Source organism: Bubalus bubalis, chromosome 5 (genome assembly GCF_019923935.1).
Source record: "Bubalus bubalis isolate 160015118507 breed Murrah chromosome 5, NDDB_SH_1, whole genome shotgun sequence".
Taxonomy (NCBI): Eukaryota; Metazoa; Chordata; class Mammalia; order Artiodactyla; family Bovidae; genus Bubalus; species Bubalus bubalis.
Window position 1 is genome coordinate 113587613 of NC_059161.1, and position 66553 is coordinate 113654165.

At 42.2% G+C, this 66553-nt stretch overlaps 3 long non-coding RNA genes across 5 annotated transcripts in view; 1 reads left to right on the forward strand and 2 right to left on the reverse strand.

The window, feature by feature from the left end:
- Nucleotides 1-446: 446 nt before the first annotated feature.
- Nucleotides 447-1409, reverse strand: LOC123333591. Its single transcript, XR_006550966.2, has 2 exons — nucleotides 1118-1409; nucleotides 447-858 (listed from the first exon to the last, which is right to left on the reverse strand). It is a non-coding gene; the product is annotated as an uncharacterized LOC123333591 (long non-coding RNA).
- A 169-nt stretch (nucleotides 1410-1578) lies between these two features.
- LOC123333797 lies at nucleotides 1579-59551 on the forward strand. Of its 3 annotated transcripts, none has more exons than XR_006551367.2 (7): nucleotides 1579-1860; nucleotides 15805-15974; nucleotides 42316-42484; nucleotides 53481-53644; nucleotides 56497-56568; nucleotides 56909-56993; nucleotides 57191-59551. It is a non-coding gene; the product is annotated as an uncharacterized LOC123333797 (long non-coding RNA). The 3 variants fall into 3 exon arrangements; XR_006551368.2 differs by having other exon boundaries at nucleotides 57255-59551; XR_006641129.1 differs by having other exon boundaries at nucleotides 1583-1860; nucleotides 56909-59551.
- A 3616-nt stretch (nucleotides 59552-63167) lies between these two features.
- Nucleotides 63168-66553, reverse strand: part of LOC123333798 — an 11928-nt gene continuing 8542 nt past the window's right edge. Inside the window, exon 4 of the long non-coding RNA XR_006551369.2 lies at nucleotides 63168-63216. This is a non-coding gene — a long non-coding RNA (uncharacterized LOC123333798). The remainder of the gene's footprint in view (nucleotides 63217-66553) is intronic.

Sequence of the window (66553 nt, forward strand, 5' to 3'; positions counted from 1 at the left end):
TGGCCTTGTTAACGACATTCCTGAGGTGAAACCTCATTGTCGTTTTGATTTCTTTATCTCTAATAATTCGTCACATTGTTCACATTTTCATATGCTTTTCTCTGTAAACTTTGTGAATTGCATTTTCCTATTGATATTTTCTTCTGTTGTAGCCACATGTTCGAGGAAACAAACTCACTCAGAAAGACAATGCAGATAGTGGAGTGCGTTTATTACATCGGCGGGCCCAAGGCAGTCTCCTCTTAGCCAAGGACCCCGACCAGCATTTGTGAAAATCTTTTACACCCCATGTGTACCTGTCTGAACCCACCACTCCAAATTCCTTGAGACTTACATAAACCAAGGAAAATACAATCCCAGTAACCCCATCATTCACGTGCTATGTGCTCATGTGCTCAAACAGTCAAACAATTAGCCAATAATCAATAAACCCGAGGTTATATGCCGATAGATACAGAAAAATTTATGGCCTGTCTGGAGGAAGGGGTGATTAGTGTATGTTTTCTCTTAGGCAATGAGTAACCTAGATAGATCATCAAGGTTCCCCGGTCTGGAGGGGGTCTTCTCCTTCTGTTGTTGTTTTCATAGGCACCAAACAGAGTTCAGAGTCCATTGGAAAGGTGGCCGAGCATGATCAGCATGAACAGGCCTAAGATGGAGTCCAGGCCCTATGAATTCCTTCTTCTGCTTGAGCTTTTTTTTCATTTTTGTTTGATTAGTTACTCCTGAGGGTTTTTGAGGGTAGTTATCTTTACACTGCACAGTTGTGATTATTAAGCGCCCATAATCATTTCCAGGTTGCTATAGTGGAGAATGGTCACAAGGTGGCAGGATTTCCTCTGGGCTGCTGCGGTTACCCTGGAACCAGAACCTTACTTTAAATGAGAGAATAGAATAAGAACGTGCCAGCATAAACACCCAAAAGCGTGTGTCTCATTCCCACACTTTTTATTAAATTCACTTTTGTTTCTTATTGTAGTAACATTGCTATACAACTTGGTGTGTTTTGTAGGTGAATCCGAGAGGCAAGGAGTTGAGGCCAAGGAAGAGACTTTTAATCCGGGAGTCAGCAGGTTGAGAAGATGGCAGGCTAGCACCTCAAAATAACCATTCTTACCAGGGCCTGGTTGCCAGGTTCTTTTAAGGATCAGAGATGAGGGGAGGTGAGGAAACAAAGTAAAAAGACTATTCAATCTTTGCAAATGTCTCCTAGAATGGCAAGCCTCAGGCAGGGGAATGTGTCAATTTCCCTTCCTTACAGTCCTTCACAGGTGGGCAGCTCAGCTTATCTCACTCAGGCAGGCCATTATATCTGTGTCTAATGATAAAAAATGTTAAAGTTGCAGAAGCAGATCCAGTTTAAATTTAAAATTAACCCTTCCCTGTACAGAATAACTTCAGAAGGTCCCATGAACCAAAAGTCATTTACCATTAATGTTTTCCTTAAACTTTTTATTTTGAAAACCATCAAACTCAGAGAAAAGGGAAAAATACATGTGAGCTTCACTTGTGTTTAGGAATTAATACTATGGTATTCACTTTATACAGGCCTGTGCCTGTTTTGGTCTTTATCCCTGCGAGGTTCATCATCCCTGGGGCTCCTGGAGATTCCTCAGATGGGTTTCCTGGTAATGATTCCAATTTACCAGCACAAGCATGAGAGGTAGGTTCACCTGGTGAGTTGATTGCAAGGCACGTGGATCAGGCAAAAAGCCAATGGGATCAGGTGAGGTTGCTCCTTCAGGTCGACCGTCCTACTCAGCAGAGACCAGACCTGCCCCTCGATTTCCAGCCCTGCGTCTGGTGTGTTTTCTCAGCTCCTCAGTGGGACAAGAAAGGACCGAGCCTGCCAGAACCAAGGTAGTGCACTCAACATGATCATGACAGCTGTAGAAACAGTTAATATCACACAGAACCAAAGGGAAAGGGGAGGACTTCTCTGGGACAATGTGGGGAGAGGAGAACGACCCTACACTTCTTTCTACCGTCCCAGGAGGTTACAGGAACCCCCTCGTTTCCACCTTAGGGGTCCAACCAGCAGAGACCTGGTTTCCTAACCAAGGGTCCTGTGTCCCCAGGTGCCAGGTCTGGGGATTGTGTGGGTCTCACTCCATCTGCCTGGGTCAGGATCCTGTACCCAGAGGCCCCATATCTGCAGTTTACCTGCAGTGTGTCTTGTTCCCTCTGAGATTCCCAATATCTGAACTGAGGGTGTTGCCCTGATTAACCTGTGGTTCTTTTTCTTCTGTTTATCTTGTAGTCATTTGAGGTCAGGTACCTTTGAGTGAGTTGCTTCTTCGTGTTCCACTGAATGAAAAGCTTTGATGGTGTCATATTAATATCATAACATCATAGGAGTCACCACTGTCTGGTTTCCCCTAGACCAAGCTCATGTAATATAATTTGTAATTGAAATGTTATTTTATATTGGGGTAGATTTGATATCAATATTTTGTTTTAGGTGTACATGAACTTGATTCAGTTATACATCAACATATATCTGTTCTTTTTCTGTTTTTTCCCCATGTAGGTTATTACAGTTTGTCTAGTAGAGTTGCCTGTTCTATTCAGTAGGTCCTTCTATCAACTTGATATATATTACTGTGTATATTTTCATCCCAAACTCTTAATTTATCTCTCCTTCTAACTTTCTTTTGATAATCATAATTTGGTTTTCTCAGGCTATGAGGCTATTTCTGTTTCATACATTAGTTCACTGGTATCAATTTATAGATTCCACCTGTGTGTGATATCTTAGGATGTTTATCTTCTCTCTGACTTACCTTACTTAGTATGAAGATTTCTTGGTCCATCCATGCTGCTGCCAATACCATTTTTTTCTGTTTTATGGCTGAGTAGTATTCCAGTTAGAGATGTACCACATAAGCCTTCATTTTTCTGTTAGTGGACATTTTGGTGGATTCTGTGTCTTGTATTGTAAATAGTGCTGCCCTGAAAATTGGGATGCATGTGTCATTTTGAGAGAGGATTTTCTCTGGGCCTAAGCCTAGGAATGGGATTGCAGGATCATATGATACCTCTCTGCTCAGTGTTTCAAGGAACCTCCGTGCAGTTTTCCACAGTGGCTTCCCCATTTGCATTCCCACCAAGACTGTAGGACGATTCCATTTTCTGTACGTCCTCTGCAGTATTTATTCTTTGTAGATCTTTTTGATGATGGTCACTGTGGCCGGTGTGAGGTGATACCTCATTGTAGTTTTGATTGGCTTTGATTTAATAATTATTGATGTGGAGTATCTTTCCATGCGCTTTTATTATTTTACACCTTGTGAGTAAAAATTACCTCTCGAATCTGGCTGCTTGAAACTTGGCCCTGTTTGGAGTTCTTTTCTGATGATTTGCCCCCAGGACATTTCTCCAGGGCAGGGGTCATTTACTGCCCCGTTGGAAATGTTGCTATAATGAGCTCTTGAGCACCTGTTTTAAGGTGTGTATATTGATCTGAGCCAGCAAATTACTCCCTGTCCCTCTGCCTTTATTTTTTGGTAAACATGAGTTTCTTTTCTAAGTCTGTGAGGCTGTTGCTCTTTTTAAAGAAGTTTGTTTCTATGTTTAGATTCCACAAAAAGTGATATCCTATGATACTTGTCTTACTGTTCCTCACTTACTTCACTTAGTATGATCATCTCTTGTTTCTTCCGTGTAACTAGAAATAGCATTATTTCATCCTTCTTTATTTCTGAATAATATCACATTCTTTAATCTATTTGGAGTTTCTTTCTGTATGTGGTGTTAGGGAGTATTCCAATTTCATTCTCATTTTCATTACTAAGGAACCTGCCTGGTGTCCTCCACAGTGGCTGCTCCCCATTTCCACTTGGAGCATCAGTGTAGGAGGGTTCTCTTTTCTCCACACCCTCTCCAGCATTTATTGTAGAGTTTCTGCCTATGGACTTTGACCGGTGTGAGGTGTATGAAGTTTTGATTTGCATTTCTCTCATATTTAGTGATGTTGACATTTTTTTCATGTGATTTATTAAAACAGTGTGAGTTAAACGTACTTATTCAAATTGGCTTCTTGAATGCCTTTCCTGTTTTGATTGTTTGTCTGATGACCTCCCCTAGGATGTTACTTGAGGGCAGGTGTTTTTTACTTATAGCCCTGCAAGTCTTGTGTATATTAAATGTCTGTGAGCAATGGTTTCAAAGTTCTTATTATGAAAATGGCCACACGGCCCCAGCACGTCTTAATGCCCAACTCTGGTTACTAGGAGAACCAGATCCATAGGGAAAGTCCTGTTCCTGGATTGTCAATTACAGTGGATGTGCCAGAAGAAACACGCAAGGTTTGTGTTGCCTTCCTTCATCCTTCCTTACCCCTACCGCCTGGACACATCCAAATGCTTGCAACACCACTCTTTGGAGGTTGCTTTCACCCATAAGTGGGGTGAACCTAAAGAAGGAGCCTGGAGTAGGAACCCCAACACCAGGAGACATGGAGCCCTTGGGGCTTTTCAAAGCTCTTAAAGCCCAGACGCTCCACATCTTTTGGGAGTAATAGATATAGTTTCACTGCAGGAGGACCCCCTGGATCTGAAGGTTGTGGGCCTGTGCAGAGGGGAACAGGCAAGCCAGGTCCATGGGGCAGGGCTCATTGGCTGGCACATCCTCCCCAGCTCCGTCAGCCCCACAACAGTCCATCCTTGGGAACCAAGCCTGTGCAGCCTTCAGGGATGTGCCAGCAGCCCAGGGCACCAAGGCCTGAGGGGAATAGAGTCAGCATTCTCTTTCTATAATTTGTACTCTGTATTAGTGTAGAGGTGACTTACAATGTTGTGGGGGGGTGTGTATGTTATTTTATTTTTAGGTGGCCAGCAACGTGATTCACTTATACATAGCCATGTACATGTCCTTATTTGAGTTCTTGTCCCATATATTTTATTATACAGTGTTCATTAGGGGTCCTCATTGATTATTTTATAAAGAGTAGTGTGAGTAGGTTCATCTCCACTTACTCATTTCTCACTGCCCACCACTTTTCCCTTTTGGTAACTATTACCTGTTTAGCTGCATTTGAATGCAGAGTTCCAAAGAATAGCAAGGAGAGATAAGAAAGCCTTCCTCAGTGGTCAATGCAAAGAAATAGAGGAAAACAAAAGAATAGGAAAGACTAGAGATCCCTTCAAGAAAATTAGAGATACCAAAGGAACATTTCATGCAAAGATGGGCTCGATAAAGGACAGAAATGGTATGGACCTAACAGAAGCAGAAGAAATTAAGAAGAGGTGGCAAGAATACACAGAAAAACTGTACTAAAAAAATCTTCACGACCCAGATAATCACGATGGTGTGATCACTCACCTAGAGCCAGACATCCTGGAATGTAAAGTCAAGTGGGCCTTAGGAAGCATCACTACAAACAAAGCTAGTGGAGGTGATGGAATACCAATTAAGCTATTTCAAATCCTGAAAGATGATGCTGTGAAAGTGCTGCACTCAATATGCCAGCTAATTTGGAAAACTCAGCAGTGGCCACAGGACTGGAAAAGGTCAGTTTTCATTCCAATCCCAAAGAAAGGCAATGCCAAAGAATGCTCAAACTACCGCACAATTGCACTCATCTCACATGCTAGTAAAGTAATGCTCAAAATTCTCCAAGCCAGGCTTCACTTCCATATGTTCAAGCTGGTTTTAGAAAAGGCAGAGGAACCAGAGATCAAATTGCCAACATCTGCTGGATCATCAAAAAAAGCAAGAGAGTTCCAGAAAAACATCTATTTCTTCTTTATTGACTATGCCAAAGCCTTTGACTGTGTGGACCACAATAAACTGTGGAAAACTCTGAATGGGATGGGAATACCAGACCACCTGACCTGCCTCTTGAGAAACCTGTATGCAGGTCAGGAAGCAACAGTTAGCACTGGACATGGAACAACAGACTGGTTCCAAATAGGAAAAGGAGTATGTCAAGGCTGTATATTGTCACCCTGCTTATTTAACTTCTATGCAGAGTTCATCATGAGAAACGCTGGGCTGGAGGAAGCACGAGATGGAATCAAGATTGCCAGGATAAATATCAATAACCTCAGATATGCAGATGACACCATCCTTATGGCAGAAAGTGAAGAGGAACTAAAGAGCCTCTTGATGAAAGTGAAAGAGGAGAGTGAAAAGGTTGGCTTAAAGCTCAACATTCGGAAAACTAAGATCATGGCATCCGGTCCCATCACTTCATGAGAAATAAATGGGGAACCAGTGTCAGACTTTATTTTTATGGGCTCCAAAATCACTGCAGGTGGTGATTACAGCCGTGACATTAAAAGACGCTTACTCCTTGGAAGGAAAGTTATGACCAACCTAGACAGCGTATTAAAAAGCAGAGACATTACTTTGTCAACAAAGGTCCGTCTAGTCAAGGCTATGGTTTTTCCAGTAGTCATGTATGGATGTGAGAGTTGGACTATAAAGAAAGCTGAGCACTGAAGAATTGATGCTTTTGAACTGTGATGTTGGAGAAGACTCTTGAGAGTCCCTTGGACTGCAAGGAGATCCAACCAGTCCATCCTAAAGGAGATCAGTCCTGGGTGTTCATTGGAGGGACTGATGTTGAAGCTGAAACTCCAATACTTTGGCCACCTGATGCGAAGAGCTGACTCATTTGAAAAGGCCCTGATGTTGGGAGGGATTGGGGGCAGGAGGAGAAGGGGACGACAGAGGATGAGATGGTTGGATGGCATCACCGACTCAATGGACATGGGTTTGGGTGAACTTTGGGAGTTGGTGATGGACAGGGAGGCCTGGCGTGCTGTGGTTCATGGGGTCTCAAAGAGTCGGACACAACTGAGCAACTGAACTGACCTGTTTAGCTGTGTTGTGAGGCTATTTATGTTTGGTAAAGACATTAATTTGTATCCATTTTTAGAATCCATCTCTAAGTGTTGTCATATGATACTTGTCATTGGTTGTCTTACTTCACTTAGGATGATTGTCTCTACTTCCTTCCTTGTAGCTGTACATGGCCTGATGTCATCCTTTTTATGGCTGAGTAATATTGCTCTGTGTGCGAGTACCCAATCTTGTTCACCCATTCATCTGTCCTTATCCACTTAGGTTGCTTCTGTGTCTTGGCCCTTGTATATAGTGCTGCCATGAATGATGAGGGAGCACCTGTCTTTTAAAATTATGGTTTTCTCTGGGTCTATGCCCAGGAATGGGGTTTCTGAGTCCTCTGGTACTTCTCTGTTTACTTTTTAATGAACCTTTGATCTGTTCACCTTCCTGAATTTCCTGATTTTCATTCCCACCTATAGGTAGGAGGGTTCATTTTACTCCATACCCTCTCCAGCATTTATTGTTGTAGATTTTTTTATCCTGACCCTCTGACCTGTGTGAGCTGATACCACATTGAACTTCTGATTCACAGTTCTCTAATACTTACAGATGCTGAGCATCTTTTCGTGTACTTCATGGCCATCTCTATGTCTTCTTGGGAGAAATGTCTATTTAAATCTTGTGCTCCTATTTGATTGGGTTGTTTCTTTGACATTGAGGTGCATAAGCTGTTTGTATGTTTTTGAGATAAATTCCTCATGTGTGTCTTTGTTTGCAAATATTAGTTCCATTCTGAGGGTCCTCTTTTTGTTATGGTTTCCTCTCCTGTGCCAGTGCTTTTAAGGGGAATTAGGTCCCGTTTATTTATTTTATTTTTCATGATTCTAAGATATGGCTCAAAAAAGAACTTGTTGAATTTTATGTTAAAAAGTGTTCTGTATTTTTCCTCAAGAGTTTCATAATATGTGTCTTTTTATTTAGGTCTTTAATCGATTTGGAGTTTATTTTTGTGTATGCTGTTATGGAGTAGTCTAATTTCATTCTCATTATCATTTCTAAAAACACCTGCACACCATTCTCCAAGTGGCTGTTTGTTACTAGATTACCTTTTTGCTGACAGTTTAGGAGGTTTCCCTTTTCCCTAGAATTTCTCCAGCATTTATTGTTTGTCATATTTTGGACAGTGGGCATTGTGAACCGTGTGAGGAAATGCCTCTGTAGATTTGCATTTCTCTAATAAATAGCAATACTAACATCCTGTGATATTTTTTAAAGGGAGTGAGTTAAACTTACCTCTTTAAATTGCCTGCTTGAACGCCTGCCTTGTTTCTCTTCTACATAGATGTATATATGATTTGTTGGGGTTTTTTCTTTATAGGTTATTACAGAGCGTGGAGTAAGTTTCCTTGTGTTACATGGTGGGTCCTGGTGACTGATTTTACAAAAGGTAGGGTGCATATATTAGTCTGAAGCAGCTCATTTCTCCCTGCCCTACATTGTTATATCTTGGTGACCAGAAGTTTCTAAGTCTATATTCCTGGGTCTCTGGGAAGTAAGTTCATTTGTATCCATCTTTAGATTACACCTAGAAGTGATATCATATGATACTTGTCTGTCCCTGTCTCCCTTCCTTCATTTGGAATGATTATCTCTACTTTCTTTCCTGATGCTGGACTTGGCATTTTCCCCTGCTTCCTTATGGTTGAGATGTATTGCACTGTATACATGTACCCCATCATGTATCCATTCAACTGTGCTTCTACAATTAGCTTGCTTTTCTGTCTTGGCTGTTGTACATAGTGGAGCCAAAATCTCAGGGTTGCCTGTCTCTATTAAAATTTTGGTTGTCTTGACCCAGCTGCCTCAATCCCACTCAAGTCCAAATATGAGACCCAAGCCTGCTCAAGCTCCAGGAATGGGAGAGCAGCCCAAGTCAGGGAGGTCAGAGGGAATGAGCTAGGCATTGCTTTTCTGTTCCTTTTCTTTAGTCTCATGCCTGTGCTATGTTGGAGTATAGTCGATTTGCAGCTTTGTGCTTGTCTTCAGGGTACACTTAAGATTCACTTATGACATATACTCACAGTGTATCTGCTCTTTTTTGGTTTCTATTGCCATAGAGGTTATTGCAGAAAGTAGCGCAAAGTTCCCTGTGCTGAACATCAAGTCGTTCTTGAGTATCTATTAGAGATACAGACATCTGTGTATATGTGGAAGGAAGATAGGAGATAATGATTTTGGATTATCTATTACAGATACAGATTTCTCTGAATATGTTTGAGATACAAATTTCTGTGTATATTTGGAAGGAAAGGAGGAAGGAAAAAAAGAGATAAACCTTCTCGATTATCTATTACAGGTACAGATTTCTGTGTATATGTTAGACCTGACCTCCCAATTCATCCTTGCTCTTCCACTTTTTCTTGGAACCCTTTGTTTGTGTTTGAATTCTCAGAGTCTCTTTTTGAGTTATAAATGTATTTCTTTGAACCTCTTTTTTTATTTTGCCTAGCAGGGACATCATATTCTATTTTCTTTGTCTGTCTGACTTCACTTATCTATGATCCTCCAACGTCCATCCTTGTGACAGTTAGTGGCATAATTTCATAATTTCAGTGGCGATTTTTCATGCCTGAATAATACTGCATTGTATACATATACCACATCTTCTTTAACTTTTAATCTATGGGAAGACATCTTGCTGGTTCTGTGTCTTGGCTACTGGAAGTAGCGCGGCAGTGAACGTTGGGATGCATGTGTCTCTTTGAATGATGGTTTTCTCAGGATGTAGCCCCAGATGTGGGTATGTTAGAACACGGGCTGAGCACTTTTGAAATTTTATTTCCTGGCCTATGGAGGCTGTCCTATTGTTTGTAGACTTGTGAGGATGGCCATTCTGACAGATGTGATTTGATTTCTTATTGTCATCTAGATTGGTATTCTTCATGTAATAATTACGGATGTTGAGAATCTTGTCCTGTGGCTGTTTGGGATTTTTTTTCTCTCTCTTTTTTCCTTTTCCTTAAAGCATTGAGGAAAATTTACCTGTTGCAGTTGTCTTTTTGAAAGTTGGTTGTATTGGCAATTTATTTCTGCAGTACTGTCGGAGAACTTTCCTGAGGGCACCTGTCACTAACAGCCCTCCGGGCCTTGTGAATTGCAAGGAAAACAACAATAGGAAAGACTAGAGAGATATTCAAGAAAATTAGAGATGCCAAGGAAATATTTCATGCAAAGATGGGCACAATAAAGGACACAAATGGTAAGGACCTAACAGAAGCAAAAGATAAGAAAAAGAGGTGGCAAGAATACACAGGACTGTACAGAAAAGGTCTTCATGATCTGGGTAACTATGATGGTGTGGTCACTCACCTAGAGTCAGACATCCTGGAGTGTGAAGTCAACTTGGCCTTAGGACGCATTAGTACAAATAAAGCTAGTGGAGGTGATAGGATTCTAGCTGAGCTATTTCAAATCCTAAAAGATGATGCTGTAAAAGTGCTGCCCTCAATATAGCAGCAAATTTGGGAAAACTCAGCAGTGGTCACAGAACTGGAAAATGTCGGTTTTCATTCCAGTCCCAAAGAAGGGCAATGCCAAAGAATGTTCAAACTACCAAAAAATTGCACTCATTTCACATTCTAGCAGGGTAATACCCAAAATTCTTCTAGAAAGGTTTCAGCAATATTTAAACTGCGAAATTCCAGAAGTACGAGCTGGATTTAGCAAAGGTAGAAGAACCAGAGATCAAATTGCCAACATCCGTTGGATCATAGAAAAAGCAAGGGGATTCCAGAAAAATATCTACTTCTGCTTCATTGACTACACTAAAGCCTTTGTGTGGATCACAACAAACTGGAAAATTCTGAAAGAGATGGGAATACCAGAGCACCTTACTTGCCTCCTGAGAAACATGTATGCAGGTCAAGAAGCAACAGTTAGAACTGGACATGAACAAGAGACTGCCTCAAAACTGAGAAAGGAGTGCATCAAGGGTGTATATTGTCACCCTGCTTATTTAACTTACATGCAGAGTACATCATGTGAAATACCAGGTTGGATAAACTCAAGCTGGAATCAAGGTTGCTGGGAGAAATATCAATAACTTCAGAATATCAGATCCTAGGATTATCTGTCTCAACCCTGTCTCTACCCAACCCTAGTCCGTCCTTCCTTCCTTTTTTATTATCATTTTTTTGCTAAGTGTATCTCAATCCTTACAAAATTTTAATGGAGCTATTTGGTATAATTTGAGTACAGATACTTAATCTGATATATGTTTTGGAAATAGTCTCTTTCAGTTTGTGATTCATTTTTTTGATTATCTGAATAAAGTGTTCCATACAGTAGAAGTTTTAATTTTATAAATAATTTTATAATTTAATTTTACTGAGGATCTTTTTAATTTTCTGAGAAAGTAATTTTTTGAGGAAGTTATTAATTGTATCAAAGTCAGTAATTATATGGAGGAGAGTAACTGTATGACTATTATTAATTTTATGAAAATTATTCAATTTATGATAATTATTAAAAGTTATGAAACATTAATATTGTGGAAGTTTTAATTTTATGGAAACTTCCATTTTTATGGTTGTTATTAATTTTATGGAAATTGTTAAATCATATGGAATATCTGTCTAGGTAGAGATATAAATATTTATCTACAAAGAGGTATAAATATCTATCTACCTAGAGATGTAAATGCTAATCTACACAGAGATATAGACAATTCTCTATATATTGATATAATATCTATGTACATATATGTTTATATTCTTTGACCAGGTGTGTTTTTCAATCTTTACCAAATGTAAATGGCACTGTTTGGCATAATTTGAGTACAGATTTTTCTCCAATAGTGTTTTGGAAATAGTTCCTTCAGTCTGTGGTTCATCTTTTGGTTTTCTGAATAAGATGTTTTTTACAGCAGAAATTTTTAATTTTATAATTTTTAATATTATGAAGAAGTTTTAAATTTGACAAAGAAGTTACTAATTTTAAGAAACTTTTTCATTTTATGAAAGTTTTTCATTTTATTAATGTTTTTAATTCTTTATTGTTCTTCGGTTGCTAAGTCATGTCTGACTCTTTGTGACCCCGTGGATTATGGCCTGCCAGGCTTCCCTGCCCGTCACTGTCTCCTGCAGTTTGCTCAAACTCATGTCCATTGAGTCAGTGATGCCATCCAACCATCTCATCCTCTGTCGTCCCTTTCTCCTTCTGCCCTCAATCTTTCCCAGCTTCTGGGTCTTTTCCAATGACTCAGCTCTTCACATCAGGTGGCCGAACTATTGGAGCTTCAGCTTCAGCATCAGTCCTTCCAGTGAATATTCAGGGTTGATTTCCTTTAGGATGGACTGGTTTGACCTCACTGCTGTCCAAGGAATTCTCAAGGGTCTTCTCCAGCACCACAGTTCCAAAGCATCAATTCTTTGGTGCTCAGCCTTCTTTATGGTCCAACTCTTACATCCATGTAGACTACTAGAAAAACCATAGCTTTGATTATATGGACCTTTGTCGGTGAAGTGATGTCTCTGTTTTTCAATACACTCTCTAGGCTTATCACAGCTTTTCTTCCAAGGAGCAAATGTCTTTTAATTTCATGGCTACAGTCATCATCTGCAGTGATTTTGGAACCCAAGAAAATAAAGTCTGTCATTGTTTCCATTGTTTCCCCATCTATTTGCCATGAAGTGATGGGACCAGATGCCATGATGTTAGTTTTTTGAATGTTGAGTTTCAAATCAGTCACTCTCCTCTTTCACCTTCAACAAGAGGCTCTTTAGTGGTTCTTCGCTTTCTGCCATTAGGGTGGTATCATCTGCATATCTAAGGTTGTTGATATTACTCCCAGCAATCTTGATTCCAGCTTGTGATTCATCCAGCCCAGCGTTTCACAGGAAGTACTCTACATATAAGTTAAATAAGCAGGGTGACGATATAGCCATGACATACTCCTTTCCCAATTTTGACCCTGTCCATAGTTGCATGTCCAGTTCTAACTGCTGCTTCTTGACCTGCATACAGATTGTTCAGGAAGTAGGTAAGGTGGTCTTGTACTCCCATCCCTTTAAGAATTTTCCTCAGTTTGTTGTGTTCCACATAGTCAGAGACTTTAATTCTTTGAAAGTTTTAAATTAAAACTTGAAAGTTGAAAAATTAAAAAGTTTTGAATTTCTGAAAGTTTTAAATTTAATGATATAAAATATATGGTATTTTATGATATAAAAATATACACCTGTATTTTCATATATGAAATACATACCTCTGTTTTCACAGATGAGATATGTACCTATATTTTCATATAAGACATATCTATAATTCCATATATGAAATATATACCTTTATTATCATATATTAAATATAGACTCAGTTCACTTCAATTCAGTTGCTCAGTCGTGTCCAACTCTGCGACCCCATGAATCGCAGCACGCCAGGCCTCCCTGTCCATCACCAACTCCCAGAGTTCACTCAAACTCATGTCCATCGAGTTGGTGATGCCATCCAGCCATCCCATCCTCTGTCGTCCCCTTCTCCTCCTGCCCCCAATCCCGCCTAGCATCAGGGTCTTTTCCAATGAGTCAACTCTTCTCATGAGGTGGCCAAAGTATTGGAATTTCAGCTTCAGCATCAGTCCTTCCAATGAACACCCAGGACTGATCTCCTTTAGGATGGACCGGTTGGATCTCCTTGTAATCCAAGGTACTCTCAAGAGTCTTCTCCAACACCACAGTTCAAAAGCATCAATTCTTCAGCGCTCAGCTTTCTTCACAGTCCAACTCTCACATTCATACATGACCACCGGAAAAACCATAGCTTTGACTACACAGACCTTTGTTGACAAAGTAATATCTCTGCTTTTCAATATACTATATAGGTTGGTCATAACTTTCCTTCCAAGGAGCAAGCATCTTCCAACTTCATGGGTGCAATCACCATCTGCAGTGATTTTGGAGCCCCAAAAAATAAAGTCAGCCACTGTTTCCCCATCTATTTTCCAAGAAGTGATGGGACCAGATGCCATGATCTTCGTTTTCTGAATGTGGAGCTTTAACCCACTTTTTCACTCTCCTCTTTCACTTTCATCCAGAGGTTTTTTAGTTCCTCTTCACTTTCTGCCATAAAGGTGATGTTATCTGCATATCTGAGGTTATTGATATTTCTCCCTGCTATCTTGATTCCAGCTTGTGCTTCCTCCAGCCCAGCGTTTCTCATGATGTACTCTGCATAGAAGTTAAATAAGCAGGGTGACAATATACAGCCTTGACGAACTCCTTTTCCTATTTGGAACCAGTCTGTTTTTCCATGTCCAGTTCTAACTGTTGCTTCCTGACTACTCAGCAAAATAAAAATGGGAAATTTTTAAAAATAGAAGACTTCATCAAGAAACTTAGTTTGATGAGAATTTTTAAAAATCACGTAGAGTAGAATTACTCATTTAATTTTGCTTTACCATGAATTTAACAGTTAGATCAAGCCAATTAAAGTAGCTACAGGATAAATATGTTTTTTTTTTAAACAAATTGCTTCTGTCAGTGCTCTCTGACAAAACATTTTATTTTCATTATTTTTGATGCCTACATACTGATTTCATTTCACAAAGCCCTATAAGTAGAAGTCACTTAGCAATCTTCTTGTTTCATGTTGACATTTGTATCTATTAAAGTGTAAGGCAGTATACTTGATTTAAAAGAGTTATCTTGAGCCTCCAAAAGCATTACTCAAAAGGCACAATGATTTTTATTATGGTCCATGGACTGGTATGTGCAAATCTACTAAATCAGAAGCTCTGGAACGGCAGCTGACAATTTAAGTCAATACGCCCTCCAGGTGGTTCTGAAGAACAGAAGCATATCAAAGTTTGAGAACTATTGCTCCAGAAGTCCCGGTGAGACACACATTTTACCAAACCTGAGTTATAAGAATTAGTATCATTATAAGTTATAGTAAAATTTTAGTTCCTTTGGTTAGAGAACAATACCAAAGGAGTTCACTCTGCAAATATATCTACCTAGGCTTTCACATATGAAATATATACCTAGGTTTTCATATATGAAATATATACTAAATACTACTCAGCTATAAAAAAAAATTAAAATAATGGCATTTTAAACAATATAATCCTAGAGATTATCATAAAAAGTAATGTAAGTCAGAAGGACAAAGAGAAATAATACCATATGTTATCACTTATATTGAAACCTAAAATAAGACAGTAATGAACTTAATGAAGCAGACTCACAGATATAGGTAACTAGTACTTACCAGTAGGGAGAGAGAGGTAGGAGAGGCAAGATAGGTGCAGGGGATTAACAGATGGAAACTACTATGTATAAAAAAGCTATAAGGATATATTATACAGCACAAGGAAATATCACCTTTATTTGTAATACCTTTAAATAGAGAATAATCCATAAAAATATGGAATCACTATGTTGTAGAACTAAAACTAGTATAGTATTTTAAATAAACTGCACTTTAACTTAAAATTGTTGATGGCTATCTACAAAAACAATAAAGTAATCAAAAAGAAAAAAATAGCAAAATGGGAAATTTTTAAAAATAAAAGATTTCATCAAGAAACTAATTTTGATGAGAAGAATCACATACAGTAGCTTTACTTTTTTAATTTTTGCTTTTCAAGAATTTAATAGTCAAGTCAAGCCAATTAATCTAACTCACACTAAACCTCACCAGGCAAAGGGCACTAAGGACATTTTGTCATCTTTTCCAAGTCACCTCTAGTTGACAAAGTTCTTGACCTCTAACCTTTCTTGTCATGAATTGTAGCTATTTCACAAACAAATATTGTTCTGGTGGCCATATCATGTGGTCCAAAAGGTCCTAAGACCACATTACCAAGGGCTTTCTTTTTAAATAAGCAACTTTAAAAAAGTCTTGCTGTCTTTCATTTTGTCAATGTTAAATTCTCATTGGAGAGGAACTCACTTGTGAAGTTTTTAGCCCCAAAGCCTCCTAATCTCATCTGAAAGTGTGCCTGTCTTGCCTTACTAGGAATCTGGGAACTGCAAAGTGAGGAGATTATCCTGTTGAAGGAGCTGGGAAGTGGTCAGTTTGGAGCAGTCCATCTGGGCAAGTGGAAGGGGCAAGATGATGTTGCTGTGAAGGTGATCAAGGAGCTCCATGTTAGAAGATCAATTCTTTCCAGAGGTCCAGACCATGAGGTAAGATTCTTCTAGGGAATCGTGATTTAGCCCTCACCATGAGGGGACATTCATGCCAACAGTTCTGTCCCTAACATTTGTAAGGCCTGAATCAAGAGTCCACAAATCACAGAATATACAATGGAGGGGCGGTCCCAAGATGGCAGAGGAATAGGACAGGGAGACCACTATTTCCCCCACAAGTTCATCAAACATTATTTGAATGCTGAGCAACTTCCACAAAACAACTTCTGAACGCTGGCGGAGGACACCAGGCACCCAGAAAGGCAGCCCATTCTCTTTGAAAGGAGGTACAACAAAATATAAAAAACAAAAAGAGAGACAAAAGAGTTAGGGATAGAGACCTGTCCTGGGGAGGGAGTCATGAAGGAGGAGAACTTTCCAAACAGCAGAAAGTCCCCTCATGAACAGGTCTGTGGGGAGTTTTGGAATCTCAGAGGGCAACATAACTGAGAGAAAAAAAAAACAAAAACCACAGAACATGAGCCTAACTGCAACTCCCAGCGGAGAAGTAGCCCAGACACGCATTGGCCACCAGCGAGAGCCGGGGGCTGGACAGGGAGGCATGGGCTGCATGCTTAGGGAAAGGACTGCGCCCGAATGCCCTGACGACAATCTGAGGGAGCTAATGTGAGATAGCAACCTAAACTGTGGGATAGCCAGAAAGGAAAAACAAAGAGAGAAATTTCCCGCGAAAGGCTCTAACCCCAAACCTGGCCCACTCACGGAACAAAGGATTGAGCAAATACCAAAGGAGAGCTAGCTGGCTGCATACAGGGCCCTTCCCCCTGCCGAAGGGTGAGAGGCAGGTGAACAACAGCCAGAGCCGAAGGCAAGGGGCAATCTCAGCCCCAGAGCCCAGCATCCTCCACCAAACTGTGAGTAGGCTCCCAGTTGCTAACCACGTCTTCCTGGGATCCTGGACGGTTGACATCTGCCAGGAGGGTTGCAGCCTGAGATCAGCACCCTAGAGGAGTCATGTGGCACACCCACACCCAGGAAACTGAGCGGCTGGGACCCGGGAGATTATTAAGATGCCCAGCCCACCTGGGACACTGTGCTCGCCAAGCACCTGGTCACCTGAGCTGCTCAGACCTGGGAAGGGCACAAAACGCATGCCCAACCCAGTCGGTGCCTTTGTGGAGTACCCGAGAACCAGAACCCAAGCAACTTAGCCCTGGGAAGTGCACGAAACTCAGGGCCCCCTTTGGACAGCTCCCCTGCAGGGCAACCTGGAGCCTGAGCAGTGTAGACCTGGAAAGCACACACGCCGTGAGCGGGGGAAAACCCAGTGTGGTCCATACATTGCGAGCACTCCCTACAGATGCCAATGATATTTGTTTGCAGTGTTCCTCCCTCCTCACAACACAACTGAACAAGTGAGCCTAAATAAGTGATCACCTTTGCCCTCTGGTGTCAGGGCGGAAATTAGAGACTGAAGAGACTTGCAAATAGAGGAAGCCAAAATAAAGAAGAGGGAACCACTCTGGAAGTGACAGGTGCAACAGATTAAAACTCTGTGGTTAACGTTGACTAAGCATTAGAAGGGGCCTATAGACCTTGAGAAGAAGTACAAGCTGGAACAAGGAATTATCTGAAACTGAACTGACCCCACACTGCCCAGAACAGCTCCCAGAGAAATTCCTAGATATATTTTTACTATTATAATTTTTAAATTAAAAAAATTTTTTAAGTTATTACTCATCTAATTTTCATTTTTATAACCTATTACCTTGCAAAAAAACCCCTATTTTTAAAGCAAATTTCATATATATATATATTTTATAATTTTTGTGATTGATTTTGTATTGTATTTTTAATATTGCATTTTTGAGAGTCTAACCTCTACTCTAGATTTTTAATCTTTGCTTTTTGGTATTTGTTATCAATTTTGTACCTTTAAGAATCTAATCTTCAGTATCCATTTTCACTTAGGGGTGTGATTACTGGCTTGATTGCTCTCTCCCCTTTTGACTCTCCCTTTTCTCCCCCAGGTCACCTCTATCTCTTCCCTCCCCTTCTCTTCTCTACTTAACTCTGTGAATCTCTCTGGGTGTTCTGGGCTGTGGAGAACGTTTAAGGAACTGATTACTGGCTAGATTGGTCTCGCCCCTTTTGATTCCCCCTCTTCTCCTCCTGGTCACCTCTATCTCCCTCCTCCCTCTTCTCTTCTCTATATAACTCCATGAGCCTCTTTACCCATTCCAGACTGTGGAGAGCACATAGGGAATTGATTACTGGCTAGATTGGTCTTTTCCCTTTTGACTCCCCCTCTTCTCCTCCTGGTCACCTCTCTCTCTCTCCTCCCTCTTCTCTTCTCTATGTAACTCTGTGAACCTCTCTGGGTATCCCTCACTGTGGAGAATATTTTCACCATTAACCTAGATGTTTTATTATCTGTGCTGGATGGATGGAGAAGTCTTGGGGCTACTGTAAGAATAAGACTGAAAACCAGAGGCAGGAGGCTTAAATTCAAAACTTGAGAACACCAGTGAACTTCTGATTCCAGAAAACATTAATAGACAATAGCTCATCCAAAAATCTCTGTACTTACACTGAAACCAAACTCCACCCAAGAGCCAACAAATTCCAGAGCAAGACATACCACACTAATTCTCTAGCAATGCAGGAACACAGCCCTGAGCATTAAAATACAGGCTTCCCAAAGCCATGCCAAACCCATAGACACCCCAAAACTCAATACTGGACACTTCATTGCCCTCCAGAGAGAAGAGATCCAGCTCCACCCAACATAGCACAGATGCAAGCTCCCCTAACCAGGAAACTTTTACAAGCCACTAGTCCAACCCCACCCATAGGAAGCAAGCTCCACAATAAAGAGGAACCACGAACTTCCAGCCTACAGAAAGGCCACGCCAAACACAGCAATCTACACAAAATGAAAAGGCAGAGTAATATTCAGCAGGTAAAGGAACATGATAAATGTCCACCAAGTCAAACAAAAGAGGAGGAGATAGGGAGTCTACCTGAAAAAGAGTTCAGAAAAATGATAGTAAAGATGATCCAAAATCTTGAAAGCAAAATGGAGTTACAGATAAATAGACTAGAGACAAGGATTAAGAAGATGCAAGAAGTGTTTAACAAGGACCTAGAAGTAAAGAGTCAATCAATAATGCATAATGCAATAACTGAGATCAAAAGCACTCTGGAGGGAATCAACAGTAGAATAACGGAGGCAGAAGATAGGATAAGTGAGGTGGAAGATAGAATGGAGGAAATAAATGAAGCAGAGAGGACAAAAGAATTAAAAGAAATGAGGACAACCTCAGAGACCTCTGGGAAAATGTTAAATGCCCCAACATTCAAATCACAGGAGTCCCAGAAGAAGAAGAAGACAAAGAGAAAGGGCATGAGAAAATACTTGAGGAGATAAAAGTTGAAAATTTCCCTAAAATGGGGAAGGAAATAGCCATCCAAGTCCAAGAAACCCAGAAAGTCCCAAACAGGATAAACCCAAGGCGAAACACCCCAAGACACATATTAATCAAATTAACAATGATCAAACACAAAGAGCAAATATTAAAAACAGCAAGGGAAAAGTAACAAATAGCGTACAAGGGGATCCCCATAAGGATAAGATCTGATTGTTCAGTAGAAACTTTTCAGGCCAAAAGGGAATGGCAGGACATACTTAAAGTGATGAAACAGAAAAACCTACAACCAAGATTACTATACCCAGCAAGGATCTCAATCAAATAGGAAGGAGAAATCAGAAGCTTTACAAACGAGCAAAAGCTGAGAGAATTCAGCACCACCAAACCAGCTCTTCAACAAATGCTAAAGGGTCTTCTTTAGACAGGAAACACATAAAAGGTTTATAAACTTGAACCCAAAAAAACAAAGTAAATGGCAATGGGATCATACTTATCAATAATTACCTTAAATGTAAATGGGTTGAATGCCCAACCACAAGACAAAGACTGCTGAATGGATACAAAAATAAGACCCCTATATATGCTGTCTACAAGAGACCCACCTCAAAACAAGGGACACATACAGACTGAAGGGCTGGAAAAGATATTTCATGCAAATGGAGACCAAAAGAAAGCAGGGGTAGCAATACTCATATCAGATAAAATAGACTTTGAAATAAAGGCTGTGAAAAGAGTCAAAAAAGGATACTACATAATGAGCAAAGGATCAATCCAAGAAGATATAACAATTATAAATATATATGCACCCAACATAGGAGCACCACAATATGTAAAGCAAATGCTAACAAGTATGAAAAGGGAAATTAACAGTAACACAATAATAGTGGAAGATTTTACTACCCCACTCACACCTATGGATAGATCAACCAAACAGAAAATTAGCAAGGAAACACAAACTTTAAATGATACAATGGACTAGATAGACCTAACTGATATCGATAGGAGTGACTTTGAGGAGATACCCCACAACCAAGGGCAAGGAAGAAGCCCCAGCAGGACAGTAGGAGGGGCAAGATCACATTTAGAATCAAACCCCATACCTGCCAGAGATGCTCAGAGGGCTCAAGCATACCTTGTGCACACCAGGACCTAAAGACCCCACAGAGACTGAGACAGAAATGTGTGGGTGTTTCCTGAGGAGGTATGGGTCAGCAGTGGACTTCTGCAGGGGCAGGGGCTCTGGGTGCAGCAGACCTGGGTAAGGCATAAGCCCTCTTGGAGGAGGTTGCCATTAACCCCACCATAGAGCTGCCAGAACTTACACAGGACTGGGGAAACAGACTCTTGGAAGGCACAAACAGAACCTTGTGCACACCAGGACCCAGGAGAGGGGAGTGGTGATCTCACAAGAAACTGACCCAGACTTGCTCAGTAGTGTCCAGGAGACTCTGGTGGAGGCATGGGTCAGAGGTGGCCTGCTACAGGGTTGGGGGCACTGAGTGTAGCAGTGCAGGCTTGGGACCTTTTGAAGGAGGTCACCATTATCTGCTTACCTCCACCATAGTGTGGCCCCAGGTAAATAGCAGGGAGGGAACACAGTTCCACCTATCAACAGAAAATTGGATGAAAGATTCATGGCCCCACCCATCAGAACAAGACCCAGTTTCCCCCTCAGTCAGTATATCCCATCAGGAAGCTTCCATAAGCCTCTTATCTTTCTCCATCAGAGGGCAGACAGACTGAAAACCACAATCACAGAAAACTAACCAATCTAATCACATGGACCATAGCCTTGTCTAACTCAATGAAACCATGAGCCATGGTGAGTAGGGCCACACAAGACAGATGGGTCATGGAGGAGAGTTCTGACAAAATGTGGTCCACTGGAGAAGGCAATGGCAAACCACTTCAGTATTCTTGCCTTGAGAACCTCATGAACAGTATGAAAAGGCAAAAAGATAGGACACTGAAAGATGAACTGCCCAGGTCGGTAGGTGCCCAGTATGCAACTGGAGATCAGTGGAGAAACAATGCCAGAAAGAATGAGGAGATGGAGCCAAAGCAAAAACAACACCCAGTTGTGGATGTAACTGTGATGAAAGTAAAGTCTGATGCTGTAAAGAGTAATATTTCATAGGAACCTGGAATGTTAGGTCCATGAGTCAAGGCAAATTGGAAGTGGTCAAATAGGAGATGGAAAGAGTGAATGTCGACATTTTAGAAATCAACAAACCAAAATGGACTGGAATGGGTGAATTTAACTCAGATGACCATTATATCTACTACTTTGGGCAAGAATCCCTTAGAAGAAATGTGGCAGCCATCAGAGTCAGCAAAAGAGTCTGAAATGCAGTACTTGGTTGCAACCTCAAAAATGATAGAAAGATCTCTGTGCGTTTCCAAAGCAAATCAATCAATATCATGGTAATCCAAGTCTATGCCCTGACCAGTAATGCTGAAGAAGCTGAAGTTGAATGGTTCTATGAAGACCTACAAGACCTTCTAGAACTAACACCCAAAAAAGATGTCCTTTTCATTATAGGGGACTGGAATGCAAAAGTAGGAAGTCAATAAATAACTTGGAGTTCTAAGAGGCAAATTTGGCCTTGGAGTACAAAATGAAGCAGGGCAAAGGCTAACAGAGTTTTGCCAAGAGGACACATTGGTTGTAGCAAACAAACACCTTCTTCCAACAACACAAGAAAGACTCTACATGTGGATATCATCAGATGGTCAACACTGAAATCAGATGGATTATATTCTTTGCAGCCAAAGGTGGAGAAGCTATATATAGTCAGCAAAAATAAGACCGGGAGCTGACTATGGGTCAGATCATGAACTCCTTATTGCCAATTTACACTTAAATTGAAGAAAGTAGGGAAAACAACTAGACCATTTGGGTATGACCTAAATCAAATCCCTAACGATTATACAGTGGAAGTGAGAAATAGATTTAAGGGACTAGATCTGATGACAGAGTGCCTGATGAACTATGAATGGAGGTTCGTGACATTATACAGGAGACAGGGGTCAAGACCATTACCAAGAAAAAGAAATGCAACAAAGCAAAATGGCTGTCTGGGGAGGCCTTACAAATAGCTGTGAAAAGCAGAGAAGGGAAAAGCAAAGGAGAAAAGGAAAGATATACCCATTTGAATACAGAGTTCCAAAGAAGAGCAAGGAGAGATAAGAAAGCCTTTCTTAGTGATCAGGGCAAAGAAACAGAGGGAAACAATAGAATGGGAAAGACTAGAGATCTCTTCAAGAAAATTAGAGATACCAAGGGAACATTTCGTGCAAAGATGGAGACAATAAACGACAGAAATGGTATGGACCTAACAGAAGCGGAAGATATGAGAAGAGGTGGCAGGAATACACAGAAAAACTGTACAAAAAAGATCTTCACAACCCAGATAATCATGATGGTGTGAGTACTCACCTAGAGCGAGACATCCTGAAATGCGAAGTCAGTGGGCCTTAGGAAGCATCACTATGAACAAAGCTAGTGGAGGTGATGGAATTAAAGTTGAGCTATTTCAAACCCTGAAAGATGATGCTGTGAAAGTGCTGCACTCAATATGCCAGCAAATTTGGAAAACTCAGCAGTAGCCACAGGACTGGAAAAGGTCAGTTTTCATTCCAATCCCAAAGAAAGGCAATGCCAAAGAATGCTCAAACTACCACACAATTGCACTCATCTCACACGCTAGTAAAGTAATGCTCAATATTCTCCAAGCCAGGCTTCAGCAATATGTGAATCGTGAACTTCCAGATGTTCAAGCCGGTTTTAGAAAAGGCAGAGGAACCAAAGATCAAATTGCCAACATCTGCTGGATCATGGAAAAAGCAAGAGAGTTCCAGAAAAACATCTATTTCTGCTTTATTGACTATGCCAAAGCCTTTGTGCGGATCACAATAAACTGTGGAAAATTCTGAAAGAGATGGGAATACCAGACCACCTGACCTGCCTCTTGAGAAATCTGTATGCAGGTCAGGAAGCAACAGTTAGAACTGGACATGGAACAACAGACTGGTTCCAAATAGGAAAAGGATTATGTCAAGGCTGTATATTGTCACCCTGCTTATTTAACTTCTATGCAGAGTACATCATGAGAATCGCTGGGCTGGAAGAAGCACAAGCTGGAATCAAGATTGCCGGGAGAAATATCAATCACCTCAGATATGCAGATGATACCACCCTTATGGCAGAAAGTGTAGAAGAACTAAAGAGCCTCTTGATGAAAGTGAAAGAGGAGAACGAAAAAGTTGGCTTAAAGCTCAACATTCAGAAAACTAAGATCATGGCATCTGGTCCCATCACTTCATGGCAAATAGATGGGGAAACAGTGGAAACAGTGTCAGACTTTATTTTTCTGGGCTCCAAAATCACTGCAGATGGTGACTGCAGCCATGAAATTAAAAGACGCTTACTCCTTGGAAGGAAAATTATGACCAACCTAGACAGCATATTAAAAAGCAGAAACATTACTTTGACAACAAAGGTTCATCTAGTCAAGGCTATGGTTTTTCCAGTAGTCATGTATGGATGGGAGAGTTGGACTATAAAGAAAGCTGAGCGCTGAAGAATTGATGCATTCGAACTGTGGTGTTGGAGAAGACTCTTGAGAGTCCCTTGGACTGCAAGGAGATCCACCAGTCAATCATAAAGGAAATCATTCCTGAATAGTCATTGGAAGGAGTGATGCTGATGCTGAAACTCCAATACTTTGGCCACCTGATGCGAAGAACTGACTCATTTGAAAAGACTCTTATGCTGGGCAAGATTGAAGGTGGGAGGCGAAGGGGATGACAGAGGATGAGCTGGTTGGATGGGACCGACTCGATAGACATGAGTTTGAGCTAGCTCCGGGAGTTGGCGATGGACAGGGAGGCCTGGCACGCTGCAGTCCATGGAGTCACAAAGAGTCAGACGCGGCTGAGCGACTGAACCGAACTGAGCAGAATCGCATGTCAGTGCTATATTGGAGTAGAGCTGATTTGCAGGTTTTTTGCTTGTCTTAGTATACTGCTGCCTGGTTCAGTTATGACATGTACATACAGCATATCTCTTTTTTGGGATTCTTTTACCGTGGAGATATTGCAGAATGGCAAGCAGAGTTCCCCATGCTGAACATCAGGTCCTTGTGGAGTATCTATTAGAGACACAGATATCTGTGACTATGTTAAAGATACAGGTTTCTGTGTATATATTAGACATACAGATTTTGTTTATATGGGGAAGGAAGGAGCCGAGGAAGAAGATAATCATTGCAGATTAATTATTGCAGATATAGATTTCTGTGTATGTTTCAGAGATCCTGAGATTTCTGTATTTGTGGGAGGAAGGAAGCAAGGAAAGAAGAAAGGAGGTAATCCTTTTGGATTATCTATTTTAGATACAGGTTTCTGTGTATATGTTAGTCCCGACCTCTTAGTTCATCCATGCTTTTTCAATTTTTTTGGAGCCCTCTGTTTGTGTTTGAATTCTCAGAGTCTCTTTTTGTGTTATAAGTTAGTTATTCTGTATTTCCTTTTTCATTTTGCCTAGAGTTTACATCATAGGCTATTTTCTTCCTCTGTCTGCCTGACTTAACTTAGTGTATGTTCCTCCATGGTCCATCCTTGTGGTGACCAGTGGAATAATTTCATAATTTCCATGGAGGTTTTTCATGGCTGAGTAATGGTCCATTGTATATATGTACCACATCTTCTTTAAGCTTTAATGTCTCAGTGGACATTTTCCTGGACCTGTGCCTTGGCTGCTGTAAGTCATGTTGCAGGGAATGTTGGGGTGCATGTGTATTTTTGAATGATGATTTCCCTGGGATATAGGCCCACGTGTGGGAATGCCAGATCCTCAGATTAGCTCTCTAGAAAGTTTTTTTTTTTTTCTGGCATGGGGAGGCTGTCCTTTCTAGTGGCCATTGCCAATGTCCATTCTCTCTCCTCCTGGCTCGCTCCTGGTTCTCTCTCCTGGCTCTCTCTCTCCTGGTTCTCACTCCTCCTGGCTCGCTCCTGCATTATCGTTTCTGACATGTGAGAATGGCCATTCTGAGTGGCGGGATTTGATTTGTCCTTTTCGTTTTTTCATCCTCCTGTAATGATTAGGGATGTTGAGAATCTTATCTTGTTACAGGGTGAGAGTTTCTTTTCCCTTTATTCTTTTCCTTAAAGGGTGTGAGGAAAATTTACCTGTTACAATTGACTTCTTGAAAATTGGGTTTGTTTGGAAATTTTCTGCAATACTAGCCCCAGATGCTTTTCTGAGGGCAACTGTTATTAATAGCCCCAGGGGCCTTGTGAATTGGAGCTGCCACTAAGCACCAGTTTGATCCCTGGGTCAGGAAGATGCCCTGGAGAAGGGAATGGCAACCCATTCCAGTATTCTTGCCTGTAGAATTCCATGGACAGAGGCGTCTGGAAGGCTACAGCCCATGGGATCACAAAGAGTGGGACAGGTCTGAGTGAGAGTCACTCACTCAGCACCAGTGGTCAGTTGTAGTTACAGAAAATGTCCACAAGGTGGCAGCACTTTTCAATACTCATTTCTGGTTTCTAGGGCAGCTGGATCCTTAGGGAAAGGCAGCATCCTTGGCTATGAATTCAAGTGGAATGTGCCTGAGCAAACACCCCAAGGCTTGTGTTTTACTACTTCTACCGCCTAAAGCTTCACTCTTCACCACCCGGCCCATAGAACCCTGCTGCGTTGCTTCGGTGGCTGCACTCTCAGGAAAAATAATTGAGCAGGGGACCCCAGCACCAAGAAATCTGGAGTCTAGGCAACTTTTCCAAGGCTCTAGGGCAGAGGGTCGGGCAACCATCCTTAGGTTTAACTAGGGACTCTAGTCCCAGCCAGAACAAACCAGACAGTACAGGTCAAAGAGAGGGCTCATTTAAGGACACCCTACTTGGCTTTTCCACCCCACTCCAGGCCAGTCATGGGATCCAAGGCTGCTCAGACTCCAGGAAAGGGATAGCAGGCCAAGTCAGGGAGGTGGGAGGAAATTAACTAGGCTTTGATTTTCTTTCCTTTTCTTGAATCTAATTCCAGTGCTATATGGGAATATAGTTGATTCGCCTTTTCTGCTTGTCAGTATGCAGCCACCTGATTCAGTTATGACGTATGTTTATGTACAGCATATCTGTCCTCTTTATTGATTCTTTTGCCCTAGAGATTATTGCAGAATTTCGAGCAAAGTTCCCTGTGCTGAATATCAGGTGTTTGTGCCGTATCTGTTAGATATACAGACTTCTATGTAAATGTGGAAGGAATGAAGGAAGGAGATAATCCTTGTGGATTATCTATTACAGATACAGCTTTTTGGGTACATATTAGTATTGACCTACTAATTCATCCCTAACTTTTCCTTTTTTTGGAATTCTTTGTGTTTAAATTCTAAGAGTCTCTATTTGTGCTGTAAACTACTTGCCCTGTAATCTCTTTTTAAAATTTTTGCCTCGAAGGGACATCATCTGCCACTTTCTTCCTCTGTTGCTGACTTCACTTAGCGTTTGATCCTCCAGAGTCCGTCAGTGTGGAGACCGTTGGTGTAATTTCATAATTCCAGTGGCAGTTTTTCATGTCTGAGTAACACCCTGTTATACTTTAAGATTTAATCTGCTGATGGACCATTTCTTGGGTCTGTGTTGTGGCTATTGGAAGCAGTACTGCCGTGAACGTTGGAGCGCGTGTGTCATTTTGAATGATGTTTTTCATAATATAGGACTAGGCTTGGTTACTCAATCCTAGGCTTAGGTCTCGTGAAACTTTTTGTTCCGGCCAGTGGACGCTGCTCTTTCTAAGAGTGATTGCCAGTGTACCTTCCCACAGAACATGTAAGGGGAGGGCGGAGGGTCCATCTTCTCCTGCTCTCGCCCCCATTTACTGTTGGCAGACTGTCAGGATGACCATTTTGTCAGATGGAATTTGATGTCTTGTTGTTTTTTGATTGGCATTCCTCCTGTAATAATTGGGGATGCTGAGCATCTTGTCCTGTGGCCATTTGGGTTTCTTTTTCCCCTAAAGGGTGTGAGGAAAATGTACCTGTTTCAGTTGACTTCTTGAAAGTCAGTTGTGCTTGAAATTTATTTCTACAAAACCCGCCACATGACCTTTCCCGACGGCAGCTTTCATTAACACCACCACAGACCTTGTGACTTGAAAGTGAAAGTTGCTCAGTCGTGTCTGACTCTTTGCGACCCCATGGACTATACAGTCCATGGAATTCTCCAGGCCATACTACTGGAGTGGGTAGCCTTTCCTTTCTCCAGGGGATCCTCCCAGCGCAGGGATCGAGCCCAGCTCTCCCACATTGCAGGCGAATTCTTTACCAGCTGAGCCACAAGGGAAGGTGCCAGTATTAAGTGCCAGTGGTCAAGTTGTAGTTACAGGAAATGTCCACAGGGCGGCAGCACTTCTTCGTGCTGATCTCTGGTTCCACCTGTCACCAGAGCCTTAGGGAAAGTCAGCTTCCTGCGCTGTAAATTAGAGTGGAATGTGCCTGAGCGAACACCCAAGGGCTTGTGTCTCACTACTTCTTCCCCCTGAAGCTTCACCTCTGTCCTCCACACTCATCCGTACCAGGGGCACCACTCCTGCTGAAGTGCCTATGAAGCTGCACGGTCAGGAAGGAAGCTTTGGTCCGGGACCCCAGTACCAGCAGACCTGGATAGTTGGTGACTTTATCCTGGTCCTCGAGGCCAGAGGCTCGGGTCGCAATTGTTAGGGTGCATTAGGGATTCTGGTCCCAGCCAGGAACCAGACAGTACAAGTTTAAGAGGGGTTTCAATGTGGGGCACCCTTCTGGGCTGTGTCCACCCCACCCCAGTCCAGCCCTGGGGCTCAAGCCTATTTAGGTTCCAGGTATCTGATAGCATCTAAGTCAGGGAGATTGGAGAAAATAAACTAGGCATTACTTTTCTTTCCTTTTCTTTAATCTCACGCCAATGATCTGCTGAAGTATAGACATTTGCATTTTTGTGCTTGTCCTCAGTGTAAAACAGACTGATTCAGTTCTGACATTTACATGCATCATATTTGTACTTTTAAAAAATTCTTTTGCCATAGAGGTTATTGAACAAGGTGGAGTAATGTTTTCTGCTGAACATCATGTCTCTGTGGAGTAACTATCCAGTTCAGTTCGGTCGCTCAGTCGTGTCCGACTCTTTGCGACCCCATGGACTGCAGCACGCCAGGGTTTCCTGTCCATCACCAACTCCCGGAGCTTACTCAAACTCATGTCCATCGAGTTGGTGATGCCATCCAACCATCTCATCCTGTCTTTGCCTTCTCCTCTTGCCTTCAATCTTTCCCAGCATCAGGGTGTTTTCTAATGAGTCAGCTCTTTGCATCAGGTGGCCAAATATTGGAGCTTCAGTTTCAGCCTTCCCAATGAATATTTAGGATTGATTTCCTTTAGGATTGACTGGTTCCATCTCCTTGCAAAATTTTTCGTATATGTGCATGGAAGGAAGGAAGAAAGAAAGAAAGGAAATAGTCCTTGTGGATTACCTATTAGAGTGACAGATTTCCATGTATATATTAGAGATAAATATTTCAGTGTATATGTGCATGGAAGGCAGGAAGGAGGTCATCCTCGTGGATTATCTATTAAAGATGCAGATTTCTCTGTATGTGCTACTGTGCTTTTTTGCTTAGTCCTGTCTGACTCTGCAACACCATTACCTGTAGCCTGACAAGCTCCTCTGTTCATGGAATTTTCCAGGCAAGTATACTAGAGCGGTTTGCCATTTCCTACTCCAGAGAATCTTCCTGATCTTCCTGAACCCACATCTGTCCTTCTCTTGCATTGGCATACAGATTCTTTACCATTGAGCCACCTGGGAAGTCCTGTACTGACCTCCTAATTCCTCTCCAGTCCTTTCCTTTTTTTTTTATTTAGGAATTCTTGGTTTGTGTTTGAATCTCAGAGTCTCATTTTGTGTTTTAAATTACTTCCTCTGAATCTCTTTTTTTAATTTCCTAAAAGGGACACCATCTGCTGTTTTCTTCCTCTGTTGCTGAATTCACTTAGTGTATGATCCTCCAGGGTCCATCCTTGTGGTGACTAGTGGCTTAATTCCATAATTTCAGTGGCAGTTTTTCATGTGTGAGTAACAGCCTATTGTATATATGTACCAATTTCTTTAAGATTTAATCTGTTGGTGGACGTTTTCTTGAGTCTTTGTCTTGGTATTGGAAGTAACACAGCACTGAACATCAGAGTGCATAGGTCATTTTGAAAGATGGATTTTTGTAATTAAGACTGGTGTAGGTACTAAAATTCTAGGGTTAACTCTCTTAATTTTTTTGTTCAGGCCTGTGGAGGCAGTGCCTTCTATGGACCGCTACCAGTGTCCATTCCCAGAGAACGTGTAGAGGGGTTCCATTGTCTCCTGTCTCTCTCCTCCATTTAATGTTTGCAGATGGTCAGGATGGGCATTTTATCAGTTGGGGTTTGATTTCTTGTTGTCATTTTGATTGGCATTCTTCCTGTAACAGAGAGGCTGAGCATCTTTTCCTGTGGCAGGAAAATTTACATTCCAGTTGACTTCTGGAAAGTCAGTTGTGCTTGGATTTATTTCTTCAAAACCTGATACAGGACCTTCCCTGCGTGCAGCTCTCACTAACAGCCCCTTCAGTTCAGGTCAGTCGCTCAGTCGTGTCCGACTCTGTGCGACCCCATGAATCGCCGCACGCCAGGCCTCCCTGTCCATCACCATCTCCCAGAGTTCACCCAAACCCATGTCCATCGAGTCAGTGATGCCATCCAGCCATCTCATCCTCTGTCATCCCCTTCTCCTCCTGCCCCCAATCCCTCCCAGCATCAGAGTCTTTTCCAATGAGTCAACTCTTCGCATGAGGTGGCCAAAGTATTGGGGTTTCAGCTTTAGCATCATTCCTTCCAAAGAACACCCAGGTCTGATCTCCTTTAGAATGGACTGGTTGGATCTCCTTGCAGTCCAAGGGACTCACAAGAGTCTTCTCCACCACCACAGTTCAAAAGCATTAATTCTTCGGTGCTCAGCTTTCTTCACAGTCCAACTCTCACATCCATACATGACCACTGGAAAACCCATAGCCTGGACTAGACAGACCTTTGTTGGCAAAGTAATGTCTCTGCTTTTGAACATGCTATCTAGGTTGGTCATAACTTTCCTTCCAAGGAGTAAGCATCTTTTAATTTCATGGCTGCAGTCACCATCTACAGTGATTTTGGAGCCCCCAAAAATAAAGTCTGACACTGTTTCCACTGTTTCCCCATCTATTTGCCATGAAGTGATGGAACCAGATGCCATGATCTTCGTTTTCTGAATGTTGAGCTTTAAGCCAACTTTTTCACTCTCCTCTTTCACATTCATCAAGAGGCTTTTGAGTTCCTCTTCACTTTCTGCCATAAGGGTGGTGTCATCTGCATATCTGAGGTGATTGATATTTCTCCCGGCAATCTTGATTCCAGCTTGTGCTTCCTCCAGCCCAGCGTTTCTCATGATGTACTCTGCATAGAAGTTAAATAAGCAGGGTGACAATATACAGCCTTGACGTACTCCTTTTCCTATTTGGAACCAGTCTGTTGTTCCATGGCCTGTTCTAACTGTTGCTTCCTGACCTGCATATAGGTTTCTCAAGGCCTTGTGAACTGCAGGGGTCAGAAAACATGGGTGGTCACACTGTAGTTACATGAAATGTCCACAAGATGGACGCACTTCTGCATGCCCACCTATCGGTCCACCTGCAGTCAGAGCCTTAGGAAAAGTTGACTTCCTGGGCTGTGAATTAGGGTACAATGTGCCTGAGAAAATACCCAATGGCTTGTATCTTGCTACTTCTTCCCTTTGAAGCTTCACCCTCCCCTCTGGACTCATCTATACCTTTGGCACTATTCCGCACTGATGTGCCTAGGATGCTACATCTGAGGAAGGAGGCTTCAGCTGGGAACCCAGCACCAGGGAAGCTGGATACTTGTTGACTTTAGCCTGGTCCTTAAGTCCAGCGGGTCCAGCCACTATCATTGTGATGCCCTAGGGATTTACCATCTAGGACAAACCGGACAGTACAGTGAGAGGGGCTCAATGAGGGGCACCCTACTGGGTTCTATTTACCCCAACCCAGTCCAGCCCTGGGCCTCAAGCCTACTCAGATTCCAGGGATTATAGCATCCCAAGTCAGGGAGATCAGAGGGAATACACTATACATTACTTTTCTTTCCTTTTCTTGGCTTTAATCGCACGCCTATGCTATGCTGAGCTCTATGAAGTTTTGTTCTTGTACTAAGCATACAATAGATTACTTTCGGACACATACATACAATATATATGTACTTGCTTTTATTCTTTGGCCATAGAGGTTACTGAACAAGATGGAGTGAAGTTCTCTGCAGTGAACATCAGGTCCGTTTGGAGTAACTATTAGAGATACAGATTTTTTTGTATCCATGCCAGGAAGGAAGGAAGGAAGGGTACTCCTTATGGATGTATGTGCAAGGAAGAAAAGAAGGAAGGAAAGAAATATCCTCGTCAATTACCTAATACAGATACAGATTTCTGTGGGTATGTTAGAGCTAAAGATTTCAGTGCATATGTGGAAGGAAGAAAGGAGATAATCCTTCTGAACTATCTATTATGGTTACAAATCACCATTACTAGGTTAGTAGTGGTTCTTGATTCATCTCTGGACATTTCCTTTTTTTTTGTTGTTAATTCTTGGTTTGGGTTTGAATCAGAGTCTCATTTTGTGTTTGCAATTACTTCCCCTGTATCTATTTTAAATTTTGCCTACAAGGGAGATAATGGAATGTCTGGTCAATGAAGGGCACCTTGTCGGGCTGTATAGATCCCAATTTTGTCCATTCCTGGGATCCTATCCTGCTCAGGTCTCAGGAATCAAACACCAGCCCACATAATGAAGATCAGAGGGAATAAAGTGGGCATTACTTTCTTTTCCTTTTCCTATATGCAATCTCATGCCGGTGCTCTGTTTAATTATACTCAAGTTGAAGTTTTGTGTGTCTCCTCATTGTGCGATGGACCAGTTCAGTTAAGACATAGGCATACAGCATATTTGTAGCTTTTTATTCTATTGCCACAGAGATTATCGAACATGGTGGAGTATAATTCTTGTGCTGAGCATCACATCCTTTTTTATTAGGGAGTAACTGTTAGAGGTATAGATTTTTTATATAAGGACCGGGTATGAAGGAAGGAAATATTCCTTAGGATTATTTATTATAGTGAAAGATTTCTATGCATATTTAGAGATATATTTAAAGATAAATATTTCTGTGTATATGTGCATGGAAAAAGGATGGAAGGAAGGAAGGAAGCAAGGAAAGAAAGCAGGCGATAAGCCTTGTGGATTATCTGATACAGATTCCTGTGAGTATGGTTGAGAGAAAGATTTCAGTGCATCTGTGGAAGGAAGGAAGGAGATAATCCTTGTGAGTTATCTATTACAGATACAGATTTATGTGGCTATGTGAGAAGGCAATGGCACCCCACTCCAGTACTCTTGCCTGGGAAGTCCCATGGATGGAGGAGGCTGGTAGGCGGCAGTCCATGGGGTTGCACAGAGTTGGACATGACTGAGCGGCTTAACCTTCACTTTTCACTTTCATGCATTGGAGAAGGAAATGGCAACCCACTCCAGTGTTCTTGCCTGGAGAATCCCAGGGACGGGGGAGCCTGGTGGGCTGCTGTCTATGGGGTCGCACAGAGTCGGACATGACTGAAGTGACTTAGCAGTGAGTTCAGACATCCTAATACCTATTCCTTCACATTTTTTTTTTTTTTGAAATTATTTGTTTTTGTTTGAAAGCCAGTCTCTTTTTGTGTTGTAAATTATTTCCCCTGTATCTGTTTTTTCAATTTTGCTTTGAAGGGACATCATCTGCTTTTTTTTTTTTCTCTTCTCTGTTGCTGACTCCACTTAGAGTATGATCCTGGAAGGCCCACCCTTCTGGTTACCAGTGGCATAATAACTTCATTTCCATGGCAGTTGTCCATGTATGAGTAATAGCTCTTTGTGTCTATGTACCAAGTTCCTTTAAGAGTTCAATCAATCAACCATTTCTTGGACCTGCGTCTTAGCTATTGGAAGGAGCGATACAGTGAAGGTGGGGTGATGTGTCATTTTCAATAATGGTTTTTGTGATGTAGGCCCAGGCGTGGGCTTTAAAATCCTAGGCTAACGCTCCTGAAATTGCCCGTTCTGGCCCGTGGCAGCTGTCCATTCTAGGGACTGTTGCCAGTGTCCCTTCCCACGAACCGTGTGCGGGGGTTCCACCATCTGTCTGCTCTCTTCCCTATTTTCTGTTTGCAGACAGTCAGGATGGCTTTTCTGTCAGATGGGATTTGATCTTGTCGTTTTGATCGGCATTCCTCCTGTAATTAGGGACACTGAGCATCTTTTCTTGCTGCCTTTTTTGCATGATTTTTTTTCTTTTTCATTCCTTTAAGGGTGTGAGGAAAATTTACCTGTTTCACTTGGTCTCTTGAAAGTCTGTTGTATTTGGAATTTATTTCTGAAACACCACCGCCAAACTTAAGTGATGGAAGCTGTCCTTAGCATCCCCAAAGACCTTGTGAATTGGAGGTGCCAGTGAGCGCCGGTGGCCAAGTTGTAGTTACAGGAAATGTCCACAAGGTGGCAGCACTTCTTTATGCCCAGCTCTGGTTCCAGCTGATACCAGAGCCTAGATTTATGGGCTGTGATGTAGAATGGAATATGCCAGAGCAAACACCCAAGGGCTGGTGTCTCACCACTTCTTCCCCTGAAGCTTCAACCCTCCTCCCGATACTCAAGCTTCCTGGGCACTGCTCCCTGCTGTGGTTCCTAGGAGTGCACTGTCAGGAAGCAGGCTTCAGCTGGGACTCCAGGTCCAGGCGACCTGGTTCAGGGTGACTCTTCCCTGTCGTGCTCGTCAGAGAAATGGGCTATTGTGTCTTGTGTGTGCTGGGGATTCTGTTCCCAGCCAGGGAAAACCAGACGACCCTTTTCAGAGGGGACTCACTGAGGACACCCTGCATGTCTGTCGACTCCTGCCCAGTCAGTCCATCCCTGGAACTCAACCACACTCAGGTTCTAGCCATGGGATCACAGACCAAGTCAGGAAGGTTGGGGGATCAAAGTGGACATTCCTTTTCTTTCCTTTAACTTTATACCAATGCTATGTGGAAGCACAGTTGATGTGCAGCTTTGCGCTCATCCTCAGTGTACAATGCACTGATTCGTGTATGATATATACGCACACACAGCATGAGTGTGCTTGGGTTTGTTCTTTTGCATATTGAACAAGATGGAGTAAAGTGGTGTGGTGAAAATCAGGTCCCCGTGGAGTGACTGTTAGAGAAACGATATTTTGTCGATGTGCCAGGAACAAAGGAGGGATGTGGTCCTTGTGGAGTATATTTTACAGTGACAGAATTCCCCGTATAGGTTAGAGATAAGTGTTTCCGTGTACATGTGTATGAAAGGAAAGAAAGAAGGAAGGGAGGGAGGAGATAATCCTGTGAATTGCCTAATACAGTTACAGATTACTATGTATAAATTAGTACTGACTAGTGATTCATCTGGCCATTTCCTTGTTTTTTAATTCTTGATTTGGGTTTGATTCAGAGTCTCTTTTGGTGTTTTAACTTACATCCCCTGTATCTCTTTTAAATGTTGCTGAAAAGGCAGATAATGGAACGTCAGGTCAGTGAAGGACACGTTGTACAGTTGTGTAGACCCCAATCCTGTCCATCCCTGGGACCAACGCTACGCAGGTCCCAGGAATCAGACACATCTCAACCTAGGGAGGTCAGAGGGAATAAAGTAGGCATTACTTTCTTTTCCTCTTCCTGTTTGTCATTTCATGCGGATGCTATGTTGAAGTATAGTCGATTTGGAGTTTTGTGTGTCTCCTCATTGTACAATGGACTGGTTCAGTTGTGACATATGCATACAGCTTATTTATAGTTTTTTATTCTTTTGTCACGGGGTTATTGAACATGGCGGAGTAAAGTTCCTGTGCTGAACATCAGATCCCTGTGAAGTAACTATTAGAGGTACAGATATTTTATGTAAAGACAGGGTATGAAGGAAGGAGATAATCCTTGTGGATTCTGTATTCCACGGACCGCTTTCTATGCATATGTTAGAGATCAATATTTCTGTGTATAGGTGCATCAAAGAACGGATAGAAGAAGGAAGGAAGCAAGAAAGCAGGTGAAAATCCTTGTGGATTGTGATACAGAGTCCTGTGGATATGGCTGAGCTACAGATTTCAGATTTTCAGCTACAGATTTTGCATATTTGGAAGTAAGAATGGAGATAATCCTTATGAATTATGTATTACCGATACAGATTTCTGTGGATTTGTTAGTACCGACATCCTAATTCATACCTATGGGTTTCCTTTTTTCCTGGAATTATTTGTTTGTGTTTGAATGTCAGAGTCTCCTTTTGTGTTGTAAATTACTTCCCCTATACCTCTTTTTTCAATTTTGCCTTGAAGGGACAACAGCTCCTATTTTTTCCTTCCTCTGTTCCCAACTCCATTTAATGTATGTTCCTCCAAGGTCCATCCTTGTGGCGACCAGTGGCATGATATCTTAATTTCAGTGGCAGTTTTCCATGTATGAGTAATTGCTCTTTGCATATATATACCAAATTCCTTTAAGAGTACAACTGTTGATCAGCCATTTCTTGCATCTGTGTCTTAGCTATTGGAAGTAGCAGTACAGTGAAGGTTGGGGTGTTGTGTCATTTTCAGTGATGGTTTTTGGTGACAGAGGCCCAAGGGTGGGCTTTGCAAGCCAAGGCTAGCTGTCCTGAAATTTTCCGTTCTGGCCTGTGGTGGCCATCTGTTCTAATGGCTGTTGCCAATGTCCACTCCCCTGAAATGTGTAGTGGGTTTTCATCATCTCTCTGTGCGCTTCCGTATTGATTGTTTGCAGACAGACAGGATGGCTTTTTGTCAGATGGGATCTGATTTCTTCTTGTCATTTTGATCGGCATTCCCCCTGTGATAATTAGAGACACTGAGCGTCTTTTCCTGCTGCCTTTTTTTGAGCGTGATTTTCTGGAAAATTTACCCGTTTCAATTGGCCTCTTGAAAGTTTGTTGTGTTTGGAATGTATTCCTAAAACACTGATCGCCAAACTAAGTGATGGCAGCAGTCCTTAACATCCCCACAGACCTTGGGAATTGCAGGTGCCAGTGAGCACGGGCGGCCAAGTTGTAGTTACAGGAAATGTCCACAAGGCGGAAGCACTTCTTCATTCCCATCTCTGGTTTCAGATGACCGTTGCTTTAGGGAAAGTGGGATTCCTGGGCTGGCATGTCGACTGGAATATGCCAGAGCAAACACCCTAGGCTTGTGTCTCACCACCTCTGCCCCCTGAGGCTTCAACCCTCCTCCAGATACTCAAGACTTCCTGGGCACCGCTCCCTGCTGAGGTCCCTAGGAGGGTCAGTGTCCTCATCGTACAATGCACTGATTCATGTATGACATGTACACTCAGCGTGTTCGTACTTGTTTTTGTTCTTTTGCTATAGAGGTTATTGCAGAAGGTGGAGTGAAGCCCTGGGTGGTGAACATCAGGTCCCTATGGAGTACCTCTAGAGATACAGATATATATGTGCCATGAGCAAAGGAAGGAGATAGTCCTTGTGGATTATATATTACACTGACAAATTTCCATTTATAAGTTAGAGACATGCACATTTCTGTGTATATGTGCATGAAAGGAGAGAAAGAAGGATGGAAGGAAGTAGATACCTTATGAGCACCTAATAATGATACAGATTTCTGTTGTATGTTAGAGATAAAAATTTCAGTGCACATGTGGAAGGAAGAAAGGAGATAATCCTTGTGAATTACCTGTTACAGTTACAGATTACTGTGTATAGGTTAGTGCCGAGTACTGATTCATCTCTAGCCAGAGATTTTTTTTTCCTTTTTTTTTTTTTTTTTTTTAGTTCTTTATTTGGTTTTGCTTCAGAGTCTCTTTTTGTGTTTCAAATTATGTCCCCTGTATCTATTTTAAATTTTGCCTAAAGGGAGACAATGGAATGTCAGGTCAATGAACGGCACCTTGCTTGGCTGTGTAGACCCCAAGCCATCCAACCTTGGGACTCAAGCCTATTTAGTTTCCAGAGATTAGACTCCATCCCGAGTTAGGGAGGTTGGAGGGAATAAAGACGGCATTCCGTTACTTTCCTCTTCCTTTCTTGCACCCTCTGCTGATGGTATGTTGAAGTATAGTCGTTTTCCATCTTTGTGTTTGTCCTCCTAGTACAATGGAGTGATTTACTGATGACATACTCATACAGCATATTTGTATTTTTTTATCCTTTTGCTACAGAGGTTATTGCACACGGCAGAGTATAGTTCTCTGTGCTGAACATCAGGTCCCAGTTGAATAACTATTAGAGATACAGATGCTTCATGTAATGGCAAGTAACGAATAAAGGAGATAGTCCTTGTAGCTTATCTATTACAGGGACCGATTTCTACGTATATGTTAGAGATAAGTATACCTCTGTATATGTGCATAGAAGCAAGGAAAGAATAAAGGAAGCAAGGAAAGAAGGCTGGAGATAACCTTTGTGGATTACCTTATACAGATACAGATTCCTGTGGGAATCTCCTCCCTGACGTTTCACCTCTCCTCTCCGAACACCTCAAAACCTGGGGCACGGCTCCCTGCTGAGGGGCCTCGGAGGCTGCACTCTCAGGAAAGAGGGTTCCCCTAAGGACCCCAGCACCAGTTGACCTGGATATTTGGTGACTTTACCTGGTCCTGGAGGCCAGAGGGTCCAGCCAGCATCGTCATTGTGCACTAGGGTTTTTGGTCCCAGCTCAGATAAAGCAGACAGTACAGGTTTAAGTGGAGTCTCAGTAAAGGTCAACTTGCCCAGCTGTGTCCACCCCACCCTAGTCCAGCCCTGGGATTCAAGCCTACTCAGGTCCCAGGAATCTGATAGCACCCCATGTCTGGAAGGTGGGAAGGAATTAATTAGACATTTCTTATTTTTCTTTTAATATATTGCTGATGCTTTGTTGACATATAGTCAATTTGCAGTTTTGTGCTTGTCCTAGTGAACAATGGACAAGTTAGTTATGATATGTTCATACAGCATATTTGTAGTTAAAAAAATTTTTGCCATAGAGGTTATTGAACAAGATGGAGTAAAGTCCTCTGTGCTGAACTTCACGTCCCTGTGGAGTAACGGTTGGATATACAAGTGTTTTGTATACATGCAAGGAACTAAGAATGGAGAGACTGCTTGCAGATCATTTATTACCATGACAGATTTCTATGTATATGTGAGAGCTAAGTATTTCAGTGTATATGTGCATGGAAGGAAGAAAAGTGAAAAAAGAGAAGATAATCCTTATGGATTACCTAATACAGATAGATTCTTGTGGGTATGTTAGAGTTATAGATTTTAGTGCATGTGTGGAAGGAAGGAAGGAAAAAGTCCTTGTGAATTATAACAGATACAGATTTCTGTGTCCACTTTAACCGACCTCCTAATTTATCTCTGACCCTTCCCGTGTTTTGGGGGGGATTCTTTGTGTTTGAATCTGAGTCTCTTTTTGCATTGTAAATTACTTCTTCTGTGTCTCTTATTTAAATTTTGCCTTGAAGGGACATCATTTTTTCTTCCTTTGTTGATGGCTTGCTTTGTGTCTGATCCTCCAAGGTCCATCCTTGTGTCAACTAGAGGCATAATTTCATAATTTCTGTGGCAGTTTTCATATCTGAGTAATAGCATATTGTATATATGTCCTGAATATTCATTGGAAGGACTGATGCTGAAGTTGAAGCGCTAGTACTTTGACCACCTGATGCGAATAACTGGCTCATTGGAAAAGACCCTGATGCTGGGAAAGATTGAAGGCAAGAGGAGAAGGGGACGATAGAGGATGAGATGGTTTGATGGTTTCACTGACTTAATGGACATGAGTTTGAACAAGCTCTGGGAGTTGGTGATGGACAGGGAAGCCTGGCGTGCTGCAGTCCATGGGGTTGCAAAGAGTTGGACACGACTGAGCGACTGAACTTACTGAGAATAATCTCCTGTGCCCATTTGGTATTTTTTCCTTAAAGCGTGTGAGGAAATTTTACATTTTCAACTGATTTATTGAAAGTTTATTGTGTTTGGAATTTATTTATGCAAAACCTACTAGAGGACATTCCCTGAGGGGAGCTGGTCTTAACAGCCCCACAGGTCTTGCAGGTGAATTGCAGGTGCCAGTAAGTGCTGGTGGTCAAGTTGTAGTTACAGAAAATGTCCACAAGGCGGCAGCACTTCTCCATGCCCAGCTCCGATCCCACCTGCAAGCAGAGCCTTAGGAAAAGTCGAATACCTGGTGTGTGACTTAGAGTGGAATGTTCTGGGCAAACATCCAAGGCCTTGTATCTCACTGCATCTTCCCCCTGACGCTTCATCCTTCCCCTACTGACTCATCCTACCTGCGCCACCACTCCCTGCTGAGTTGCCTAGGAGGCTGCACTCTCAGGAAGGAGGCTTCAATTGGGGACCCCAGCACCGGGGACCTGGATCCTTGGTGACTTTACCCTGATCCACGAGGCCAGAGCGTCGGGCCATCATCGTTGCGGGGCACTAGGGGTTCTGTTCCCAGCCAGGGCAATCCAGACAGTAGCGGTTTAAGAGGGGTCTCATGAAAGGCGCCCTGCTGGGCCACATCAACCGCGCCCCAGCCCAGCCCTGGACTCAAGCCTACTCAGGTTCCAGTGATGGGACAGCATCCCAAGTCAGGGAGATTAGAGGAAGTAAACTAGACATGACTTTTCTGTCCTTTTCTGTTCTTAATCTCAAGCCAACACTATGTTGAAATACACTCGATTTGCAGTTGCGTGCTTGTCCCCAGGGTACAGTGGACTGATGCAGTTATGACATATTTGTACTTGTTTTTATTCCTTTGCCATAGAGGTTATTGAACAAGGTGGAGTAAAGTTCTCTGTGCAGAACATCAGGTCTCTGTGGAGTAACTGTTAGAGATCCAGATTTTTGCTTACAGACAAGGAACAAAGGAAAGACACAGTCCTTGTGGGTTATCTACTACAGTGATCGATTTCTATGTGTAAGTTAGATATACATATTTCTGTGTATATGTGCATGGAAAGAAGGGAAGAAAGGAAGGAGGGGAGGCACTTAACGTGATTACAGGATAAACTTGTTTCTGTTAATGCTCTCTGACAAAACATTTTATATTCAGTTTTGATGCCTCCATATTGATTCCATTTCACAGTCCCCTGTAAATACAACTTATTTAGCAGTCTTTTAGTTTCAAATTAAGACTTTTGTTTGTATTAAGATGTAAGACTGTACACTTGAGTTAGAAGAGTTGTCTTAAGTCTCTAAAAGCGTTACTCAAAAGGCACAGTGATTTTCATTATGGTTCATGGACTTGCATTTGCATATCTACTAAATCAGAAGCTCTGGAACTGCAGTCTGGAAATTTGCGTTAATAAGCCCTTCAGGTGATTCTGAAGCACCAAAGCACACTGAAGCTTGAGAACTATTGCCCTAGCAGTCCAGGCAAAACACACACTTTACACCAAGCCTAAGTTGTAACAATCAGTATCATTATAAGTTACAGTAAAATTTTTATTCTTTTGGTTAAAGAACAATAGCAAAGGAATCCACTCCACAAATATGTATTACCTAGGTTTGTATATATGAACTATATACCTAGGTTTGTATATATAAATATATACCTGCTGCTAAGTCGCTTCAGTTGTGTCCGACTCTGTGCGACCCCATAGACAGCAGCCCACCAGGCTCCCCCGTCCCTGGGATTCTCCAGGCAAGAACACTGGAGTGGGTTGCCATTTCCTTCTCCAATGCATGAAAGTGAAAAGTGAAAGTGAAGTCGCTCAGTCTTGTCCGATTCTCAGCGACCTCATGGACTGCAGCCCACCAGGCTCCTCCGTCCATGGGATTTTCCTAGGTTTTCATATATGAAATATATAATGAATAATACTCAGCTACAAAGAAGATTAAAATAATGGCATTTTCAGCAATATAATCCTATGATTATCATAATAAATTATGTAAGTCAGAAAGACATTATACAATATCACTTATACGAGAAATCTGAAACACGACACCTATGAAATTACCCATGAAACGGAAACGGACTCACAGACACGAGAACTAGTGGTAACCAGTGGGGATGGGGAGGCGGGAGAGGCAGGGTAGGTGTAGGGGATAAAGAGATAGAAGCTTACTGTGTATATCTTCAATAAGTTATAAGGATATGTTATATAGCATAAGGATATATAGCTTTTATTTGTAATACCTTTAAATGCAGTATACTCCATAAGAGTAGTGAATCACATTTTGTACACATAAAAATAATTTAGTGTTGTAAATAAACTGTACTTCCACTTAAATAATTGTTGATGACTATCTACAACAATAATAAAGTTATCAAAAAGAGAAAATTTAGCAAAATAAAAATGGGAAATTAAAAAAAATTATATCACAAAACTAATTTTGATGAGAATTTAAAGAATCACATAAAGCAGCTTTTCTCTTTTAAGTTTTGCTTTCCAAGAACTTATTAGTCAAGTCAAGCCAATTAATCTAACTAACCCTAGCCCTTACCGAGCTAAGGGCAATAAGCACATTTTGTCATCAGATTTTTCCGAGAGCCTCTGGTTGGCAAAGATTTTTTAATGCTAACCTTTTTGTCACGAGTTGTAGCTATTTCAGGAGCAATGTTGCTTTGGTGCAAATATCACGTTGTCTAACAGGTCCTAAGAAGACATTGCCAAGGGTTTTCTTTTTAACTGAGCAACCTAAAAAGCTCTTATCATCTTTCATCTTGTCAACGTTAAGTTCTCATTGGAGAGGAAGTCACTTGTGAAGCTGTGAGCCCCAAAGCCCCCTATTCTCACCCTAAAGTATGCCTGTCTTGCCTCACTAGGAATCTGGGAACTGCAAAGTGAAGAGATTACCCTGTTGAAGGAGCTGGGAAGTGGCCAGTTTGGAGCGGTCCATCTGGGCAAGTGGAAGGGGCAGGAGGATGTTGTTGTGAAGGTGATCAGGAGCTCCGTGTCAGAAGATGAATTCTTCCCGGAGGCCCAGACCACGAGGTAGGATTCTTCTGGGGAATCGTCGTTTAGCCCTCACCTTGAGAGGACCTTCATGCTGACAGGTCTGTCCCTAATATCCGTAAGGCCTGAATCTAGAGTCCACCATCATAGAATTACAATGGAGTACTACTCAGCCATAAAAAGTGAAATCATGCCATTTCCTCAACGTGGGTGGGCCTAGAGATTAGCATATTCAGTGAAGACACAGAAAGACAAATAGCTATTATCACTTATGCATGAAATCTAAACTATGATGCAAATGAACTTCTTGACAAAACAGTCTCAGACATAGATGACAAACTTAGGGTTACCAAAGAGAAGAGGGATAGGAGATTAATTAGGAGTTTGGGGTTAACAGATATACACTACTATATATAAAGTTGATAACCAAGGCCCTACTGTATAGCACAGGGAACTCTATTCAATATTTGTAATAACCTGGTAATCTGAAACCTAATAATCGGAGAGCATGTATGTGGGTATGTCTTTATATATATATGTATTATATATAATACATATAGTGTATACTAGGTACTATATATATGTAGTATATATGTATACATAACTGAATGACTTTGCTATACACCTGAAACTAACACAAACACATAAAACAACTACTCTTCAATTAAAATGCACCAGTTTTCCATAGAAATGGGTCAGCATATCACTGATACTAATATTTGAAGTTGTAAATCAATGTAACACACCATTACACAAAATTGGCTTTATGTGAACAGAAGTCTTTGGCTGAGGCTGACTTCAGGGGCACAGTGTCGGGGGCTCCTGCACTTAGAAGGGCTCCCTGCTTGGTTTAATGCTGTGTTGTCAGAACCCACATTGTTAATAATCCTTGCACAGGGATTCTGACATCGCCATTCTGCCCTGATTCCTGCCAGCGATGCAGCTCATCCAGCCTCTGGCAATTGTGCTGTCGTAAAACTGGGGACGAGGCCTTGATGTCAGAATAGAAAAATCTGCAGAAACTCCCTTAGGCTCAGGATATAAACCCTGTGTCCTGATGTAACTTTAAAACATACATTTTGCTATTCAGTTCAGTTCAGTCGCTTAGTCGTGTCCGACTCTTTGCGACCCCATGGACTGCCACATGCCAGGCTTCCCTGTCCTTCACCGTCTCCTGGAGCTTGCTCAAATTCATGTCCATTGAATTGGTGATGCCATCACCAATTGTCTTCTTTTGTCCCCTTCTCCTCCTGCCTTCAGTCTTTCCCAGCATCAGGTGCTTTTCTAATGAGTCTGCTCTTCACATCATTAGGGTTACCAAAGTATTGGAGCTTCAGCATTAGTCCTTCCAATGAATATGCAGGGTTGATTTCCTATAGAATCCTAAAAAAGTCATTAACAACTCAACTGGTCATAAAGAAAGAGGTATAACTGTATCACCAGGGCAAACCTTTCACCCTCAAATGGAATGGTCACTCTGAGGCCTGAGATGTCAGTTGGCATGGTGGTCTCACCATGTGCCCCCTGCACTGACTGAATTTGCTCAAGGAACAGCTTTTACTGAGAGATGGACCTTGGTCCCAACACAAGCCTTTCCTCTATAGGGAGCAATGCAGGTCTTTAAAACCGCTCAAAGATGCATAACTGAGCTCATTGCCTTGAGTTACATGAAAACGCATGTACCTAAAGTTAGACTAAGAAAAGAAATAAGTAAATATTTAATAAATCCTTATTTAATAAATCCATGCTGAGCTTCTCAAGAGGCTGAACTCAGAAAGGAGGCTTCACCTGGGGACCCAGCAACAGCTGACCTGGATCCTTGGTGACTTGACCCTGGTCCTCCAGGCCAGAGGATCGGGCCGCCATCATTGGGGCTCACTAGGGCTTCTGGTCCCAGGCAGGTCCAACCAGACAGTACAAGTGGGGTCTCAGTGAAGGCCACAGTGCCAGGCTGTCTTGACCCCATCCCTGTCCGCAGTGGGACTCAAGCCTATTCAGGTTCGAGGGATGTAATAGCATCCCAAGTCAGGGAGGTTGGAGGGAATAAACTAGGCATTATTTTTGTTCCTTTTCTTTAATCTCTTGCCAATGCTATGTTGAAATATAGTTGATTTGCAGTTTTGTGCTTGTCCTCAGTGTACAATGGACTGATTCACTTATGATATGCACATACAGGATATTTGTACTTTTGATTCATTTGCCACAGAGGTTATTGAACAAGATGTAGAACAGTTCTCTGTGCTGAACATCAGGTCTCTGTGGAGTATCTATTATATATAGATTTTTTTTGGTACATGTGCAAAGGATGAAGGAAGGAGATAGTCCTTGCGGGTTATTCATTTGCCACAGAGGTTATTGAACAAGATGTAGAACAGTTCTCTGTGCTGAACATCAGGTCTCTGTGGAGTATCTATTATATATAGATTTTTTTTGGTACATGTGCAAGGGATGAAGGAAGGAGATAGTCCTTGCGGGTTACCTGTTACAACAACAGATTTCCATGTATACGTTAGAGATAAATATTTCTGTATATATGTGCAAGGAAGGAAGGCAGGCAGGAGATAATCCTTGTGGATTACTTATTGTTGTTCTGTTGTCCACAGTGTCCAACTTTGTGTAACCCCGTGGACTGCAGCATGCAGGCCTCCCTGTCCCTCACCATCTCCCGGAGTTTGTCCAAGTTCGTGTCTATTGCCGTCCAGCCGTCTCATGGTCTGATGCCCTCTTCTCCTTCTGCCATCAATCTTTCCCAGCATCAGGGACTTTTCCAGTGACTTCGCTGTTCACTTCAAGTGACCAAAACACTGGAGCTTCAGCATCAGTCCTTCTAATGAGTATACAGGATTGATTTCTTTTAAGATGGACTGGTTTGATCTCCTCGCTCACCAGAGGACTCTCAGGAGTCTTCTCCAGCACCACAGTTCAAAGGCATAAGTTCTTTGGTGCTCTGCCCTCTTTACAGTCCAGCTCTCACAACTCGATGTGACCCCTGGGAAGACCATAGCTTGGACTGTAACAGACCTTTGTCAGCAGAGTAATGTCTCTGCTTTTCAACTCACTGTCTAGGTTTGTCGTAGCTTTCCTGCCAAGAAGCAATCGTCTTCTGATTTCCTGGCTGCAGACACCATCTGCAGTGATTTTAGAGCCCAAGAAGAGGAAATCTGTCACTGCTTCTACCTTTTCCCTTTTGTCTGCCATAAAGTAATGGGCCCAGATGCCATGGTCTTAGTTTTCTTAATATTTCGTTTTAAGTGGGCTTTTTCATTCTACTCCTTCTATTACAGTTACAAATTTCTGTGTACGTTAGTACCAACCTCCTAATTCATCCCTGGCCCTTTCCTTTTTTCTTTTTTTTTGAATTCTTGATTTGTGTTTGAATCTTAGAGTCTCTTTTTGTGTTGTTAATTACTTCCCCTGTATCTCTTTTGTCTAAAAGTGACATCATCCGCTATTTTCTTCCTCTGTTGCTGAGTTCACTTAGTGTATGATCCCTGTGCCAACTCGTGGCATAATTTCATAATTGCAGTGGAAGTTTTTCTGTCCAGGTAATAGCACATTGTATATATGTACCACATTTCTTTCAGATTTAGTCTGTTGATGGAACTTTTCTTGGGGCTCTGTCTTGGCTACTGGAAGTATCACTGCAGTGAGTGTTGGGGTGCATTTGTCATTTTGAATAGTTTTTCGTAACATAGACCCACGTGTGAGCATTAAAATCCTAGGCTATACTTTCTTGAAAATATTTTCCACCTTGTGGGGGGGGGGGGCGCTGTCCTTTCTAGGTGTTGTTACCAATGTCCCTTCCCATGGAACGTGTACGGGGCTTGCATTATCCCCCGGCTCTCTCCCCCAGGTAATGTTTGCAGACACTCAGGATATTCTGTCAGATGGGGTTTGATTTCTTGTTGTCATTTTGATTGGCATTCCTCCTATAATAATTAGGGATGCTGAGTGTCTTGTCCTGTGGCCATCTTTTTTTTTTTTTTTTTAATTAAAGGGTGTGAGGAAAATTTACTTTTGCAATTGGCTTCTTGAAAGTCAGTTGTGTTTTTGAATTTATATCTATAAACCCACCCCAGGACCTTTCCTGAGGGCAGCGGTCATTAACAGCCCTGAAGTTCAGTTGCGTCGCTCAGTCGTGTCCAACTCTTTGTGACCCCATGGACTGAAGAATGCCAGGATTCTCTGTTCGTCACCAATTCCTAGTGCTTGCTCAAACTCATGTACATCAAGTTGGTGATGCCATCTAACCATATCATCCTCTGTCATCCCCTTCTTCTCCTGCCTTCAATCTTTCCCAGCATCAGGGTCTTTTCCAGTGAGTCAGCTCTTCGCATGAGGTGGCCAAAGTATTGGAGTTTCAGCTTCAGCATCAGTCCTTCCAATGAATATTCAGGACTGATTTCCTTTAGGATGGACTGGTTTGATCTCCTTGCTGTCCAAAGGAGTCTCAGGAGTCTTCTGCCACACCACAGTTCAAAAGCATCGATTCTTCGGCGCTCAGCTTTCTTTATAGTCCAACTCTCACATCCATACACGACTACTGGAAAAACCATAGCTTTGACTAGACAGACCTTTGTTGGCAAAGTAGTGTCTCTGCTTTTAAATATGCTATCTAGGTTGGTCATAACTTTTCTTCTAAAGGAGCAAGAGTCTTTTAATTTCATGGCTGCAGTCACCGTCTGCAGTGATTTTGGAGCGCAAGAAAATCTTGTCAGGAAGTCTGTCATTGTTTCCCCATCTATTTGCTGTGATGTGATGGGACCAGATGCCATGATCTTAGTTTTCTGAATGTTGAGCTTTAAGCCAACTTTTTCACTCCCTTCTTTCACTTTCATCAAGAGGCTCTTTAGTTCTTCACTTTCTGCCATAAGGGTGGTGTCATCTGCATATCTGAGGTGATTGATATTTCTCTGGGCAATCTTGATTCCAGCTTGTGCTTCTTCCAGCCCAGCGTTTCTCATGATGTACTCTGCATATGAGTTAAATAAACAGGGTGACAATATACAGCCTTGATGTACTCCTTTCCCAATTTGGGACCAGTCTGTTGTTCCATGTCCAGTTCTAACTTGCTTCCTGACCTGCATACAAATTTCTCAGGAGGCAGGTAAGGTGGTCTGGCATTCCCATCTCTTTAAGAATTTTCAACAGCTTGTTGTGATCCACACAGTCAAAGGCTTTGGTGTAGTCAATAAAGCAGAAGTAGATGTTTCACAAGCTTCGTGAATCGAAGGTGCCAGTGAGCGCCACAGGTCAGGTTGTAGTTACAGGAAATGTCCACAAGGCGGCAGCATTCCTTCATGCCCAACTCTGGTTCCACATGCAACCAGAGCCTTAGGGAAAGTTGATTTTCTAGGCTGTGAGTTACAGTGGAATGTGCCTGAGCAAACACAACACCCATGGCCCTGTGTTTCACTACTTCTTCCCCGTAAAGCTTCACCCCACCCCTCCAGACTCCTCCTAACCTACGGATTAGTTCCACACTTAGCTTCCTAAGAGGCTGCTCTCAGAAAGGAGGCTTCACCTGGGGACCCCAGCAACAGCTGACCTGGATCCTTGGTGACTTTACCCTCATCCTCGAGAACAGAGTACCACCATCATTGTGGGGCACTAGGAATTCCGGTCCCAGGCAGGCCCAACCAGACAGTGCATATTTAAGTGGGGTCTTAATGAAGGCCACAGTGCCGCGCGCGGTCTTGACCCTACTCCTGTCCAGCAATGGGACTCAAGCCTATGCAGGTTCCAGGGATTGGATAGCATACCAAGTCAGGGATGTTCAGAGGGAATAAAGTAGACATTACTTTTTGTTCCTTTTCTGTTCTTACTATCATGCCAACACTATGTGGAAGTATAGTCAATTTGCATTTTTGTCCTTGTCCTCGGTGTACAATGGACTTAGTCATGACAGACACATACAGCATATTTGTACATTAAAAATTTTTTTTTTTTGCCACAAAGGGTATTAAGCAAGGTGGAGTAAATTCTCTGTACTGAACATCAGGTGACTAATAGAGATAGGCTAACTAATAGAGACACAGGTTTTTGTATACGTGCAAGGAATGAAGGAAGGAGATAGTCCTTGTGGATTATCTGTTACAGTGACAGATTTCCAAATATAAGTTAGAAATATTTCTGCGCATGTGTGCATGGAAGGAAGGAAGCCTGGAGATAATCCTTGTGAGTTACTTAATACAAGTACAGATTTCTGTGGGTATGTTAGAGATGCAAATTTCAGTGCACATAGGAAGGATGGAAGGAGATAATCCAGATTTCTGTGGATATGTTAGTACCGACATGCTATTTCATATCTATTTCCCCTCCCCCCCTTTTTATGAATTGTTTGTGTTTGAATGTCACAGTGTCTTTTTCTGTTGCAAATTACTCCCCTGTACCTCTTTTCTTAATTTTGCCTTGAAGGGACATCATCTGCTATAATCTTCCTCTGTTGCTGACTCCACTGAGTGTAGGCTCCTCCAAGGTCCATCCTTGTGGTGACCAGTGGCGTAATTTCATAACTTCAGTGGCGGTGTTTGGTGTCTGAGTGATAGCAAATTGTATATATATGTACCACACTTTTTCAAGATTTAATCTGTCGTTGGACCTTTTCTTGGGTCTGTGTCTTGGCTATTTCAGGTACCACTGCAGTGCGTGTTGAGGTGCATCTGTCAGTGTGAATGGTGGTTTTTCGTAACATAGGCCCAGATGCGGGTATTAAAGTCCTAGGCTTTGCTCTCTCGCAATTTTTTTCTTCAGGCCTGGGGGCTGTCCTTTCCTGGGGCTGTTCCCAGTGTCCATTCCCACGGAACATGCAGGGGGCTTGCATCACCTCCGGGCTCTCTCCCCTATTTACAGAGGGCAGACAGTCAGGATTGCCCTTCTGTCAGATGCACTGTGATTTCTTGTCGATTTGATTGGTATTCCTCTTGTAATAATTAGGGAATCTGAGCATCTTGTCCTGTGACCATTTGGGTTGGTTTGTTTCCTTAAAGGCTGTGAGGAAAATTCACCTTTGCAGTTGGCTTCTCGGCAGTTGGTTGTGTTGGAATTTATTTCTGCAGAACCGTCACGGGGCCTTTGCTGAGGGCAGCCGTCACTAACAGCCCCATCGGCCTTGTGAATTGGAGGTGCTTGTGGAACTGGTGATCAAGCTGTTAAAAGAAGTGTCCACAAGGCGGCTGTACTTCTTCGACCCCAACTGCAAACAGAGAATTAGGGCAAGAGCTTCCTGGGCTGGAATTACAATGGAATGTGTCTGAGCAAACACCAAAGGGTTTGTGTCTCATTGCTTCTTCCCCCTAAAACTTCACCCCTCCCCTCCAGACCCATCTGTAAGTGGGCACTACTCCCTGCTGAAGTGCCTAGGAGGTTGCACCCTCAGGAAGGAAGCTTCAGTTGGGGACCCCAGCATCAGCAGACCTGGGTACTTGGAGACTTTACCCTGGTCCTCGAGGCTCGAGGGTTAGGCCACCGTTGTTTGAGTGCACTAGGGATTCTGGTCCCCAGCGTGGCAAACCAGAAAGTACAGATTTAAGAGGGGTGTCAATGAAGGGCACCCTGCCATGCTGTGTCGACCACACACCAGTCCAGCCCTGGAAATGAAGCCTGCTCAGTCTCTAGGAATAGGATATTAGCCCAAGTTAAGGAGGTGGCTAGCAGGATAATCTCAGACGGTAAAGCGTCTGCCTGCAGTGCGGGAGACCCGGGTTCCATCCCTGGATTGGGAAGATCCCCTGGAGAAGGAAATGGCAACCCACTCCAGTACTCTTGCCTGGAAAATTCCATGGACTGAGGAGCCTGGTAGGCTACAGTCCATGGGGTCGCGAAGAGTTGGACATGACTGAGCGACTTCACTTTCACTAAGGAGGTGGCAGGGAATGTGTGTGTGCTAAGTCGCTTCAGTCATATCCAACTCTTTGCGACCCTATGAACTGTAACCCATCAGGTTCCTCTGTCCATGGGATTCTCCAGGTAAGAATACTAGAGTGGTTTGCCATGCCCTCCTCTAGGAGATCTTCCTGACCCAAGGGATCTAACCTGTGTCTCTTCTATCTCCTATATTGGCAGGGCATAAACTAGTAATTCCTTTCCTTTCCTTTTCTTTAATATCATGAGATGAGTTGTTGGATTATAGTTGATTTTCAGTTTTGTGCTTGTTGGCAGTGTACAGCCACCCAAGTCACTTGTGACATATTCAGAAAGCCTTCTTTCCCCCCACCCCAATTCTTTGTCGTAGGGGATATTGCAGAAAATCAAGTAAAGTTCACTGTGGTAATCATCAGGTCCTTGTGGAGTATCTATTACAGATACACATTTTCTGCCCATGTGGAAAGAAGGCAGGCAGGCAATAAAACCCTGCTCTTCATTTTTTGGGGCTTCCTCTGTGTTTGAAATCTCAGAGTATCTTTCTGTCTTGTAAATTAGTTCCTTGTATCTGCATTTTTATTTTGCCTAGGATGGATGTCATACAGTGTTGCCTTTCTCTGTCCAGCTGACTTCACTTGGTGTATGCTCTTCCGTGTCCATCCCCATGGCTAGCAGTGACTTAACTTCAGTTTCAGCAGCAGTTTTTCTTGGGTGAGGAGTAGTCCGTTATCGACGTGAACCACACCTCTTTAAGCGTTAGCCTGCTGCTGGGCATCCCGCTGGCTCTGTGTCTTGGCTGCTGTAAGCAATGCCGCAGTGACGGTTGGGTGCACGTGAGGTTTTGAACGGTGGTTTTCTCTGGATGTCCGCCCAGGTGTGGGGCTGTCAGATCCTAGGGTTAGCATCTCAGCCCTGTCTCTACCCCACCCTAGTCTGTCCATCCTTCCTTATTTACTGCTTATTTTTTGGCCAAGTGTGTGTTTCAATCCTTGTGAAAGTGAAGTCACTCAGTCGTGTCCGACTCTTTGCAACCCCATAGACTGTAGCCTACCAGGCTCCTCTGTCCATGGGATTTTCCAGGCAATAGTACTGGAGTGGATTGCCATTTCCTTCTCCAGGTTTCAATCCTTACCAAATTTTAATGGGGTTTTTTGGTAAAATTTGAGTACTGATCTTTATCTGATGTGTGTTTTAGAAATAGTCTCTCCAGTTTGTGGTTCATTTTTTCATTTTCTGAATAGGTGTTTCACTGAGTATAAGTTTTTAAATTTATACATAATTTTAATTTTTTTAAGGCAGTATTTAACTTTCAGGGGAATTTTCTAATTTTCTGAGGAAGTTTTTAATTGTATGAAAGTAAATAATTAGAATTCAGTAATTGTATGAATGTTATTCCATGAAAGTTATTTATGAATTATTCAATTTATGAAAGTTATTAATTATATGGAAGTTTTAATTATATGGAAAATTTAAATTTACTGGAAGCTACTAATTTTACAGACTATCTATGTAGCAATAAAAATATTTATTTACCAAGAGGTATAAATATCTATCTACATAGAGATGTAAACGTCTATCTACACAGAGATATAAGCAATTCTCTATAGGTTGATACAAATATCTAGATACATACTTGCTTATATTCGTTGGCGAGGTGTATTTTTCAATCTTAATGAATTTTTAAGGGTCTCTTTAGTATGATTTGAGTACAGATCCTTCCTATGATATGTTTTTTGGAAATAGTCTCTTCCAGTCTGTGGTTCATCTTTTGGTTTTCTGAATAAGGTGTTTCATAGAGTATAAATTTTTAATTTTATAAATAATTCTGTAATTTTTAATATTTTGAAGCTTTTAATTTGATGAAGTTTTTATTTTCATGAAGTTTTTAATTATAGGAAACTTTCTGATTTTATGAAAGTTTTACATTCTTTATTGTGGTTATTTAGTCACTAAGTCATGTCTGACTCATTGTGACCCTGTGGACTGCAGTATGTCAGGCTTCCTTGTCCTTCACTATCTCTCGGAGCTTGCTCAAACTCATGTCCATTGAGTCAGTGATGCCATCCAACCATCTCATCCTCTGCCGTCCCCTTATTCTCCTGCCTTCAATCTTTCCCAGCATCAGGGTCATTTCCATGGAGTCAGTTCTTCACGTCAGGTGACCAAAGCATTGGAGTTTCAGCTTTAGCATCAGTCCTTCCACTGAATATTCAGGACTCATTTCCTTTAGGATTGACTGGTTTGATCTCCTTGCAGTCAAAGGGACTCTCAAGAGTCTTCTCCATGGCAAATAGATGGGGAAACGATGGAAACAGTGAGAGACTTTATTTTGGGGGGCTCCAAAATCACTGCAGATGGTGACTGCAGCCATGAAATTAAAAGACGCTTGCTCCTTGGTAGAAAAGCTATGACCAACCTAGACAGCATATTAAAAAGCAGAGACATTACTTTCCCAACAAAGGTTCATCTAGTCAAAGCTATGGTTTTTCCAGTAGTCATGTATGGATGTGCGAGTTGGACTATAAAGAAAGCTGAGTGCAGAAGAATTGACGCTTTCAAACTGCGGTGTTGGCGAAGACTCTTGAGAGTCCCTTGGAGACTCTCAAGGCAGGAGAATAAGGAGATCAAACCAGTCCATCCTAAAGGAAATCAGTCCTGAATATTCAATGGAAGGACTGATGCTGTAGCTGAAACTCCAATACTTTGTCCATCTGATGTGAAGAGCTGACTTATTGGAAAAGACCCTGATGCGGGAAAGATTGAAGGCAGGAAGAGAAGGGGACGACTGAGATGGTTGGATGGCACCAACTTGATGGACATGAGTTTGAGCAAGCTCTGGGAGTTGGTGATGGACAGAGAAGCCTGGCGTGCTGCAGTCCATGCGGTTGCAAAGAGTTGGACACAACTGAGCAACTGAACTGAACCTTGCATGTCACTAATTGTAGCTATTTCAGGAGCAATATTGTTCTAGTGATGATATCATGTTGTCTAACAGGTCCTAAGACCACATTGCCAAGGGTTTTCTTTCTAAATGAGCAACTTAAAAATTGTGCTGTCCTTCATCTTTCTTCATCAGTGTTAAATTTTCGTTGGGGAGGAAGTCACTTGTGAAGCTGTTAGCCCCCAAACCTTCTATTGTCATCCTAAAGTATGACTTTCTTACCTTATTCAGAATCTGGGAACTCCAAAGTGAAGAGATAACCCTGTTGAAGAGCCTGGGACAGTTTGGAGCGGTCCATCAGGCCAAGTGGAAGGGGCAGGAGGATGTTGCTGTGAAAGTGATCAAGGAGCTCCGTGTCAAAAGATGAATTCTTCCTGGTAGGCCCAGACCATGAGGTAGGATTCTTCTGGGGAATCGTGGTTTAGCCCTCACCATGAGAGGAACTTCATGCTGACAGGTCTGTCCCTAACATCTGTAAGGCCTGAATCAAGAGTCCACATAGCATAGAGTAAATAATGGAATATTATTCATCATGAAAAATGAAATAATGCCATTTCAGCAAAGTGGATGGACCTAGAGATTAGAATATTAAGTGAAGACACAAAAATACAAATATCATATGATATCAGTTATCAGTGAAATCTAAACGATGATGCAAAAAAACTTCTTGACAAAACAGAAACCGTTTCAGACATACAAAACGAACTTAGGGATACCAAAGGGGAAAGAGGTGGAGAATTAATTAGGAATTTGGTATTAACAAATACACACTGTTACATATAAAATAAATAACTACTGTATAATATGGGGAGCTATGCTCAATATTTGTAATAACCTAATCTGAAACCTGAACTGAATCTGAAACCTAATAATCTGAGAAAGAGTATGTATATAGTTGTGTTTATGTGTAATATATACCTATACAAATAATATTATATAAGTAACACAAGAACATAAAACTATGGCTCAATTAAAAATGTACCAGTTTTCAATAGAAAAAAAAAAAGAGTCCACACATCACTGATACAAATATTTGAAGTTATAAATCCATTTAACACACCACTACATAAAATTGGCTCTGTGAAAACAGAAGCCTTTTCTGGGGCTGTCTTCATGGACACACACCCCGCACAGTGTCAGGGGCTCCTGCACTTAGAAGGGCTCCGTGCTTGGTTTAAGGCTGTGTTGTCAACATCCATGTTCTTTTAATTCTTACACAAGAATTCTGACACTTTCATTCTGCATTGATCCCTGCCAATGATGAAGCTCATCCAGTCTCTGGAAATTGTTCTGTCATAAAACTGGGAAGGGGCCTTGATGTCAGGACAGAAAAATCTGCAGAAACTCCCTTAGGCTCCTAACCCCTATGTCCTGATGTAACTTGAAAACATATGTTTTGCTATTACAGGGCTAATAATCCTATAGAATCCTGAAAAGTTATTAACAGCTGACATAATCATACAGAAAGAGGTCGAGCTGTATCACCAAGGAAAACTGTTATAGCTCAAATGGAATGGTCAGTCCCTTTAGAGGGATCAATACAGGTTCTAAATCTGCCAAAGAAGCATGTGTGTGTGCTCAGTTGCTCAGTTGTGTCTGACCCTTTGTGACCCCATGGACTGTAACCCACCAGGCTCCTCTGTCCATGGAATTCTCCAGGCAAGAATACTGAAGTGGGTAGCTATTCCCGTCTCCATGGAATCTTCCTGACCCATGGGTCAAACTCGGGTCTCTTGCCTTGAGTACGCCTTGAGTAACATGGTAACACATGTCTCTGTAGTTAGACTGTGAAGAAAGAAAATAACTAAATATTTAATAAACCCTAATCTGTGGGAGAAGGCAATGGCACCCCACTCCAGTACTCTTGCCTGGAAAATCCCATGGATGGAGGAGCCTGGTGGGCTGCAGTCCATGAGGTCGTGAAGAGTCGGACACGACTGAGCGACTTCACTTTCACTTTTCACTTTCATGCATTGGAGAAGGAAATGGCAACCCACTCCAGTGTTCTTGCCTGGAGAATCCCAGGGACCGGGGAGCCTGGTGGGCTGCCGTCTATGGGGTCACACAGAGTTGGACATGACTGAAGTGACTTAGCAGCAGCAGCAGCAATCTGTGGGAAAAAAAATTGTCAACTTGACATGTTACACTTAATGGACTTTACACATCCGAAAATTAAACATTCATCCTATGATACTCATCACTTATTAGAGAAACGCAAATCAAAACTACAAGGAGGTACAACCTCACACTGGTACAATGGCCATCATTAAGAAATCTCCAAATAAAAAGTGTTGCAGAGGGTATGGAGAAAAGGGAACCCTCTTACACTGTTGGTGGGAATGTAAATTGGTGCAGTCCCTGCAGATAACAGTCTGGCGGTTCCCCAAAAAACTAAAACTAGAGTTACCATATGATCCAGCAATCCCACTCTTAGCCATACATTCAGACAAAGATATAATTCAAAAAGTATTATATTATATATATTATTATATATAATACATAATTCATGCAGTATTCTAAAAGAACCTGTGCATACCAGCTACAGATCTGATAAGCAACCTTTACTCTCACATGTGAAGTATCAAATTTGTCTTTTATTGCCTGCTATATTTAGACTCTTGGTTCATACTGCATGTAACCACATACTATGATAATTAAATCCAGTTTGAATTTCAGCTTTAAGATGTTTCCCTCCAGTAGTGTAGGAGCATTCTCTTTTCTCCAGTCTCTGTTACACTGGTATGACATTTCAAACCTCAACAACTATTACTGTTGATGTGAATATCAATTTCATTTTAGCTCAGTTTGAATTGAGAAGCAAAAAATCCGGGGGCCTGTTTTTTTCTGTTTTCTTCATGGGGGAAAAACGAAACTGTTAGAGAAAGTACGTGCAGCTCATTTGCTCTTTGAATCACTAATCATTTGCAGGAATTTTTTTTCTCTACTGTGTGCTTTAATTCATATAATAACAAATAACAGAATTAGAAGAAGCTAATTTGAAATGATGGCTTGCTTCTACCTAGAAAGTCTGAACCAAAGGAACCAATGGGAACTGCAAAGATTAAGGTATCAAACTTTTAAGAATATTGTAGGTTTACAAACAATAACTAGCATGCTTGTAATCTCAACAATACATTTTTATATACTCTGATAAAGAATATACTTTTCCGGAAGTCTTCCAGTGTGGCTGTCTCCTGCTGGAAGCCTTGCATCCTGGAATCAGGCCACTTCCTGTCTGTCTTTACAGGACACTGGGCTGCACTCTAAGAAATTCCTGGCTCTCCCCTGGATCCTGGCCATCGCGTGACCAGAGAAACTGGTAACAGCTTTGTTTTGCCTGTTGAAATGTTTAATGCCACAGATTCTTTCAGTTTTCTGATGTGGATGAAGTGTGGAGGCCAGTGATGTTTTCTTTTCCAAGAAATGTACATGCTAGTCAACATGAGGGTGTGTCCCCCTGTTCAACAGTGAGGGACCCTGCATGTGTGTGACCTGTGTGTCCTGGGAGAGCAGCTTTAAGCTATTTTTAACCTGACCAAGTTCTGTCTACATGGCGGATTTAGACCTCTCCAAGTCCTGTCTACACTGATAATATTTAGATGTAACCATGTGCTTTCTACAATGAGAATATTTACACCTGACCCTGTTCTGTGTGCTAGTACTGGAGACCTGGGTAGGACCTGGCCTGCGTCTGAATGCCAGCGCTCAGATGTCTGGGGTCTGGAGCTGAGGTGGCTTCTCTGGGTAACGTGCTCTTCTCTGAGGGGGTTCCATGGCCCTCCCAGGGGTCAGTGCTGCCGTGAGCTGAGTCTTTCCCCCTGCTTTTCACTTTCCCTGGGGTTCCTGGACACTCCTCAGGTGGGCTACCTAGTAATTATTCCAATTTTCCAGCACATTCAGGTTGAATAGGGAGGCGGGTTGACCTGGTGAATTGATTGCAGGGCACATGGATCAGGCAAGGAGTCAATGGGCAGCAGGTGAGGTTGCTGCTGTGATCGCCTTCAGGCCAACCGTCTCTACTCAGCAGAGACCAGACCTGCCCCTCGTCTTCCAGCCCTGCGTCTGGTGTGTTTTCTCAACACTTCAGTGGGAAAAGAAAGGACCAAGCCTGCCAGAACCAAGGTGTGTGTCCAACATTATCATGATGCTATAAAAATGGTCAATATCACACAGAACCAAAGGGAAAAGAGAACTTCTCTGGGATAAATGTGGGGAGAGGAGACTGACCCTACACTTCTTCCTACCATCCCTGGAGGTTACAGAAACCCACTTGTTTTTATCTTGGGGGCCCAATTAGCAGAGACATGGAGTTCTAACCAACGGTTGTGTGACCCCAGGTGCACAGCCTGGGGAGGTGGTGTCACCTTGGAGACTGTGGACATGTGTCCCCAGGTGCTTGGTCTGGAGATTGTGTGGGTCTCACCCCATCCATGTGGGTCAGGAACCTGTATCCAGAGACCCCCTGTCTGCTCTTTATCTGCAGTATCTCGTCCCCTCTGAGATTCTCAACCTCTGAACTGAGGCTGTTGCCCTGATTAATCCGTGGTCCTTTTTCTTCTCTCTTCTTGTCGATTTCATCTGAGGTCAGGACCTTTGAGCGAGTTGCTGCTCTGTGTTCTGCTGAGTGAAAACCTTTGATGGTGTCTTATTCATTTCACAGCATATCACATGTCTAATTCATAGGGTCTCCACAGTCTGGTTTCCCCTACACCAAACTCAGATAATTTAATGTATAATTTAATTTTTATTTTACAGTGCAATCAAGTTGATTTCCATTGTTTTCTTGCCTTTAGATGTACAGGAACTTGATTCAGTTTTACATAGAGGTGTATCTATTGTTTTTCCATTTTTTCCCTCATACAGGTTGCTAGTGTTTTGAGTTCCTTATTCTATTAAGTAGGTCATATTTGATTATCAATTTGATAGATTAGTGTGTATATTTTAATCCAAAACTCTTAATTTATTCCTCCCTTTTAACCTTCTTTTGATAGTCATAATTTGGTTTTCTCAGTCTGTGAATCCATTTGTTTCGTAAATTAGTTCATTGGTATGAAGTTACAGATTCCACTTGTATGTGATATCTTGCGATATTTGACTTTTTGTCTCTGATTTACCTCACTTAGTATGAAAATTTTTCAGCCCATCTGTGCTACAGCCAATGCCATTATTTTTTCTGCCTCGTGGCTGAGTAGTATTCCAGTGCATAGACCTACCGGCTAGTGTTCATTTTTCTGTCAGTGGATTTTCTATTGGCTTCTGTGTCTTGGCTATTGTAAATCGTTCTACCTTGAAAACTGGGGTGCACATGTCATTTCAAATGATAAATTCCTCCAGATGTGAGCCTGGGAGTGGGATCTCAGGATCATATGACACCTCTGGGTTTAGTGTTTCAAGGAACCTCCGTGCTGTTTTCCATCGCGGCTTCACCATTCACATTCCCACCAGGACTTTTGGAGGATTCCCTTTTCCGTACATCCTCTGCAGTATTTATTTCTGGAGATCTTTTTGATGGTGGTTGTTGTGACCAGTGGAGGAGGAAATGGCAACCCAGTCCAGTATTCTCGCCTGGAGAATTCCATGGACGGGGAGCCTGGCAGGCTACAGCGCATGGGGTCACAAAGAGTCGGACACGGCTGAGCGCACAGCACACACTGCGGCCAGTGTGAGGTGATACCTCACTGTAGTTTTGCTTGGCATTGATTTAATGACTTTATGGGGAGTATCTTTCCAGTGCTTTTATTTTACACCTAAATTGTGAGTACAATTTGCCTCTTGAATCTGGCTTCTTGAAACTTGGCCCTGTTCGGAATTCTTTTATGATGATTTACGCTAGGACCTTGCTTGAGGGCAGGTGTCATTTATAGCCCCGTGGGACTTGTGACTAGTGAGAGCCTTTCAGCACCTGTTTTAAGGTGCATATATTGATGTGAATCAGCTAATTTCTCCCTGCTCCCCCCAACTTTCTTTTTTAGTAACCATGAGATTCTTCTCTAAGTCTGTGAGGCTGTTTCTCTTTTGTAATGATATTCATTTGTATCCATTTTTAGATTCCACCAGAAATCATCTCCTATGATACCTCTCCTTCCTGTTTCACTTACTTCACTTAGTGTGATAATCTCTGGTTTCTTCCCTGTAACTGGAAATGGCATGATTTCATCCTTGTTTATTTCTAAGTAATATTGTATTGTGTATATATACCCCGTCTTCTGTAACCACTCCTCTGTCCTTGTACACTTAAGTTGCTTCCCTGTCTTTGCTATTGTGCTTAGTGTTGCCATGATTGTTGGGCTGCAGGTATCTTTTAAAAGTTTTTTTTTTTTTTTTTTTTTTCTGGATTTACGCCTAGGTATGGGACTTCTTGGAGAAGGAAATGGCAGCCCACTCCAGTGTTCTTGCCTGGAGAATCCCAGGGACAGAGGAGCCTGTTGGGCTGCCGTCTATGGGGTCGCACAGAGTCGGACACGACTGAAGCGACTTAGCAGCAGCATGGGACTTCTGGGTCACTTGGTTCTTCTGTATATCTTTTTAAAGAATGTCTGTAATGTTCTCCCTAGTCGATGTATCCATTTACATTCCCACCCACAGTAGGAAGGTTTTCTTCTCTCCACACCTTCTGCAGAGTTTAGTGTTATAGAGTTTTTGAGATGGTCATTCTGATTGATGTGAGGTGATACCTTATTGGAAAATTAATTCGCCTTTCTCTAAGAACTAATGATGCCAAGCATCTGTTCTTGTGCTTTATGGCCATATCTATGCCTTCTTCAGAGAAATGTGCATTTACATTTTTGGCGGATTTTTTTTTATTGGATTGTTTGTTTTTTAACATTGCGCTGTAGGAGTTGTCTGGATGTGTTGGAGATAAATTCCCTGTGGGTATCTCCGTTTACAAGAATTTTGTCCATTCTGAGGGTCTTTCTCTTTCACTGATACTGTGCAAATGCTTTCAATGTTTATTAGGACCTTTTTGTTTATTTTTATTTGTCCTGATTCTAAGAGATGGATCAAAAACAATGTGCTGCATGTCAAAGTGTGTTCTGCTTTTTTTCCTCAACAGTTTCATAGTATCTGTACTTTTATTTAGATATTTATTTGGAGTTTACTTTTGTGTATGGTAGTAGGGAATATTCTAATTTCATTCTCATTTTCTTTGCTAAAGAATCTGCCCAGTGTCCCCCACAGTGGCTGCTCTCAGCATCTTGTCTCAGCAATTTCTAGTCTCAGTGAAGGAGGGTCCCCTGTTCTCTATACCCTCCCCCACATTTATTGTTCCTAGCGTTTTTGACTATGGCCATTCTGACCGGCGTGAGGTATTTGAAGTTTTGATTTGTATTTCTTTCATATTAATGATGTTGACATCTTTTCATGAGATTTTTAAAACTCTGTGAGTTAAACTTACTTATTCAAATGGGCTTTTTGAACACCTGCTCTGTTTTGAATATTTTTCCGATGACCTCTCTAGGACATTTCTTGAGAGGAGTGTATTTTTCTTAAAGCCCTTCAGGCACTGTGAATATAAATGCCATTTCAGTTCAATTCAGTTGCTCAGTCGTGTCCGACTCTTTGCGACCCCATAGACTGCAGCACCCCAGGCTTCCCTGTCCATCAGCAACTCCTGGAGCTTTCTCAAAATCATGTCCATTTAGTCGGTGATGCCATCCATCCATCTCATCCTCTGTTGTCCCCTTCTCCTCTTGCCTTCAATCCTTCCCAGCATCAAGGTCTTTTCAAATGAGTCAGTTTTTCGTATCAGGTAGCCAAAGTATTGGAGTTTCAGCTTCAGTATCAGTCCTTCCAATGAATATTCACGGTTGATTTCCTTTAGGATGGACTGATTTGATCTCCTTGCAATCCAAGGGACTCTCAAGAGTCTTCTTCAATACCACAGTTCAAAAGCATCAATTCTTTGGCACTCAGCTTTCTTTATAGTCCAACTCTCACATCCATACATGACTACTGGAAAAACTATAGCTTTGACTAGATGGACCTTTGTTGGCAAAGTAATGTCTCTGCTTTCTAATATGCGCTCTAGGTTGGTCATAGCTTTTCGAAGCAGCAAGCTTCTTTTAAATTTTATGGCTGCAATTGCCATCTGCAGTGATTGTGGAGCCCCCCCAAAATAAAGTCTATCACTGTTTCCATTGTTTCCCTATTTGCCATGAAGTGATGGGACCAGATACCATGATCTTCATTTTTTGAATGTTGAGAGTTTTAAACCAGCTTTTTCATTCTCTTCTTTCACTTCATCATGAGGCTCTTTAGTTCTTCTGCACTTTCTTCCATAAGGGATGATGCTCAACAACCAGAAAATAAAGTCTCTCACTGTTTCCATTGTTTCCCCGTCTATTTGCCATGAAGTGATGGGACTGGAAGCCATGATCTTAGTTCTTTGAGTGTTGTGTTTTAAGCCAGCTTTTTCACTCTCCTCTTTGGCTTTCATCAAGAGGCTCTTCGGTTCTTCTTCACTTTCTGCCATAATGGTGGTGTCATCTGCATATCTGAGGCTATTGATATTTTTCCCGGCAATCTTGATTCCAGCTTGTGCTCCATCCAGCCTGGCATTTCACATGATGTACTCTGCATATAAGTTAAATAAGAAGGGTGACAATATACAGCCATGATGTACTCCTTTCCTGACTTGGAACCAGTCTTTTGTTCCATGTCCAGTTCCAACTGTTGCTTCTTGACCTGCATATAGATTTCTCTGGAGGCAGGTCAGGTGGTCTGGTATTCCTATCTCTTGAATAATTTTCCAGTTTGTTGTGGTGTACACAGTCAAAGGCTTTGGTGTAATCAGTAAAGCAGAAGTAGAATTTTTTCTGGAATTCTCTTGCTTTTTTGATGACCCATTGGACGTTGGGAATTTGATCTCTGGTTCCTCTGGTTTTTCTGGTTTTTCTAAATCCAGCTTGAAGTTCATGATTCAAGTACTGTTGAAGCCTCACTTGGAGAAATTTGAGCATTCTTTTGCTAGGGTGTGAGATGAGTGCAATTGTGCGGTAGTTTGAACATTCTTTGGCATTGCCCTTCTTTGGGATTTGAATAAAAACCGACTTTTTCCAGTCCTGTGGCCACTGCTGACTTTTCCAAATTTGCTGGCATGTTGAGTGCAGCACTTTCACAGCATCATCTTTTGGATTTGAAATAGCTCAACTGGAATTCCGTCATCTCCACTAGTTTTGTTTGTAGTGATGCTTCCTAAGGCCCATTTGACTTCGCATTCCAGGATGTCTGGCTCCAGGTGAGTGATCACACAATCATGATTATCTGGGTCATGAAGATCTTTTTTGTATAGTTCTTCTGTGTATTCTTGCCACCTCTTCTTCATATCTTCTGCTTCTGTTAGGTCCATACCATTTCTGTCATTAATTGTGCCCATCTTTGCATGAAATGTTCCCTTGGTATCTCTAATTTTATTGAAGAGGTCGCTAGTCTTTCCCATACCTCTGTTTCTTTGCACTGATCACTGAGGAAGGCTTTCTTTTCTCTCCTTGCTGTTCTTTGTAACTCTGCATTCAAATGGGTGTATCTTCTCTTTTCTCTTTTGCCTTTAACTTTTCTTCTTTTCTCAGCTATTTGTCAGGCCTCCTCATACAACTATTTTGCCTTTTTGCATTTCTTTTTCTTGGGGATGGTCTTAATCACTGCTTCCCGTTCAATGTCACGAACCTCTGTCCATAGTTCTTCCTGTACTCTATCAGATCTAATCCCTTGAATCTATTTTTCACTTCCACTGTATAAGCACAAGGGATTTGATTTAGGTCATACCTGGATGGTCCATGGTTTTCCCTACTTTCTTCAATTCAAGTCTGAATTTTGCAATAAGGAGTTCATGATCTGAGCCACAGTCTGCTCCCAGTCTTTAGCCATGCCATGTAGGGCCACCTAAGATGGATGGGTCATGCTGGAGAGTTCTGGAAAAACATGCTTCACTGGAGAAGGGAATGGCAAACCTCTTCAGTATTCTTGCCTTGAGAACCCCATGAACAGTATGAAAATGCAAAAAGATAGGACACTGAAAGATGAACTTCCTAGGTTGGTAGGTGCCCAATATGCTACCAGAGAAGAGTGGAGAAATAACTCCAGAAAGAATGAAGGAATGGAGCCAAAGCAAAAACAATACCCAGTTGTGGTTGTGACTGGTAATGGAAGTAAAGTCTGATGCTGTCAAGAGAAATATTGCATAGGAACCTGGAATGTTAGGTCAATGAATCAAGGCAAATTGGAAGTGGTCAAACAGCAGATGGCAAGAGTGAACATTGACATTTTAGGAATCAGAGAAGTAAAATAGGCTGAAATGAATGAAATTTAATTCAGATGACCATTACATCTACTACCATGGGCAAGAATCCCTTAGAATAATTGGAGTAGCCCTCAGAGTCAACAAAGGACTCAAATGCAGTACTTGGGTGCAATCTCAAAAATGACAGAATGATCTCTGTTCATTTCCAAGGCAAACCATTCAGTATCACAGTAATCCAAGTCGATGGCCCAACCAGTAACACTGAAGAAGCTGAATGGTTCTATGAAGATCTACCAGACCTTTTAGAACTAACACCCAAAAAAGATGTCCTTTTCATTATAGGGGACTGGAATGCAAAAGGAATGGAAAAGTAGGAAGTCAAGAGATACCTGGAGTAACAGGCAAATTTGGCCTTAGAGTACAGAATGAAGCAGGTCAAAGGCTAACAGAGTTTTGCCAAGAGAATGCACTGGTCATAGCAAACACCCTCTTCCAATAGCACGACCTACTTGAAGAAGCCATTTGCCACAGGCAAATTTCCTCAAGTCATTTATGGAGGGAAAAAAGCGGGGGACAAACACTACACGGCCGCAAGACCAGATGTTGAGCACCCCTAATTGTTAAGAGAAATGACAATCAAACGAGGATGGGAAATACAATCCCGCCGTCCATAACGGACATTCTCGCATGCCTACCCGCAGTAAATGCGGGAGAGAGTCAGGAGTGATTGGACCCCATGACACGGTGGTGGGAATGGCCATTGGCAACCACCCCTAGAAAAGAGAGCCTCCACAGCCAGAAAAAACCTTTCAGGGGAGCTAAGCCTGGAATCTGAAATGCCCGCTCCTGGGCCTGCATCCCAAGAAAAGCATCATTCAAAACGACAGGCGCAGTGACCACTGCAGGACTTACTGTGCAAGATGCAGTCCCAAGAAAAGGTCTACCGGCAGGACAAAGCGTCAAGAAAACGCGGCACCTATTCACGCTGCCTGCTACTCAGCCATGAAGAGCCGCCACAGAAATCATGAAAATATGCCATTGGTCGCTACCAGGAGTGACCCTGAAGGATCATACACTAAGGGAACACAGAGGAGGAAGAAAAAAATATGGTATCCCATACAGGCAACAATTTCAAAATATATGAAATGACTCATTTAAAACCCCAAAAGTCCCTTACAATTTAAACCCAAACAAGCAATCCCCAAATAAGAAACACAAAAGTCTCAGGGTTAACTTCAGTGGTTAAGACAGATATTGACACAGGAATCTGTATCTGTCATAGGTAAGCCACAATGACTGTCTTTTTCTATTTCGTTCTTCCTTCCGTGTATATACAAAAATCTGTTTCCATAACATATAGACATAAATCTCTATGTGTCTTAAATAATTCACAAGGACTGTCTCTTTCCTTTCTTCCTTGTTTCCACAAATACAAAAAAAAAAAAGCCAGTATCTGTATCTCCAATAAATAATCCATTAGGACTTGATTTTAGGCAGAGGGAAATTTGTTCAACCTCCGGCCATAAACTCCATGGCAAGGAATCCCCGAAAGAAGAGAGAAGCTCTTTACGTGTCATAATTGAATCAGGTGACTCTACACTGACAATAAGCACAAATTAGAGATTAAAGAAAAGACAGAAAAGTCTTCTATTTTGTTCCCTTCAACCTCCTTGACTTGGGTGCTATCATCCCTGGAGCCTGAGCCGGCTTGGGTCCCATGGCTGCACTGGATGAGGTAGAGATAGCTGGGCAGGCTGACCCTAAGTGAAGCCCCCCTCTAAAGCCTGTACCGTCTGGTTTGCTCGGGTGTGAACAAAGTCCCCAGTGTACCCAAAGGATGGTGGAGCAACCCTCTGACCTCCAGGACTTTGGAAAAATTCACCTAGCCTCTAGGCTTCCCTAGTGTCTCAAATGGTAAAGAATCCTCCTGGAATGCAGGAGACCTGGGTTCGATCCCTGGCTTGGGAAGAACCTCAGGAGGAGGGCTTGGCAACCCACTCCAGTATGCTTGCTTGGAGAATCCCCATGGTCAGAGGAGCCTGGCGTGCTACAGTCTAAGAGGTTGGAAAGAGTTGGACACGACTGAGTGACCAAGTACTGCACCAGTTCTCCTCGTACCAGGGTCCCCAGTCCAAGCCTCCTTCCTGAGCGTGCGGCATCCTACGCCCCTCCGCAGGGGTTGTGGCCCAGGTTGGGTGTTGTCTGGAGGGGAGGGCCAGACTTTCAGGGAGAAGAAGTAGTGAGACACGAGCCCTTGAGTGTTTGCTCAGACACATTCCACTAGAATAAACAGTTCATGAAGCCAGTTTTCCTAAGGATCTCCTTGCCCCAGGAACCAGAGTTGGGCATGAAGAACGGCGGCTGACCTCTGCAACTTGACAAGCAGTGCTTACTCACACTTCCAATTCACAAGCCCTGGGGGGGTCTTAATGACAGATGCCCTCAGGAAAGGCCCAGGGGCAGTATTGCAGAAATAAATTCCAAACACAGCCAACTTTCAAGAAGTCAACTGCAACAGGTAAATGTCCCTCACATGCTTTGAGGGAGAAGAAAAGAAAAGAAAAAAAAAAAAAAAAACACTGACGGCCACGGGACAAGATCCTCAGCATCCCAGTCGTGCCGACTCTTTGCGACACCATGGACTGTAGCCTAACCAGGTTCCTCCTCCATGGGATTTTCCAGGCAAGAATACTGGAGTGGGTTGCCATTTCCTTCTCCAGGAGATCTTCCTGACCCAGGGATTGAACCCAGGTCTCCCGCATTGTAGGCAGACGCTTTACTGTCTGAGCCACCAGGGAAGATCCGATAAAATGACAGCAAACCCCAAACCATACCAATCAGATGCACAGCTGCTCAAGTCTTCAAGCAATAAATGGAGAAGAGAGTCAAGAGGGGAGGGAAACCCCCTACACAGTTGGTGGAATGGACTTTGGCAACAGTTACTAGAAAGACAGTCTCTGCATGCCAGAAAATAAAATTTTAAGACAGGTAAGCCTAGGGCTTATCACACCAGGGCCTAGAGCCTGAGAAAACCATCCCTAAAAAAGACACACGCACCCCAGCG